Source organism: Rattus norvegicus, chromosome 11, assembly GCF_021556685.1.
Source record: "Rattus norvegicus strain SHRSP/BbbUtx chromosome 11, alternate assembly SHRSP_T2T, whole genome shotgun sequence".
Lineage (NCBI taxonomy): Eukaryota > Metazoa > Chordata > Mammalia > Rodentia > Muridae > Rattus > Rattus norvegicus.
The window spans coordinates 17,086,362-17,158,450 of NC_141544.1; the positions used below are offsets into that span (position 1 = coordinate 17,086,362).

General features: G+C 38.9%; 3 pseudogenes across 2 annotated transcripts; all 3 read right to left on the reverse strand.

The window, feature by feature from the left end:
* Positions 1–14,970: 14,970 nt before the first annotated feature.
* Hdac1-ps4 (Histone deacetylase 1, pseudogene 4) lies at positions 14,971–22,297 on the reverse strand (annotated as a pseudogene).
* An 8,297-nt stretch (positions 22,298–30,594) lies between these two features.
* On the reverse strand, positions 30,595–31,940 carry Septin7-ps4 (septin 7, pseudogene 4; annotated as a pseudogene). The gene has a single exon (XR_015632882.1). The product of XR_015632882.1 is annotated as a septin 7, pseudogene 4 (transcript).
* A 24,326-nt stretch (positions 31,941–56,266) lies between these two features.
* On the reverse strand, positions 56,267–57,987 carry Kmt5al3 (lysine methyltransferase 5A like 3; annotated as a pseudogene). The gene has a single exon (XR_015633713.1). The product of XR_015633713.1 is annotated as a lysine methyltransferase 5A like 3 (transcript).
* Positions 57,988–72,089: the final 14,102 nt, after the last annotated feature.

Sequence of the window (72,089 nt, forward strand, 5' to 3'; positions counted from 1 at the left end):
CAATGCACTGCTTCATGTACTCTACCCATGTGTATACTACTCTTAAGTATATGAAGCTTGTGGCATGTTTACCATGCTAACCAGACTCCTATACTAAGATCGGATCATTAGAAAACCATAGGTCACTCTGTCAAATTCGAAGGCTTCTTCGCAGCAGCTCCAGGCATCACAGTGAGTAGACACACATTTTTGCATGACTTCATTTAGTAGTTTGTGCCAAAGAAAGCTAACAGAAGGAAAGATCCTGTGTAGACAGCTGTGCCAAATGGATGTGGCGCCACTGTTACCCAGGAGTGCCAGCCTTTGTAAAAGGGTTCTGGAGACAGCCAAAGGGTGGGCCAGCACAACATAAATAAAGATAATATTTGTGGTTTGACTCCCACACAGCTATTCAAAAAGGCATTATGGATTGGCTTACAATTTGACCTGGTATTTTTAAAATTACTAAGGCATAAATAAAAAACATGACCTAAATGCATAAATAAAGGTCTCTGTCCACCATGTGCTAGAAAAATGTCACAGGGTCTTGGGACAAAAATAAACAGGATTTCTACCATGTGTTAAAACTATTGAATTTTGCCCAATTTAAAATTAGGCAATGCAGAAATATTTACTATTAAAATTAACCTTCTTTTCCCTTTTCTCATTATAGCTAAAGGGCAAAGAAGAAAGTTGAGTAATTATATGTGGTGTTTTTAATTGATTAAAGAAGCCAGTTGAGTTAACTCATTGTAAGAAAGCAGCTTAGCTCTACAGTGCTCTATGAAGCGGTGCTTTGTATACAGAAGATTCAACTCTTTACTCTTATACTGTACACATACTGTTAGAATGTCCTCTTCTAAAAGACTATTTTTAAGTGTGAGTGTGTGTATGTGTGTGTGTGCGTGTGCGCGCGCATGTTTGCGCACGCACACGCGAAAGTGAGAGAGAGAGAGAGAGAGAGAGAGAGAGAGAGAGAGAGAGAGAGAGAGAAGGAGGGAGGGAGAGAGAGCACCCAGATGAACACAGGTGTCTACATTTGGCAGAAGAGGGTAGGGATGCTTTGGAACTGTACTTGCTGTTAGCTCTGAGCTACCTGACAGTGGTGATGGAAACCAAACTCAAGTCTTTTTAGAAGCAGAAAGCCCATTTAACTGTGGTGCCATTTCTCCAGCCCTACATTTTTATATTTTGCATACAAAAACAGATAAAAATGAAAGAACATATGTCTATGGAGAACTGAATTTTAAACATTTAAGATTTGAGAGTTGCAGAAATGGAGATTTAGCACTCTGATTTTACTGCCCTGTGTTACAATGTACAAGTTAGAATACTTTCTGTTCTCTCTATGTACAGAACTAAAGTATAAAATGTCATTCAAATAATTTTTATTGTGAAGAATTTTTTCAAAACAAAGGTGATGATGAAGATGACAAAGAAGGAGGAGGAAGAAGAGGAGGAAGAGGAGGGAGAAAATGCAGACCAGAACAGAAGACCGTTAAAAACACTATTCACCTGGGGCGGGGAGGCTGCCAGGAGTCTATGGTGGTGACTTTGGCTGAGAGTCCTAGCAGTGGAAATATGGCACCTGAAGAGACATCCTCCTGTACCTGGGCAGGACCCTCAGGGGAGGAATAAGGACACCAACCCACCCACAAAACTTTGCATGCAAACATTGGTCCTGGTCAGTAAGAAGTGCAGGGACAAAGATGAAGCAGAGACTGGGGAATGATCAGCCAATGATGGGCCCTACTTGAGATCCATCCCATAAGCAAGCACCAATATCTGACACCATGAATGTACTCTGTTATGCTTACAGACAGGAGCCTAGCATATCTGTCGTCTGAGATGCTTCACCCAATAGCTGACTGAAACAGATACTATAGAGATATCTGCAGCCAAAACAATCAATGGACCATGGGGACCTTTGTGGAAGAATTGGAGGAATGAATCAGGGCCTTGAAGGGGATAGGAGGAACTCCACAGAAGGACCAACAGAGTCAACTATCCTGGACTCTTAGGGGTGTCTCAGACACTTGAGCACCAACCAAAGACCATTCATGTGTTGGACCTAGACCCCATTGCGCATACATAGCAGATGTACAGCTTAGTCTTCGTGTGGGTGAACAAAATACCTTTAATTTGCTGGGAAACCACCTTGAATGGTCCCCCCCACACACCTCATTTGGAATGGGGGGTTTCCCTAAAACTGAGTTCCACACTACCTGCCCCAATGCTCTGGATTCCTGAATGAAAGACACAGACACAGATTTTATATTTTGATGTGCTTTAAACACCACGATAACTGGAACACTTCTAGCCTCCAAGTGCTTAATCCACCTCCCACCAATAATCCTGAGTGATTTCTTACTAAATTCTATCTACCTTGACTGCCCTGAACCCAGTGGGGCAGCCCTCTGGGCCACACTGTCCTGGTTTCTTTGCATGGCAGCTCTGCCTCCCTGTCCTCCACTCTCCTCAGGCATGGTCTCCTCTTCTCTATCTCCTTCTTCACCCTTTTTCTTTGTCCCAATCCCAGGAATATTAAGAGTCCCTCCTCTGTCTGCCCTGCCCTGCCATTGGCTGTGGTCATCTTTATTTAGTAATTGGAACCAACCGGGGGCATAAGCCCTGAGTGTCTTAAATGCAGACACTCATGTAAGCAGTTTTGGGGGCTAAAATTAACATTACAATACAAGCAGCATTAGGCCGAACCATAATCATACCATTAGCCTATTGAAAAGAAATGTAAGCTTCACATTAGAAAGACAAAAGTCCAAATACAGGCCTTTTCCAAAGGCTGCTAGCATTTTTTATCCTGTTTGTCTGAATCTTAATATTTCCACGTGCATAAAGATAGTAATTTCTGCTTGTATGGAAATAATTTGTGATATCTTGTTACTCGCTGGGTCTACCAAGCTGGTCACTCCAATGTGGATTTCTGACCAGAAAAGTTGTGGTGCAGTTACTTGTTTTGTGTGAAGCCATGTGTAGCATCAGCCCCATCTTTACAGTAATGGGAATCTGGAGCACAGAGTCATAGCAATAGTTCAAGAATACCCACAAACCATCCAGCAAATAGTCCTATTCACGTAGATAATCATAAAAGGAAAGATGAGATTACATAAGAAAACTGGACAGAGTGAAAGCAAATGGAGAATCTAGAGACAGAATTCACATTAGAGGGGCTGAAGTGATGGCTCAGTGGTTAAGAGCACTGACTGCTCTTTCAGAGGTCCTGAGTTCAATTCCCAGCAACCACATGGTGGCTCACAACCATCTGTAATGGGATCTGAGTGTATTCATATACATGAAATAAATAAATACATATTTAAAAAAGAATTCATATTAGAGATGGAGTAAACAGGTTTTTATAATATAAATTCAAGGATTATAAAAGATTATACACTTTTTCACTCCTTAGGGTTTCTGTTCTTCTGATATTAGTTCCCCATATTGCAAGCTCTGAAACCAACCACAGAGTACAGAGGTCTTGGAGGGAGTAGAGTTGGAAATCCTGCTGTGACAGAAGTCCAAACAATCAAAACTGACAAGAAAAATTCATCCTAAATTATCTATATTGACTGAAGCTGGATTTTAAAACACGACTTCCCCACAAGTAAACTTAGAGCCACAACGTCCAAGAGATTTATTTTTGAAAATCTCAGGACGTTAGTGTGAAAACCACCATTTGTGAAGACTTCCCTCTGACGCTGGAGAAAGTTATCCTGTGGCTATTCCTTTTTACTCTTCGTGTTTTTGAGTAACAACCCTGTTGGCACTTCTCCGTTCTCGTGTTTTGAACATGGTGTTACAGTCGTGTGTGCACAGAGTTTTACCGAAGAGTCACGTTCTTTCCCTACATGTTCCTGGGACACAGGGAGGAACCCTATAAAAATATGGAAGCGTTCGTAGAGTTAGAGAGATAAGTTCGTGGGAACAAAGTGATCTTTTTATCTACTCAGCATGAAAACACGTTTGCAAGTTGAACACATCATCTAAGTCCACTTGTGGGATTTCATTCCACTCAGGACTCAGTCATGCTTTCAAACCAATTAAGATGATGGACTGTATGTTTAATAAACTTTCCAATTGTAAAAGAAAATATGTATTATAAAAGAACAAATCTCTACGGCATATTTTTTATTATCTCATAGAAGGCCTGTAAAGCAATGGATGCCAATAAGACACTTGTTTTGCCATAATTCTTTTTGAAGTTGTGTTTATTTAATTCTCGGTTGGAGCCCTGAAGTATTTGTTTCAAGTCTTCTCAATGTGTTGGCAATTTATCAGCAGGGGGAAGCTCATGGAACAGTGAATGTAAACTTCCAGACATTATATTATTAGCACTGTGGTTAGTAGTATTTATGCAGTGCAAAGCATATGCTTATTTCTAAGCTAATATGAACAAGGAGTGTCCCTGCTCTAAGGACAGAGCTATAGGATACTGTTATTTACTAAAACCCTATTTGTACACAATTTGAGCAAAGTCATGGGAATGTTTTCTGATTAATGTTTCTGATTTAAGTGTTCAGTGGTTTGTTATTGAACAGAGGCTCATCCGAGGAAGCCGAGTGGAACTAACAATGTGTGAACCATCCCAATTGGGTAAGTGTTGTTGATAAATTACCAGTTGGTACTTCACATGACATCTGACCCTGCCTTTTATTATCCCAACCCAGGGTAATTTAAAGACTGCAAGGCAGTCTCAGAGTTATCATGGAAGAGAACCATAAAGCGGACTGCCTTAGGCTAACCAGGCACTTTGGGGTTCACCTGACTATGTGTGAGACACCCTCCTCTTCTTACCAGATAATGTGAACTCTAATTCAGAACTTTCGGCTCCATCCTTCCGTAGATATACGATGTCGAAAGTCTCATGTCCTTTAAGCACCCCTTTACCCATCTTTAAAATAGGCGTCACAATATGTTTATTGTTATATCACAGGGCCCATCACAGTGCCTGAGGGAGTAGTAAGAACCAGGTTGATGACAGCCGTTATTGCTATCCATGTCCTTTGGGTATCTACCACGGAAGTTACTTGTGCCCTCATCGTGCTTCTTAGTTTAGAAATAGAAATCCACAGCACTAAATGAAAGAGGGAGCCCCAAACCTTCTTTGTATGACTTAGAGATCATTTCTTCTTCTGACATGAAGTAAGATAGGTAAAATACGACCCCCTGCGAGATGCACACACAACAGTGGAGAATTTCCATCACTGTTTCTCCCACTGTGAAGGCACAAGTCCTGGGCCTGGAGCGGGAAAGTTAAGGAGAGCACACCTCACTTTGGACGGCAGCACCTCCATTCTACCTTTCCAGGAGCTAGATCATACCTACCCTCCAGGCTGCCTTGCAGTCTGCACGTTCCCTTTGTCCAAGCTTCTCCTCTTTCTGCAGCTTGGGGATTCTCCAGCTGTTAAGCAGGGCACCTGTACTAGCCCTGTCTTCCGTTTCACCATTGCCCACTTCTGGCATTCTCTGCTACACTTCATGCACCATTGCAACAATTATTATGCAACAATAAAATGTTAGTTTTAAATTAACAAACTGACCTCTGGAATCAAGAAATCTGAGCCCAAATGCTATATCTAGAATTTATAACACATCATAACACACTCTATTTAAGTAGAGTTAGAGTCTGTCTACGAATGAGGAAGACAGCTTTTTCAATTAAATGTAATGATATATTCACCTAGTTTAATGAGCAGAATGTAACAAACTCTCAGAAAATATTGGGTGTTTTTTTATTATGCCTACTTTTTTTTTAAATCACACTACTTAAGTATTGCTTACTGTATATCACAGAAACAAAGATTCCATAAGTTTATGGTGTATATTTATGCTCTATATCATTACAATAAAAAATAGCATCTGGCATCTTGATCTAGTACGAGACAAAACAGGGTATAGTTTACATTCCAACTATAAATAAAACGTTCTCATGCCCTAGGCACCAAATGCAGCAATAACAACTTACTGCAGTGCATCAATGGAGACCCACTTTTATGCTTTTTAAAAAACTTTGCTGTGTTTTGAGTCATCCGAGAACCCTTTTGAAATGCAGGAAGGACTTTTAGAAAAGTCCATTTTTCAGTTGGGATTCGGATCCTGAGATGCTGTGTGTGTAAGAGGCAGCAAGTGATGCTGACAGGACCGGTGTGTTGTACAGTCTGAGGGAAGAGGCACCATGAGCCTGGCCTCCTAGCTAAGGTCCTTTCTGAACAGAACTCTGTCATCAGAATGATAAATTAAACATGTTTTACTTGATGCTTATTTCTGTCTCACATCTATTTTGCTCTCTCTCCCCCCCTGTATATGTCAGAATGCATTATTATACTTTTCCTCAACACAAGCCTCTAGGAAGGCATGGTATACACGATGATAAATGTTACTTGAACAATAGCCCTTTGTCCTTCTATCAGAAAGTGAGATGTATTTAGAGATGGCTCAGTTCGAGTTGCCAAGTCAATTTGATGACCAAGTGGTGGGGTTTTATTTGACCAACAGATGGCAGTAGCAGTCTCTCTTTTTACCCTGTTAAATACAAAATTGAAACTAAATGGCTTATAAGAGTCTCCAGGAGAGCTCATCCCCCTTTTGTGGATGCTTGAGTCCTTAGCTGATTTTGAGGCATATTTTTTTACCTTTGGCGCACAGGGTCACTCATTTACTAATAAAATGTAGCTATACTTTCAGGAGACATGCTACCTACAAACCCACAGGTGCCTAACTCAAATGGGAGCCTAAAAGACCGTGATAGTCTCATTTCTGATTTGTAGGCCTTAAACTTTTTTCATACATCTGAATATTTTGGTCACACTAAAATTACATTTCATAAAAGCCATTAATGGAAAGTCACACTTTTAAGTGTACATGTTTGCCTGAGTAATCACCTCTTGTCTCAGTCAAGTTTCAATGTACAGACCTGGGCAGTGGTGCACATCTAAGAGGAGCAACTTAGAGAAGTTCTGAGAACACTTGTTTCTATTAGGACATTTTGATATGCTACACTGAAGCCTGCTCAGTCTCCTTTCCCTGCATCTTCTGTGTAATATTTGACAGATATATTTGGATCTGTCACCATATGGTTTCAAATACAAAATGTAGAAAATAGAGAAGACACTCTTTTCATTGTCAAAGTTTCTCAAGAAGGCAGCACATCTATAAATATAACCTTTTATAAGTCCAGAGTACATTAGATAGCTTGTGGTAATAAATAATATATAGACCCTTGATTTAGCAATCTAGAGTTATAAATATTCTTTTACTTTTGTACTTTCAAAATGAAAGACAAAAGAATTAAGGTAATGAAATTTTCAATTGTAAGCTTAGAATTTAAGTTAAATTTAAATTTAAAGTATGATTTTTTAGACTGTTGAAACTAATAGTACATATACAAGTTCATAAATTAAACAATTATAAACATTTATTCATCACACTGTTTTCAATTCAGTTGCTACTGTTTAACCACCATTCACATGTATGATAATCAATCAGCCTTAAGTTTAAAGTCAGGCTGGCGTTGGTGCGTTAATATCCATTTTACCACCTTGTGAGTGATAGACTGAGTCACCGAATGCACGTTGCTACCTCCCTTCTTCATCTGTGCTCTCATCCGTGTGAACTCTGAGCTGGACACCTTTGCACATTCTTGCCCCCCAAATCTGGCTTAATTAACTTGCTGTTTAGGATTTCATATTACATTTAGAAACAGAGTACAGGAGTGCTAATAACATGGGAATTCTTGCTTGGTGTCATGTAGGTATTTAGACATAGATCAGCATGGGAACGCTCTAACCTAAGACTATGAATGAGAGGAGAATATCCATTCAAACCGTTAAATAATCTCCTCAAAAGTGTGACCATGGCAACCAGACTAAGGCGAACAGAGACACATAAATTAGAGAAGAAGAAATAGGAAAACCATCCCCATGATGCTTTTCTTCATTGGTAAAGAGGCCACCATACCAGGTTCCTGATGAAGGTCATGATGTCACAGTCCTGAGAAAGACTGCCAACATAGAGGAACTGACAGAGCAAGAGACATACCTTCAGAACTTTCTAGGGAAGGCAGCAAAGTTACACAGTAAATAATCATGCATTTCCCTAGTTCATCTGCACCTGGAAAGAAAACAAAATATTTTCTTTGTTCAGGAACATTACAGAATACGATTCTGACATAAAACAGTGTTCTGAAATTATACAATGCAATGAAAGAAATCAGAGGACCAATATAGAGAGGCACACAGTGTGTGGTAGAGAGAAACACTGTGCAAAGATTTGGCAGCTTAGCAAAATAAATATGTCTATCACCTGCAAATTGATTTATGGTCTTAATATAGTTCCTACCATAATCTTAGGTTTTTATTTTTTGTAGATGTACACAAGCCTATTTTAAAGTTTGCTTGGAGAGGCATGGGACCTCAAAAGAATAGATAAAACATCATAAGATGGGAAATACATAGTGAAAACCACTCCACCTGATATTAAAATTTTTACAAAATGTACAGGATTGTTTTAGCTATCCTGTTCTGTTTTTGTTTTTGTCTTTTCCATAAGAAGTTGAGAATTGTGCTTGCAGATAGGAGCCTAGCTCCTTGAGAGGCTCCACCCAGTAGCCAATGAAAATAGATGCAAATACCCACAGTCAAACATTAGATGGAGGTCCGGAAGTGTTGTGGAAGCATTAGGGGAAGGATCGAGGGATCCATAAAGGACAGAGACTCCACAGGAAGACCAATGAGTCAACTAACCTGAACCCTTGGGGCCTCCCAGAGACTGAACCATCAACGGAAAGCATGGGCTGGACCTGCCTTCCCTAGCTCCCTCCCCCAGCACATAAGTAGCAGAAGTGCAGCTTGTTCTTCCTGCAGATCTCCCAACTGGAGCAGGAGCTGTCCCTGAATCTGTTTCCTGTCTTTGGTTCCAGTTCCTCTAACTGGATCACCTTGTCTGGCCTCAGTGGGAGAGGATGCTTCTAGCCCTGCAGTGACTTGATGTGCAGAAGGGGTGGTAGTGGTGATACGCACTGGGGGTAGGTCCCCTTCTCAGAGGAGAAAGGAAGGAAGAATAGGGGGATCTGTGTGAGGGGATCTTGGAAGGAGAGTGGGGACTGATATTGGGGTGTAAAACAAATCAATCAATCAATGGATAAATAAATAATTACAAAATTATGGAAAACAATACTACCTGTGATTTTCAGAGAATAGATACACAGGTACATGAAAACAAAATAATTTACAAATATTAACTGATACCTTACAAAATATTTTTAAAAAGTTCACCTTCCATATTTTACACTATTTCTAGAGAAGTGGGAGAGCTGAGTCTCACCACTCCTTTCTTTTGTAGATGGAATAATAATGGATACAAAAAGGTTGAAGCCTCTCTGGCCCCTAAAAGAGATTAGAAACATCTAAAATCTAGAGATAAAGATTTCTTCAAAGGGACAGTGGTGACCAGAATACAAAATAAAAGGCTTGTTCAGCTAAGCAAGGGAAGATTTACTAGTTGACACATGTTGATCCTGTTCACCTCATCCTGTTATGATTCATTATCATCTGTGTTTTCATTTTTACTTGTATTTAACATTAGGATCAAACATTGGAGTGTGAGCTAGGTTTTGACTAGAGAAAGGGAGAGATTTTCAGTCCAGATCAGAATATTTTGGAAGGAAATGCTGTAATGCACACTCAAGTTCACATATTATTTGACATTAGAGACAATAATCTGAGTATGGGTCATCTCTACATAGACTAAAGACTTTTGTATGCATGAGCCACAGTATGGAATGTTGGAATGTTTAATTCCACATTTTATGTCTTTATGCGAAAGGAAACTGAGGCAGAACCTTTTATCTGCATGGTTATTATTTAACATCGATTCAAAAAGGTTGACACTTGGACCATTGAGCATTTCCAGCTTTCAAACACATTTGATGCTTAGTTAATTTCCAAGGTAAGAGCATGCATAAGGATAGCAAAAGAAAACACAGGAAATAACAATTTCCATTTGTGAAAGATGGACATAGCTTTTTGGGTGCATGTTATGTTTATCAAGCCTCAGACACTCAGTTAACAGCACTTACCTCTGTATTAGCATCTCTCTTACATCTACCAGGTAAAATTGCACGGCTTATTAACTAACAAGGAAGCATCCAAATTCTTTTAAAACGTATGTTTATGAAATATGCAAGTTTTCGGCTACTAATGAATTGGGAGTTGAAGGTTCTTGCTTCACTAAAATCTTTCCTGTGCATTTCATTTAAGATGTGAGAATTTCATCATGATGTCAACTTAACAACTATAATGGAAATTAGAGAAAATAAAATTGAGGATAATTATGAGAAAAAGAGATAGCAACAGAGAAGTGATTAGGCTAAGGGGAAATTGCTTATCTTCTGTCATATTTTTTAATTTTTTTCCTTTTGAGGTAGAGAAAGTGCTAGAAAGTAGATAAAATTATAAGTTATTATTCAGTGGCAACTAATAGTGCTTTTACTCTCATTGCACACAAGCCTAATTAACAACCTGCAAGTGTTAAGGTTTTCTTTGAATTCATTAGAAGAAATATAAAAACTAAGCAATTTTAGAAGAGCAGATGTCTTTGCATTCTACAATTCTTTGGTGCTATCTTTGAAAGGAAGGGAGGGAGGAGAAAGAAGCTCCGGCGTCTGAGGAATCACGAGGGGGGAAGAGGGAAGACAGGTAGGTCACCATCCACTCTCAGGCATTAGCTCAGGGAAAGGTGGGGCAATGTGCATTGTTTAAACACATTATAAACAAACAAAGCACAACACTAAAAATGCCTCTGCGTATCAACCACAGAATGAGCAAACTCTGATCTACAATACACAGTATTTACTAACATCTCTCCTTATAACTACAAATAAAGTAGACCTCACTCCTTATCAAGGAATTATCTTTGCAGCAAAGACCATGGCAATAAACAATCAAACAAACCCCACAACCAATGAAAATGGAGACTTATGCAGCCCAATTCAAATTGACGTTTTCTAGGAAACACCCCTGCACCAGAGGAGGAGGTGAAAAGATTGTAAGAGCTAGAGAGCTTTCAGGGAGTTTGCTGTGAGCCTGTAACTTCTAGAAATATCAGAAAGTACACCCATACTGTCTTACTAACATGGCTTTCTAAGCATTTCTGAACAAGAATGATACCAATGAACATGCCAAACGAAACAGAGAAATGCCTCAGCCCTACACAGAGAACTATAGGCACCGAGGGAAGCTATGAATTAGAAAGGTGACCTTCAGCGAGGAAGTAGACACTAGTTAGTTGTAGACACTAGTTAGTTGTCCAGTGATAGTCAGCCCTGAAAGCATCCACAGAGGTAGCATTATACTAACTGTGTAAGTTATCCTTAGGAACATATATGTGTTAAATGAATACATATATGCATAGAACAGCAATTAGTGGAAAAGAGGCCACTTGAGAGAGTGAGGAATGTACATAAATTGTAATCTCAAAGAGTTTTTTTTAAACAGCTTTTGGGGAAAAAAATGAAAGAGTAGTTGAGAGTTCTTTCGTGTTCCTTTCCATGTGCAGGAAGTGCTACTGGATTTAAGGTAGAAAATCTTTACTGAGAGAGCTACGAACACCAAAGGGAAGTTCTAGCACCTCTGCATGAGCCTAGTCACTTTACTTGGGCAGATCATTGCATCGCCCTTACTATGCACATCTAGATAGGTAAATTTGTCCAGAGTGAATGTGTCCAGAACAGTCTAAGTCCAAGGCATTTGGAATCCCAAGGATGAGGCATCTTTAGTTGTACAATGAACCTGCAGACCCATCTACTGGGACTAAAGGTGAAGCACTCTTCATAGCTACTTCTTCCCTAAGAGGAAGATGGCGCCACAGAAGTGTGGGTGGGGTATTTATCCAATTGTAACCTATATGGAGTCAGTTTGTCCCCCAGAAATATCAGGAGCTGACACCAAGAGCTTTCATCATTTAAAGTTTTAAAGTGTGATTTCTTTCTCTGAGAGTCTGGAGCCAGCACGGCAGAGCACAACTCATACCCATTAGCACACATTTGGGAACTCACATCTCTATGACGCTGCTCTACACTGATAAGATTAAAAAGGAAAGAAAAGACAAGGAAATAGCAAGAACTTACCTCGGGAAAATTTACACCGATTTTACTTAGAATCCACATTCTATTTGTTGGAACTTATACCTGTGACTGAGTAATGAACCAACCCTGATCCTTAACTGGTTTGAAATCAGAACATGGTACAGCCTGGAATTGAACATAAAGTCACTAAAGGTTCTCGCATTTCGGCCAGCTGTGCTTGATTTCATGTCCACCTTTTGCTGTCTCTAGGAGGCTATACAGACAGAACCATGTTTTCAGGTGCTGGCCACAGAGATGGTGAGCTTTGTTCTTACTTAAAATAAATGTGTACGCACGCACACACGCGCGCTCACACACACACACACACACACACACACATACACACACACACAGAGAGACAGAGACAGAGACAGAGAGAGACAGAGAGATAGAGAGAGAGAAAAAATTCAATCCTTGAACAAAAACCACGAAAAATAAATCAGTGAATTCCAACAGTCTAAGGGGAAGTATTTGTTGCCTCTGCTTGATTTTTCCTTAGTATATTAGGAATTCTCACCTCTACATTGCTGACATTCAGGGCTAGACAATTTGTGTTATATGTAATCAGTTCTTGAGCATAAACAATATTAAACAGCCTCCCAGACCTTTACCCTAGAAATGACACTTGTAACACACAGAGTAAGCTGCATGCAAACAGTCTTTAGAGATCACCACACAGATCTGAGATCTGCAAGTGTGCCCCATCGATTGAAAACCACTGCACTAGACTTGGCACTGTGGTCATAAGTTCAGGATCATTTTATATCAGACCACAGTATGGAGGTGGACTGGAAGGAAAGGCTAAATATTCCGGGCATGAGCTCAACAACCACCTCACTCTATCTACTGAAGCTCTCAGAACACCCAGATGCCTTAGTTGATGAGACTTTCTGTAAGTCAGTGGTTCTCAAACTTAATTTTGTGACCCTTAATATAGTTCCCTATGTTACAGTGACCACCCAAACCATAAAATTGTCCATGTTGTTAACTCATAACTGCAATTTGTCTGCTGTTATGAATTGTGATGTAAACATCTGCTGTGTTTTTCAATGGTCTTAGGTGAATTCTGTGAAAGGGTCATTGGTTCTGCAAAGAGGTCCTGACTTACAGATGAAGAGCTTGTAAGTCTTTGTACACACCAAATTCACATCCTTATTGTTCTATAGTCTTTTCATTGTATCATGAAAGCCATTTCCCATATTAGGATAATGAAGAATACAGATTGGGAATGTGTCCCACCCTTAGAGTTGTTCAAGTCTAAATATAATAATATACAAAGTAATGGATAAATCTCAATGTAATATCAGAAAATAACTGGTTGTAATTGTATTTGCATTTTTCTGATAGAAAGGAGAATAAATTACTCACTGCTTTTCTAATATCAAGGAAAATATTTTTGTTGTCTAAATAGTGTCTTAGTAATGCCTACTCCTAATCTGAAGGTTAAGTGTAATAATTTTGTATCAGAGTGAACATCACTATGATCATCAGTAACCTGTTTCTGTATTCAGACCCAATAAGTAGAATTTTAAGATGCCCCTTGACTTCTTTTTCCCAGAGTTTGAAATTAAATCATAGGACTCCATAGTACTCTTGTACTGTGTTTTTAATATTTGTGAGAGGGGACAGAAGAAGGGTTAGAAATGGACCAGGACTAACACAGCAGTGCTGACTGTATAAAATCAAAGGGAAGTCCTGACCTTCCACAGAGGCCTCAGAAAATGAGCAGCACATGTGTTTTGTCCTTGAAATCTCTGCTATTTTTTTGATTTATAAGCAGTACACAGAAGAACTCTATAAATTAAAACATATACCCCTGCATCTTAATTTTCATACAGACCATGGCAGTAGATTTATGGTCATTCAAGACCTACTCCATCATAATTAAATCAGACTTGTCAGCTTTTTATAGCTATTCTCGAAGATAAATCCTTATCTCTGAGGTTCCCACAGTGATTATCATCATGGCCTCTTGCTTTAATCATGGACAGGGGATTTTGACAGTGCTGTAATTTCTACCGTCTCTGTGCTTTTCCTTTAGGGTGTCTCTTCATCACTGGACAGCATTATTGAGTGATGTAAAACTATCCAATTTACTTTTGTCTCCTTGGTTTCCCAGAGTTTTATTTGTATTATTTTTTGTCTTCATTTTTATTTTAGCCCATTTCTCTCCTTCATTCTTTCATTTCCCTAGAACAGTTTTTCTTTTTTATGTAAGTTTTATTAATCTCCTCTTTGAAGATTCATACATACACATAGTACATTCTGGTTATCTCATTGTCCATCCTTTCTACCACCGTGACCTTTCTTTCTTTTCTTTTTCTTTTTAAATATTAATGTACTGTTTTGTTACAAAGAGTCTCACAAGATGAGAATATCTTGTGAAAGGAAGCTAGGTTGACAACCTCCACCTACAGAATTGGGGGGCAACGAGGCAACATTAAGTTTGTTCTGCTTGCCCAGAATGGATAGGAAGGTATAAACAGAACCAATCTAAAAATAGCTAATATTACCCAAGCCTGAAAACGGGTCCCAGAAGACCCAGACACCCCTTCGAAAAAGCTTAACAAGGGCATCATAGCAGAGCTCCTAAGCAGACACTTGGCAGTTCAGGATTTTTGTCTTCTGGTTGTTTTCTTTCTACTTAAGACCTGGAGCAGGATGAACAAGGTAGCTCTGGGAAGAGTCCTCCCAGCACCATTGCCCTGTGCTCTGGTCCCCGGTTCCTATCTAGTCCCTGGGGACTTGCTATATTTAATATACTTTGTATAAATACAGAGGAATAGAAAATATAAAATCTGAGAAATTGCGAGAAAGTGAGGGACTTGGGAAAAAGATGGAGCTGCAGGCCTTGCTCAGGCCAAGTTGACCTCTTCTTTGACCCCTTTATTTTCTGGCTTCTCCTCCTTGGTTTTCTCCTCGTCTGTGGCTTTCTTTCTTTTCGAGATCTTTTTTGTTCCCATCCTGTGCTTTGACTCTTTTGGCTGTTTTGAAGTTAGAAGAGTCATTGTGACCACTTTCTCCCTCCTCATCTGACTTTCTCCATCCTCATCATTCATTAGTGTTCTGGTTAGTCATATTGGAAGGGCTGATGTGAAGCTTGAAATCTGGTCCAAAGTATTCAAAGTAGCCATTGTATGGTAGCTCATTAGGGATCTCTGTGTCCAGGACCACAGCTGTTTCCTAAGTCCAACACTAAGCAGCACTACGGATGGTGTAGCCACCTGTTCCCAGCATTAGCATAGACAAGTTGAAGCTCTTCATTAACTGCACACACTTGGTGTGCCCTTTGATGGTTAGATTGAAGCAACCTATCCAACCACCAGACAGGGAGTCCGAACTGCACTGTAGGACCACTGCCCTAGGCTGGAACATCTCCATTACTTTGGAAATGACTGGCTTGAAGATGGCTTCATGGGACTCGTCATCAATGCCCTCTCACAGTGGGTAATTAACAGCATAGAACTTGCCTTGCCAGCCCCAATATCCTGTGGGTCCCCCAGTTCCTGGCAAGAACTCTCTGTCTTTATGAAAGGACATAGTCATGACTCAGTACAGCAGGCCTCTTCCATGCCATCGCCATGGTGAATATCAATGCCAATATACATCACCCTCTGTCGATATTTTAGCAGTTCCACGATGGCCAAGACTATAACATTGACATAACAGAAGCCAGATGCTTCAGACTTCTTTGCATGGTGCAGGCCCCCAGCCCAGTTCACCTCTGTGTGCTGCTTATTGAGTTTCACAGCACTTGCAACAGAGCCACCTGTGGACAACTGACAGAACAAACCATCAAATACTGGACAGTTTTCACCATCTCTGCACCTGCTTACTATATTCAGACATACTATCTGGGTGGATAAAACACAGTAATTTAATGTAGTTATCACTGTGGTACTTCGCCATCTCCTCAGCGTTGGCGTTGTGAGGATGATAGATTTCCATTTTTTGGCAGAGACCATTGTTGAGTAGCAAATTGTGAGTCACGCAGATTCAGTACGGTTTTATTGGGTGCCCTTGTCCATTATAGTTTCCAATGTCCCCTTTGTAGTAGTAACAGACTTTCCTCTTGGTGCCCTGCGTCTGTCATCCTGCTTGCTACCTGGCCCTCCCATCCATTAAAGGACTTCTTATTCTGCTGGAATGGAAGCTTGTTTCTGTATTCCTCGTGTGAAAATAATACATGTCCTATGCATGAACAGACAAAGTGGAGGTTTAGGAAAAGGAAGAACTCCCTCTTGTCATAAATTGCCCTTCATAGTCTCCATCTTTGGATGCTTTCTTCCCTCTGTGTTTGTGTTTTTTCTCATAAGAACACAGTTCATTTTGGATTAGAATTTTAATTTTATGGCATCTGCAAACATTTCTTTTCCAAATGAGATCACATTCACAGGTTCCAGGGGATAGATAGCACTTCAGTCTATCTCTTTAGAGACACAATTTCATATACACTGGATAGTATCTTTTGTTGACAAATCAATAAAACTGTTTGGAAAATAACTTAAGTGTACTTTTTCTTCCACAAATTTCTTATAAACAAATCTGCCCTGAGGTTAAAAAAGGGTAAAGTTTATTTAAGTGCAAACCCTTAACCCTAGTTATTGAGGGAGTTACTTGGGAGGAATTTGAAGAAGAAATGGGAATGGCTGTTGTGATGTTGGTATAATGTTACATATCTGAGATGGAATATAATGAATCCAAGAGAAGTGAAATGGAGCATAAACCCCACAGATGATTCATTTAACACATAAGAAGGTAGATCATTCTACTAGTTAATTAGTAGAAGTAGTAGAAAACAGTCACACACAGGTCCATGAATGATGTGTGAGGAAAAGGATGTTTTTCTATACTCTTGTTGGTAGGGGACAATTGTGTTCATAAATGTCCTAGAATGTCACTTGTAATCAAAAGTCAGTGCTTTTGCCATTTTTCTGGTATTTATTTACAAGGTCCATTTTTAGAATATTAGTTTAAAGTAATAATGTTGGATCTGTACAAATATGTATCCGTGAGAATGCTTAGGAGAACATGTTGTACAGAAAAAGTTGGAAGGACATTAGGAAAACAGGCTAAATAAACAAATCTAGAAAACAAGGAATAATATAACAACACAGAAAGATATGAAGTATATATGTTAAAGAGAGAAAAACTTCTAACCACAAGTCCTTTAATAGCATAACAGTGCTAGAACTGCTTTCCTTGCTCTGGTAAATGTGTCTTTGTTATTATAATCAACATGCTCTATTTAATACTATTCCATAGCCCTTTCTATTTCGTCATAGTTTGAACATTGTTATCTTGTCCCAATTTCCATGAATGATAAAGAAACCTCAATAGTGTCTTAGGAGACAGTGCTTCTCTCTTCCTATGCTCTTCCCTTCCCTTAAGCAGTAGCTCTTCCTTTTAAACAAAAAACGAAAGCAATATATACTTTAGAGAAGGTCAGAAAAGGTCAAAGTGGACGCATGCACAGATTTTATGCACACAGCAGTTTGCTTTCTTCTAGGAATTTGTTCTGTGGGTACTTGCTGTAAATTTAGGGCAGCTTGTTCTACTGGAAGTCTCTTTTCACAAAAGAGAAATTGGAAAGAGAACTTATCACTGTGGCTCTTAACTCTGGGTCAAATGTTATGCTCAGGTAAAATACATCTTTTTCTAATGACATATTTCCAAGAGTTGGTTCTCGAGTAAGAGGATGCTTGTGTCGGGACATAGCCACTGTGTTGCAAAGGTGAACAGTCCATGAGGATGGGGTGCAGAGTGGTTACTGAGATGGAACGCCATGGCCACTCCCAGATCAGTGTCAAAACGCCACCTTGTCACTTCTGCCATTTTCTTCTCATTAGAATCAGCCAGTCCATCCCATGACAATCATGGTGAAATTATGCGTGACCATGAATTCCAGAAGAGTTATTGAGTTCATCAGAAAGACGGGTTTCCTGTTGACCAAAACATGACTAAACAGATAAATGACATTCAAAAGGGAAAGGGGCAGCATTGCTGGCTTAGAAGGTATGCATGTGGAAAGAACTTACGAGGATGTTTTGGAATCTGAATAGGGAACCTGTACAAAAATACAAATGGAGTCACAGTACTGACATGGTGACAAACAGCCCACACGTCCAGATGGTTTTCAGGAGCCCCAAAGAAATAAGAATGCCACTTCAGGCACTGGACTGGAGATAAATGGCGAAGAAATGACTCTGGAGATACCAGAAGGCAAGTGGATCTGTGAGAACAGCTAATGTTATCTGCTCACTTTAGGAGCTGAATAGACACAAACCTGGTGTTTTAGTCCATTTTCTGTTACTGTAGAATATTTGAGGATGGATATTTCATAAAATAGAAGGGCTTATACGACTCAATTCTGGTAGCTAGAGCATCTAAGCAATATGGATGGTCTCTTGTGAGATACCCTACCATGAATATATCACAAATGTCAGAGAAGCAGGAATGAAATGTATATATGGGATGAGGTATCTATATCAAGTCCCTTCTGTCAATGTTAAGGAACTCCTGTTTAGCAAACTGTATCTTGAAAAACTTAAAATACTTTCCATTCCTGATGGGGGGGGCAGAGTAACAAAGGCCAGGGTAGCTCTTTTTATAACACCTACAATTTTAAGAACTAATTATGGAACCTCAAGAGCATTAACATTTGAGAGTAATGATCATAGTCACCTAATTATCTCACCATACACCCATCATCTCCCCATCACAGGAGTGGGGAGACAGAGGGGAGGAAGGACGGGAGGAGAACCAGGTCCTCTAAAAGAACTGAAGAAAGCTTGCTGGACTCAGAGATCAAAGCAACCACAACGGAGCCTACACAGTTTTGAGTCAGTTCCTCTGCATATGTACTATAGTTTGCAGCTTAGTATTTTTATTAAATACTAAAATTCATGAATGTGTAAATGAATGGGTCTTGGATTTTTGTGACTTTCACTTTGGCCTTTTATTTGTCTGTTTGTTTATCTTGTTTGTGTCCAACTTCAATATGTGGTTTTTGTTTTATCTCATTATATTTTACTTGGTGATGTTTCGTTGTTATCTCTTAAAAAATAAAAACATGATTTACATGATAAAAAGAGAGAAGGAAAATCCTCGGAGCAGGCTGCAGCATCAGGTTGAGAAGTCAGCAATAAGCAGGCCAAGGTACTTGAATGGAGCACAGTGAAACATAATTAGCAATTGAATTCAGCAAGGTCTCTCCTAAGCAGAATAATAATAATAATTCCTTTCTTGTTTGATGCAGGAAAAAAGATAATAAGTCAGAGGCCAGGCTAGCTCTTTTTTATAGCCCCTTCTGTTTTAAGAACTAATTGTGGGACCTCAAGAGCAACACTAATTCCCTTTGAGGCTAGTGCTTACAGTCGCCCAGTTATTTCACCATATTTCTGTCTTTCAAAGATTACTGGCACTTCTTAGCATTGATACTTCGAAACCAGAGCCACCATTAGGAAAGCTCATTGATTTAGCTTTGATGGAGGATGGGGGAAAAGGGCAACTCAAATGAAACACAATTGTTTTATAAAACAACAACAACAACAAAAAAAAAACAACTTGTTTTCAGAATCACTAAAAATAGAAAACCTCGGCCCTGCTTTATCTTGACAAACTTGTTTCTGTGTTCTTCATAACGTTCCAGGGAGTAAACTACCAAACAAGTAGAGACCTACTCTCTAAGAAGGACGGTGTAGCTCAAGGAATATGCGGTTTGCTGGTAATAATAAGCGATTCACTAAGTTAAGAGACTAGCTATAAACTCAGCTGCAGATCGTGATATAAATATGAATCTGTACTGCTGTAGACAGAACAGAGGGGAAGATGCTTATAACAAAGCATTCCAAGGGAAAGGCCTGTGCTTTTATGCTGCGGGAACAAATCCTGACTGGCACTGATTAGCAGAGTCTGCTCTCTCTGGCTGGCAAAACGTAAAAGAGTTTTCTTTGCCAGAAATAACAAAATGGACACCCAGGCCGGCATCTGGAAGTGATTCTTATAGAAATGTGGCATTTGCTAAAATTAGAGTAGTAGGTCAATTTCTATTTACCACGTCCGTGCTGCCTGAATGCTAACACAACCTGAGGTAGACTCTCCTTGTTTTTAATTCTGGTCCATCTTGCTGCGGCCCGTGTTGATGCATTTGATAAATATGTATCGAGGACCTCTACTGAGATCTGGGCTGTGGGCCTTGAGTATGTGTATAAAACAGCCTTGCGTTAGAGGGATCGTAGTGTGGAACTAGAACTTAAAGGAGAGGTGGTTTTGGATATGAACGTTGCCCCGTGCTAACCAGCAGCTAGTGATTTGCCCTCCCTATATAGTTCTCTATTTGATTGTATGTGGATCATGAAACCACTGTGGAAACTAGAATTAGGATGGTGCATGATTCGTAAAAAACAAACAAACAAACAAACAAAAAAAACCAAAAAAACAAAATGCTCAACTTAGAGCAAGTGTTCAATAACTTTAACTCTCATTACAGTACATCACTGATACTCCTTAGCTGCGAAATTGGGCCTCATGAGAAGCAACATCTCTGCCTCTCATACCTTCATTGATGCTGATTTTCTGCATCTAAGCAAGATTGTTAGTGCAGTAGTCAAAAAGATAGATTTGGACCTGGCAACAATCAAATCTAACTATATTTTATTACTTCTTGAATGAAAAAATGTTGTGTAATATAAACATATTTGTTGTTACAACATACTTGATCGTGTGTTCCCTCCCCCAACCCTCTCAGATCCTCCCGGCTTTCTTACCCACCCACCTTCAGGCTCTTTTTCTCTGGAAGAAAAGACAAAAATAGAAAAAAAACCAACACAATATAATAATGAAATACAGAAAAACTAGGAAGACAAAAAAAAATCACTCAAGGAAGGCAAAATGAAGCAAAGCCTACCAAAAGTAAAAGACTCAAGGCATGGTGTCTGCTTGGTATAGGGCAAAAACTCCAGGACACCGGGTGTTCCCTGGAGAAATGTTGATATACTCAATGACACTCTACTGGAGAAAAACAATATTTATTCTTCTGCAGCAGGCATCAGTTGCAGATGGCTTCTTGGTTAGATCTAGGGTGAAGAAGGGATGGAAAGCTTGCCTGAGTCACAGAGGGTGGACGGCAAGGAAGCAGCTTCTTCTACACACAACAGCACTGATGCACATTTAATTCACAGAGACCATGACAGCATGAGCAAAACCAGCCAAAACCAGCCAAAATCACAGCATTGAGATGTAGAAGTTGGCAAATGTCCAACCCCAAACCTTAAAATAAAGGAAAGAAAAAGAAAAGCCTTCTGGGGACTGAACTCAGGGCACCAGAATGCCAGAAAATTGCTTGATCCCCACCCACCCCCACCCTGCCTGACTTTGTTATTCACTAGTGGTACATCCTTGAGTGATTTAGTAAACAATTTATTTAACCTCTTCTGCCTCATTTTCCTCACTTGTAAAAGGAGGGATATGATTGCTTGTTCCACAGGGAATTCCTAAGGATCAAATTAGTGTTTGAAAAACAGTTACAAGAAACAGCACTGTATGTGCTAGAGAACATTATTCCAAATTTACCATTTAATCATTGTCTATCCTGTGTCTCTGCTTTGTACCTTATTTCTTAGTATAGATGCTTCTAAAAGGAAGCAATGATTGTGTCTTTTTACATGAAGATTTTAGTACATCTCTTTGAATTGTTACAGACTCTTGTAATCCATGGCAGTGCTTTTAGCAGGAGATATGAAATACTCAAAGGGTGTTAAATGCTTCGGGAAATTTCAATTAATTATTTGTGTCAAGGGAGTTCTACTCATAGAATTACTCTGTGTTCAGTAATCTAATGAATAAGGATGTTATCTGAAGATGGAAAGGTACTACCCAAATACGCCTGCCTCTCAAAGAGTAGCACTTATTATGAAAACTTTTCTGAATTACTTACTAGGAGAGAGCAATTCATTTGTTTCTTGACTCTGGTGGCATATAACATTAGTGACAAAGCCATTAAAATGATTAATGATATTTGTAAAAATCGAACAATGTCTTTGTATGTTTGTGAGAGATGATCACTATCACTCAACTTTATTCATAGTTGATAGATTAAGTCCCTTCAACAATTGTCTCCACCAAAACAAAACCACATACTGAAACTGTGACACAGCGACTCTTCTGAGACTGTAAAATCATGTCCATTTAAGGGACTAAAATATGATCTCAGAAACATGATTTCTCTTCCTGACTATTCCATTGCTGATGGCAGCAAAAGTCTGAAGCCTTAAGAAGTTCCACACAGTGTGTTTATTTCCTGGTGCATTTTTTAATCATTTGCCTCATGAAACTGAAAAGGGACTTGTGCCACCTACTGCTAGTTGGTGTCAAGTATCAAAATTCCTCTGATGTCTGTGCAGCCCTGGGGACAGTGGGCTACTTTAAGTTTATCTCATAGCTGTGAAAGAGCTTTTCAAATGAATGAAAAGGGAAGGTTGTTATGTGCACAGAGTCGTTTGAGTTCCCAAGGAGAAAGCAATTGGTGGGTCACACTAAGAATTGACAGGCTTCCCTCTAGGAATAACAAGTTTCTCAGGTTATAGGAACACTGAGTTTCTCAGGTTTAGAACCCCCTGTGAGATGAGGCATGAGGCAGGTCTGAACTGAGAAGCAAGATGCTGTGGAAGAAGTCCAGCTCTGTGAGTTGGACCCCTAGATACCTGTTTATGAGTAATGGAAAAATACTGGAACTGGAGCAGCACAGGGAGAGTAAGGAGAAGACCAATGCAGGGTGGACGTTCAAAAGCAAGGGACACTCAGTATAGCATAAGATCCAATACAATCGTTATTATTGTAACTGGGTGTGCAATAATAAATACAGTCTTTATTCTCTGCTGACTGAAAATGAATATAGTACAAAGGAGCGTGGAGAGCACTTTTCAACCAAAAATGACAATCTGGGCTATGTGCATATGCGACAACAGTATTTTCAAACTTTGTGAATTGGGCTTAGAATTCACAACCAAAATGCCTACTCATGTAATATTTAGAATTACAGGTAAGATTTGCCTTAACCATCTACAGAAGTAAACAACGGATTTATCATTACTACATAATTATGTCACTTAAAATATTTTATTTGTGCTTAAATGAAGTAGAACTGTGCAAAACTGCCAATACTAAGCACTGCCTACTGTTTAGTCCACTTGACATTAAAGAGTAGCTGTCAGAGTTATCCACAGTGTAATTCTATGTTCAAATATCTGTGTATATATAACAATCAGATATGTGCATGAATGTTTGAAGGCCCAAAATAATGCTAGGGATGTGCTCTAATGTTGTGTTGTTCATTATCAAAACTGTGGGGGAAACTATACAATGTCACATACTCAGCTCATTGTTTGAATTGTCTAAGGAAGACATTTAATTCATGTCCCTTGGATTTTCTCTTAATGATTCATCACCTAATTAGTATGTTATGTTATAGTATAATAATGAATCTTATACTTCCTATTTCGGTCCACTTTTGAGTGCACATTGTATGTTGCTCTATCCAAACCCTTATTTCTGGGAATATTTTTCTTCGAAGAAAAAAATATCTTCAGCTCATTCTGTGATGCTTCCTAATGAAAATATTTATTACGTTTCTCTTGTTATTATCCTATCATAGCTGCATTTTACAGCATAATTTTCTGCCTTTGTTTACTAGAACATGTTACACTGCACTTAATTCCTACTAATGTAAATTCATGAATCTTTGATGGATCAAACTTTACGACCTGAATTGTGGAAAAGATGCATTTTACAGTGGGAAAGCGGAGCCCGCTGGATCACTGAGCAAAACCCGTACTTAAAGAGACTGAAGAGCAAGCCCAGGACTGTGTGGCTCTGCACCAGGGCCTCTGTACATGATGTGGCTCTCACTTTGGTTTTTTTATATGACTCCTGAGTGTGATGATGAGTGGGTCTTTAATTCTTGTGCCTTTTCTCAGACTCTTTTCTTTCTATTGGTTTCTCTTGTCCAACTTTGATGAAATGGATTTTGTTTTACCTTATATTTTGATTTTGTTATATTTTGCTGTTGTCTCTTAGAAATCTGTTCTTTTAAATGAGAGACAGAAAGGAAAAAGAATCTGGAGAAGAATGAGTAGAGAGACTGGGTGATGTGGATGGAAAGGAGACATTAACCAGTATAGATTGTATGGGAAAGACTTCTGTTTTCATTAAACAGGGGTGGGTAAATAGGGAAAAAAATCCAATAAATTTAGACTAGTTGTGGACATTTCAAAAAAAGGGAGAGATAGAGAAAAAGATTCTTAAGTAAAAAGTTAATGGGAAGGAGAAAGGTAATATAATGCAATGATATCTGTTAGGGTAGTTTTTTTTTCTTTCAATCAGATGAAATGGGAGATGATAAATTTAAGTGTAGTTTAGAAGATATCCAGTGTTTAAGAATACCTGTAGCATATTTGGAAGCATTTGCATATGAGTTTTCAGTCCTTGCATAGCCATGACCTTCTAATTATCCCCACAACTTTCTTATTGTCACAATGTATTTTACATTCAAGATCAAGAATGTCTCATTCTTGAACAGATGACACTCTGTGCTATTCCTTAGAGATTTTCACAGCTGTGACCACTGACAACAGAGAAAACAAAACTGTAAGTAGATTCACCTTTTTGTATTTTTTCTTGAGGTTTTGTGTACAGGACTTAGTACACGGGATTTTTTCTAACACTTTTCACTGTTAAAGAGTCTTACTTCTAGAACAGAAGAATTTTCTAATATCATTATTAAGAAGTGGAAATCATGATGATTCTGGGTTTTAGAGTGAGGATTCCTCTTGCAGAAGACCTGGATGAAACTTGTATCTCTAACACTCATATTTGGGCAGCACACACCCACCTATATCTTAAGGCCTAGCAGAATCAGACATATCTTATCTGCTCTGCACAGATATCTGTACTCACTTGCATATACCTATAACACAAATACACAAATGCACACACACAAATAATAGTAGTAATAATAATAATAATAATATATCCTCAAAAAGGAAGAAGCAGGAAGTCAGTTGATGGAGAAGTTTAGTTTTGTTGGGAGGTTCCAGGGAGCAATTTGGCAGTTGCCCTCCAATCAAGGCAAATCCAGCCTTTGTATCTCCACCCTGCATTTGGTCTCTTCTGCTGGCCTTGTATCTCCTTATTCTCCCAGCGCCCGTACTTTTCCATTACTCATAATGGTATTGAAGGGTCTATTCCAACTCATGGAGCTGGACTTCTTCCACAGTATCCTGCTTCTCGTTCAGACCTGCCTCATGTTTCATGTTGTAGGGTAATGTACACCTGAGAAACTCAGTGTTCCTAGACGGAAGCCTGACAATTCTTAGTGTGACCCACCAACTGCTCTCTCCTTGGGAACTCAAAAAACTCTGTGCACACAACCCCTGCCAGTTTTATACCATGGGAGAGCCTTCATTGCAGGCCTTGCTTGATTTGTTATACTCTCTTACAGTTGATTCTGAGCTAGATTTTCTTATGTCTCTATAGGCTCAAATATCAAGTGAATCTGAAGATGGGGAATTCATTGAGTTTCAAATTCCGTGGGATTTGAAACCATTTTACAAGCATATTCCATATTGGATTATCTTCAGCAAGAGCTAAAATTGGTTCAAATCCTGATTTCATGATTTCCAGGACATGCTACCCAGTGTGGGATATTTTATCTCCTTAGACCTCATTTTTCTCATCTTTAAAGCTCCTTCATTCAGATATCTGTTGAATACTTTTAAAAATACATAAAAACAATACTAACCAGAAACCATAGGTTGTTTTATATATCATTCATTTATGTATGAAACAATAATGGTTAAGGAAATGGAGGCAGTCGATTTGAGAGGGAGCTGTAGGCAGAATTAAGAAGGAGTAGAGCAGGGCATCCCAATCTTCCTAATGCTGCAATCATTTAATGCAGTTCCTCATGCTGTGATGACTTCCAAGCAAAGTGTTATTTTTGTTGACCCTTCATAACATTTTCTAGTGTTAGGTACTGTAATGTAGGTATCTGTGTCTTCTGATGGTCCTTGGCAACTCCTGTGAAAGGGTCATTAGATTCCCCAAAGAAGTCAAAACAGGTTCAAAACTGCTGGATTAGAGGAAAAAAAGGAAGGTGGTAAATGTTGTACTTGTTTTTAAACTTAAATAAAACACAGAATGCAAAAATAAAACACATAAGGCACACACATATATGTATAGTAGTGTTTGTCTTATCTTGCACAATATAAACTCTGGACAAATCATCCAAAACTATTTTAAATGAATGAAAACTGTCCTCTAAAACATATAACATAATGAAAAGTGTTAGTAGGAACAACCTATTTAGAACTTCTAAGGAATAACATTTCATTTTTATCTTTATTCATTAAACGTGCAGAGTTTCTGTTTCTTCCTTTTTCATTTGGACTATATAAACCAAACAGTAAGTGAGAGATGATCAAAGAACATGTATGGGATCACAGGGACCCTGGATTTCTCAGGCTGGAAGATAAGATGATTCTAATGTTAAAGTCTTTTTGTTAATCCATACACTATTTAAAATACACACACGTGTGCACATGCACACACAATTCCATTATGAATTGGTAAATAGAAACAAGGCAAACTTTTTAGTACTATTTAATTCTGAATCTGTCAGAATTTGCTATAGACATGTTCTGACTGCTTGTGTGTTTTATAGTTTATACAATGAAAATAAAGAGTTAATGAGCTGTTATTGGGAACACCTTAACACAGGTGTAGAGGTATAAACAGTATTTTAACGGTTACACTAAAAGTGCCAAGGTCTTCCAACCATTCCGCTAGTGTGACGCTGAATGATAAATGTCAGCAAATGCTAAAGTCACAAATGCGATAATTCACTGTCTTCAGGTAAGTTCATCTTCCTGAGCATGGCACACGCCTCCTCACATTCTGCTGGAACAGACAGGGAAGTAAATATAAACATATCCACAGACACAGATCCCATTGTACTCAGAAGAATTTTAGACAAGAGGCCAATTTGGGATTTGGAAGGGAATTGACAATATGTCCCTGATAATGTTAATGGCTAGCCGTTATTGAGTTCTTGCTTAGATGCCAGACATTGTTCTAAATGCCGCATCATGAAATGCACAAACACTGCTATTTCATAAATGGCTACAAACTATGTTTTAAGAGTTTTTATTTTTTAAATCCCAAGATGACAATTTTATCCAAGTTCTTTGATATGACTCTCTGTTGTGTCTAAAATTTTCAATATCACCGCTGACAGAGAATTTTTATGTCAGTTTTGTTTAAACTGGAGACTAGTGCATAACATATTTAAATGAAGCCCATTGTCAAGCATGGGCTTAAAGTTGGTTCAAATCCTGACTTCACGATATACAGAACATAGTGTCCTGAGTGGTATATTTCATCTCCCTAAACCTCACTGTTCTTGTCTTTAAAATGCAGTGAAGATTAACATCTTGCTTCCTAAGTTTATTCTGAGGTTAAACAAGATAACACACATAAACACTTAGTACTAGAGGAACTATGTGGTGACTTCCAAACATACACTTACTCTAATGGCCCAGCAATTTTGTCCTTAGTGGCTCTCTCAAAGAAAGCAAACACGCAACCACAAGGACCTTAGCATTTACAAATGCTCTATTTATACTGACTCAGACTTGAGATGTCCCATCTGCAATGTCAGGAAAAGAAATAGATCGTGTCCCATCAGTACAGTTCAATGAGGACAAGGTTTTTCTTGTTTTGCAGAGTAGCAAGGAAACTTTGTTCAAAGCAAGATCATAATAATGATCTGAAAGAAATATATTGTGAAGAATGTCAGAGGAACACATGACTAAAGGGAAAGCCAAAACCAACTGATACGTCCAAAAATATGAATGACTCTCAAGACTTTTATGCCTTAAAAAGCTAATTATGTGTAAATGATTACATAATGGAGGTTTTCATTTATGCTAAATTGAGGAAAAACTCAAAAGTGTAAGTATAGAAATGAGATTAGGAGAAGCTGGGTCTTTTACTAGTTTTCATTTTTTTCTTCAAAATTTAGCACATCTCTTTATTAGCTACATCACTGGGAGAAGGATATTAGGCTCTGCTTTTCTTTCCTTTTTTTATTGGATTTTTTAAAATTTACATTTCCAATGTTATTCCCTTTCCCGGACATAAGCCCCCTATCCCCTCTCCCTCCCCTTCTTCTATAAGGGTGTCCTTAAAGAATTTGGTACAGTATGGCCTTAGCAACTAAGCATTTAATTAAATTTCTTTTGAGTGCGGGGCCTCTCCTCAAAGGTTGCCACTGTACAAAACAGTCATGGAGTTGTGATCCTTGTCTTGAAATAACAGGTGTGTCTGTCTGTTTCTTCAGGCTACACATTACATTTTTTTCCTCAGAAAATCTTCTGGAATACAGTGTTTTCTCAGTATCTCTTTTGAACTTCTTTATACTTTCTTCCAAAAGAGTCCTTAAATTTTAATTTTTTTGAAATAAAGTGATTTTATTTAAAGATAAGAATTGTCCACATCGTTGGAATATCCTGCAATGTTCTAACATGTGTGTACATTATAATATATAACATTATGACACACACACACACACACACACACACACACACACACACACATATATATATATATATATATATATATATATATCAGTGTGTATGTATTCCTCTCCTCAAACAGTTATCAATTCTTTTTTTTTTTTTGGTTCTTTTTTTCGGAGCTGGGGACCGAACCCAGGGCCTTGCGCTTCCTAGGTAAGCGCTCTACCACTGAGCTAAATCCCCAGCCCCTAGTTATCAATTCTTTATGGTGAAAACCTTCGAAATTCCTCTTGCTAGCTTGGATGTGGACCCTATGTTTCCTTTATTGGATCTTGACATAGACTGCCTCCGTCTCTTGGCTACTGTGTATAGCACTGAAGTGAGCACAAGGGTGCAGATGTCTTTCCGACATAATGCTCTCATTCCCTTTGGATCTACACCAGGAGTGAGACCAGCGCATCATATGGCTCTTCTATTTTTAAGTTACTAAAGACAAGCTATGTTCTTCTCCCTTATGATTATATTCATTTACATACTCTGTAAGTGCCCAGGGACTCTCTTTCCATGTTGCCAACACTTGTTATTTTTTCCCTCTTGTTTGATAAGAGACACTCTCATTGGAGTGGGGTGATATTTCATTGTGGTTTTAAAACATCCTTCTCTAATGATTAATGATGTTTAGCTTTTTTTCCCATATGATAGTTGGCCATCTGTAGCTCTTCTGAGAAATGTTAGAAGCCAAGGCCCATTATTGGCTTGTGTGGCTCTTCTGTACATGTTACTTATTTGAGCATCTTGAATATGGAGAATGTTAATGCTTTGTCAGGTTAGCTTGTAAATACTTTCCCTACTCTGTAGTTTGTCTCTACAGCTTGTTGGTTTCTTCCTTTGCTTTGCAGAAGCTTTTAAGTTTTTTTCTTTTAGTTTTTTTTTAAATTTTTTTCTGTTACATCACAACATTGTTTATTATGTGAATTTTTTTACAGTACAAACAAAAAGTACAGGTATGCAATATATAGATATAGCTAAATGCAGAATGGTGAATTTTTTCTCTTCAAGAGGCCATGATTCCCATTTCTAGTAAAAGAAGACTGAGTATAGGTAGAAACAGGCTGTTCATTAACTTCACAATTAGCCTAGAAATGATCTACAAATGCATTTTTCCTCCTGCTTCTTACCATAAAATGTAAAAAGGGAGTTAAAGTAAAGTTTCCTCATTGGTTTCTACCATATGAAAGATGCTATCTTCTATTTTAGCAAGGCCAATGTATGGAAAATATCTAAATTAAATGTTATTACAAAAATGAAGCAGTAATGAGATTCTGGCTAAAGGGGTACTAAATGATATATATATATATATATATATATATATATATATAATCGAAAACAAACAACAAAAAAGGCTGTTATAAAAAGCATAAAAAGCTCTAGGTGCACTGTAAGCATATAGGTTTTTTCCATGTGTACTTTTAAACAATGGAAGTGTCAAAAAATAGGGTCCATTGTGTTAGACTAAATAAATTATTGTATAGGCTGCATCGAATGGAAACTCTGTATTATAATTATCATAGAGTAGCATAGTTTGCATCATATTTTGGCAATTTATCCTCAATGGAAACCTTCCAGAGTCCTTTTATTTTAGAATATTCTGTAAACAATCAAACCACTAGAACATGATTTTACAACAGTAAAATGTTTTCTTGCATTAAACTGAAGACATCTTTTTAATTTTAAAAAAAAGAAAAAAATGTAGAAAGGTACTTAGAGCTGTTAATTTCTAAGTACACAATATCCTAGACAATTCAAGGCATCTTAATCTCCTTCGAGAACAACAACAAAAAAATAATTTTTGTCATACTGTTAAATCCATCATTATGGATAAAATCGGTGCAAATTGGTCAAACGGATCCAACAAACACTGATATCCAAGCTGGCGTATTGGCAACTAATACATAACTGGTGGTCAATAGAGTTTAAAAGATCTTGCCTTTCTTCTTGTTCTTTTCCAAGGTTCTTGAAGAATTCTGTTGCTCTAAAATACGTTGTTGACCTTCCCAGTTTGCTTTTTCTTCTTCAAACTGACGATGTTTTTCCTCTAATTCTTTGTGCTGTGCTTCTAAATTCTTTTTTCATTTTCTCATGGCACCGCTGGAGCTCGGCTTCAGAGTTCTTCAGTTTTTGAACTTTTTCTTTGACCTTCATCTCAAACACCTGCTCCATCTCCATCTTCTTCATCTCGGCCACATGGTCCCTTCTTTCTTCTTCCGTCTGTCCCAGAGGGCTCTTGGTAAGTTGCCCTTTGTTCTTGTTATCTACTCCAGTGTAGGTCACTGCTGCTAGTTTTCTGCTTCTGTAGTTCTCATAGTGTACGTTATTGGTAACATCTTTCAAGTCCTGCATGTGTGTTCGTATCAACATATTTCTTAGAATTGTGAAATCACAATGTTCACCATTTTCAACTTCAGCCACACCCCAAGGATAATGCCTTCCTCTGACTCTCTTGCCATTAACTTCAATGATAGTATTACTACCCACCACAGCAAGAGGTCCTTTATCTTCTTAACCAGCTTATTCTCTTCTTCATCATCCGTTTCTGGAAATTCATATATTTTAATTTTATTTTCTTGGATTTCTTTCATTATCTGCTTTTTAAACTGTTGACATTCCTCTGGTGTAAGTGTGTCTGCTTTAGCAATTAATGGGATGATATTCACTTTTTCATGCAAATGTTTCATAAACTCAATATCCAATGGTTTAAGTCCATGTCCTGAAGGAACAATGAAGTATAAACAACACTGCACCCTGTTATCAGGCATCTGTCGTCTGTTCACTCGAGATTCTGCATTTAAGTAATCTTCAAATTTGCTATCAATGTAGTCGATAACAGGCTGCCAGCAATTACTATTATCCACTGCATCTCCAAGTCCCGGAGTATCAACTATCGTCAGCAGCGACTGAACACCACCTTCTTTGATTAAAACTTTGGATTGCTCCACCTGTACAGTCTTTTTGATTCTATGAGAAGGTCCTGGATACTCTAGAGAATACAAATCTGTGAGGAATAATGAGTTGATTAATGTCGACTTTTCCAGTCCAGATTCACCTACTACCATAAGAGTGAATTCAAATCCTCTTTTCACCGATTTTCTGTACACTTGATTTGGGAGGATGGCAAATCCCACATAGCCCTCTAGGTTCTTTGGTTGAGCTACCATGGTGTAGCAGTTGACGCTCCTCTCCTCAGCAGCAGCTGATCTTGCACCTTAATTTTTTTTTGAGACAACATTTCTATGTGTGTTTCTGGCTGTCCTAGAACTCTCTTTGTAGACCAGGCTGGCCTTGAACTTACAGAGATCTGGTTCTGTCTCCCAAGTACTAGGATTAAAGGAACGTGTCACACGTGACCCAGCTGAAGCTCTTTGTGTAATATCATTTGTTGATTGTTACTTTCATTTCTTGAGCTTTGGGACTATTCTAAAAGAATAAATAAATATTCTTGTCTATTCCAATTCTCTAAAATACTTCCTTTAGTGGTGTTTTTGTTGTTTGCTTTGTTGTTGTTATTGTTTCATTTCATTTTTTTGTAACATCATCTGTTACATTGATGTCTTTATATTTATAGTTTATTGAAAAATAGACTCTTTAATGTACATACACGCTCTTAGCACCTCTGTCAAAAATTAGCCATATAGATTTGCTGTTTAACTCTGAAGCTGTGTATTCTGTCCATTGGCTGATTGTCTGCTTTGCTGGTAAAACTGCTATTTATTTGCCTGTGGTTTTGTGGTATATTCTCAAGTCAAGAAGCATAACATTTTCTTCTCTGTCTTTCTTTGCCAAGATTGTTTTGGGTATTGAAAAGGTTTGTTCTGATTTTAAGAAAAACTATTTATTTTTAGTTCTGTAAAGAATGTTGGGGCTGGAGAAATTGCCAAATGGTTACGAGTATTTGCTACTTTGTAGAGGGCCAGGGTTCAGGTCTGACACGGTAGCACACAATCTGTACTCCAACTTGAGGGGACCATATGTTCTCTTCTGGTTTTCATGAAGCTCATGCATGCACCTAGTACAATATGTACATGCAGGCATTGCACATAGAATATAAAATAAGTGAATTGTTTTCAGAAAGAATATCATGGTTACTTTCGTAGAGATTGGGTTGTATATGCTGCTATTTTGAACAATATGTGCAGTTTAAAAATATCAAATAGTCTAATCCATGGACATAATTTTTCATTCTACTTGTGTGTGTGAATCAGCGTCTTCTTCCATTTTCTTCATCATGCATTAAGGTTTTCACTGTACAAACCTTCACATTCTCCACTAATTTATATTTAGGTATTTTTGTAGCTAATATACATTTAATTCCTTCCTTGACCTCTCTTTCAGGTATTATGCTATTGGCTATTGGCTTTTTATAGCTGTTAGTCATTGTACAATGCTTCAATTTCACTGCATTTATTTATCACTTTAATAATAAATTGGTAGGTGCTTGAATTTTCTATATTTCAGATTGCACAGTAAGAGTTATGATGATGAATTTTTTTCTTTCTCATTGTTTCATGCTAGAACTGACAGCATTAGAGTGTTATTCTACTGCAGTGTCCAAAGCAACAAAATAAAGAGATGATACTGTAACACAGGAAAAATATTATGAAAGAATTGCAATTTTTTGCTTTTTTCTCCCATTATTTAGATTTATTTATTTTTATTTTATGTATATGGATACTTGCTTAAAGGTGTGTACGAGTGTGTGCACGTGTGTTCCCATATGTCACCCTGATGTCACTGGCAACCAAAAAAAGCTATTGGATTCCCCTGGAGTTGGAGATGCTGATGGTTGCAAGTCACAGTCGCCTGTGGTCTTCTGCAGGAGCAGTAGATACCCTGAATTGCTGTGCCGTCTTTCCAGCCCCAAGAGCAGTGTTACTGAGAAGGGATGTTTAGAAATATTTTGTAGTCAAACCACAATGACTCAGCATGAAGAAAACCAGAAGAATAAGCCTCAAAGCTTCTGAGGTATGTTTGTCACTTGCTTTTGTGACTTAATTACACCCATCTTAAGCCTCAGCTTTGTAGGTGACGATGCCATATTGCAATGGGAAGAGGCTGGACTAGCTTGTTAAACTGTGAGTTGTCTTTGAACTACTCTAAATATTTTTCTTACAAGTATGACAACAGATTTTAAACATCCATGTGCTTAATGATAGAGAATTTTGGTAAGAGGATGTTTGATTTAGAAGTAACAGGAATTAAGTATTATATTATGACAATTTTATGAGATTTTAGCAGTAAAGTGTTTCATTCTTATAAAAGTAGAAAATATTTCCAAATAATTTAGTAGGAGTCTTTTATATATTTGTTACAGAAAAATATATTTACCATAATACATGTTGTCCAATAGGAACTTTAAAATATACTATATACTATATACTATACCCTATACTATACCTTATACTATAAGAATATGGTTCTATACATATATATAAATTAGGTTTTCAAATTTCTAATCATTATTAGCATCAACTTTTAATTTCATCTTATTTTAATAATACAACTATTAACATTTAGTAAATATATTATTTAAGTTTGTAACTTTATTTTAAATTTAACATAGAATTATTGCACTATTTTTCTGTCCTCTAAATTGAGTTGTAAATTAAATTATATCTCACTGAAGTGAGTATATTGAATTAATTAATTTAATCATGGTAGAAATGATTACAGAACTTTAATCAGGAAGCAGGAATGAAATACTTCCAAGTTGGCATCATCGAGAAAACAGTGCCTTCCAGATACAGCAGGACTGATGCACATATGAACTCCTAAAAGCTGGTCCTGCACAGGCCTAAGCCACATGGGATCCCCGCACTGAGAAAGGGAACTGAACAGTAGCCCCCAACCCTAATCCAGAAGTTCTTCCACATATCAGTTCCTCACAAAGGAAAAATGACTTTTCTCAAATGAAGTCTCACTGGGTATACAAACCATTCTTAAGGGCAGACTCCACTCTGAGCAAGTAGATGGCCAACACAAAATAAACTCAATAGTAGTGTGTGTGTGTGTGTGTGTGTGTGTGTGTGTGTGTGTGTCTGTGTCTGTGTCTGTGTCTGTGTCTGTGTCTGTGTGTGTATGTGTGTACATACATATGTGTTACTCATAATTTTCCTTTGTTTTTGTTTGTTTGGCTTTCTTTTATTCTGATTAATTTATTTTAATTGTCATTTTTTTCCTGAAGAGAGAGAGAGTTCACATAAAGTTGGATTGGTGGGGAGGTAGGGAGGATTTGAAAGGAGATTAGGGAAGAGAAACAGTGATCAGAATAAATTGTATGAAAAAAATGGTTTCAATTAAAAATACTGCTATAAGAAAAGAAGAAAATGTTTTTCTTTATTTGACTTAAACAAGTCAGGAAGCCCAACAAGATCTTCATTATTAACAGTGTATGATCAGATTGTGAATTAGAGATGATGGTGTTGTAAGAATTACAACTGATGGAAGTTTTATTAATTAATAAACTTGAGTTTTTAGCAGTAGCTGTTTGTCAGAATAGCAAAGACAATATGAATTATCCTAACATTTAGCAACTAACTTGTGGAAGAGCACTACTCACTTATAAATCTGATTTCAAAAGGAATATTGTGATCATTTTTCTGCATAATTGCTTATAGCAGCATTATCTAATTAGTACTGTGTAGTTATAAGTATGTACAATTCACAAGTTGCCTTCATTTGTCCTTCCCTTATTAATCTAAGCATGGGAGTTCACTTTTGCGAGTCCTGATATTAATTTGGAAACGTTTCATCTGGTATTTATAAATATCAATATTTATTTTATTTGCATTGGAAATTAAGTTAACTTTGCATATGTTTTATAAAATTCATTTTTAAGTTTCTATAAATGACCACATATGATCAGCACCTGTTTTATATTTTCTAAAACAAATTCCCAAACCAGAACAGCAAGCAGTTTTTAGAGAACATCTTGTGTTTTGGTATAGCAAAACCAATTTAAAATCAAGGATTAATAAGTCAATTCCTGAATAATGTGTACAATAACATAGGTTCTCATTTGTTTATGATAAAATTTTATTACTACAGGATGATAAAATTATTAATAATGGAGATAAAAATTCTTGTCAATTTATACATAAAATGTTACTAGACACTAGTATCACCGACAGATTTTTAAAATTTTTGTTAGACCATCCATTAGAAGCCAGACATTGTTAAGATTTGAGGAAAAGACACGAAATAGCCATTCCTTAATACTCCAATCTAGTATCAGGCATAGACTAACACAAACCACAGGTGAACTTGGATGAATTATTATCAATATAATATTATCAATTTGGAGACCATGCAAGACAGCACGAATCTTGCCCAATGTAAGTGAAAACTGAAAAGCATGTCTTGATGAATAAGAAAATATATAATTAGTTATATTTTGACTGTCACATTGAAGGGATTTAGAGTCACCATGGAAACACGTCTGGACAGCATTGTGAGGGATTGATTAGCTTGGGCTAATTGAACTGAGATAACCCAACCTAAATCTGGGTGGTAACATACCACAGGCTAGTGGCCAGGAGTGAGTGAAAGGAAGAATACCACCGGAGTGTAAGCATTCATTACTCTTTGCTTCCTGACTGCAAACCTAATGCCAAGCTATCTCAAGCCCTGCCCTCATTACATAATACACAAAGTCTTGGAACTATTAGCCCACACCAACCCTGTGTAGGGAGCAGAGAAATCTGGGAGTGAGGGAGGTACTGATGCATTATGTGCTGTGACAAGAGCACAGCGCTCTCAACAACCCTAGCGCCTCAAATCTATAGAGGAATGACTAGGCCTTTTCCCCAGGGTAACATCAAAGGGAAATGTCAAAGTCTTCCTCAAAGAACTTAGTGTGAATGTTGACCATGTATGTAGAAATGCCTACCATAGCTTCTCCTGCTTGGATGTTTATGGCCTGAAGATTCAATGCTTGGCTATGTAGCTTAAATTCTGCCTCCTTGTTTTTTTTTTTTTTTTTATATTAACTTGAGTATTTCTTATATACATTTCAAGTGTTATTTCCTTTCCCGGTTTCCGGGCAAACATCCCCCTCCCCCCTCCCCTTCCTTATGGGTGTTCCCCTCCCAACCCTCCCCCCATTGCCGCCCTCCCCCCATAGTCTAGTTCACTGGGGGTTCAGTCTTAGCAGGACCCAGGGCTTCCCCCTCCACTGGTGCTCCCACTAGGATATTCATTGCTACCTATGGGGTCAGAGTCCAGGGTCAGTCCATGTATAGTCTTTAGATAGTGGCTTAGTCCCTGGAAGCTCTGGTTGCTTGACATTGTTGTACTTTTTGGGTCTCAAGCCCCTTCAAGCTCTTCCAGTTCTTTCTCTGATTCCTTCAACGGGGGACCTATTCTCAGTTCAGTGGTTTGCTGCTGGCATTCGCCTCTATTTGCTGTATTCTGGCTGTGTCTCTCAGGAGCGATCTACATCCGGCTCCTGTCGGTCGACTGCACTTCTTTGCTTCATCCATCTTGTCTAATTGGGTGGCTGTATATGTATGGGCCACATGTGGGGCAGGCTCTGAATGGGTGTTCCTTCAGTCTCTGTTTTAATCTTTGCCTCTCCCTTCCCTGCCAAGGGTATTCTTTTTCCTCATTTAAAGAAGGAGTGAAGCATTCACATTTTGATCATCCGTCTTGAGTTTCCTTTGTTCTAGGGATCTAGGGTAATTCAAGCATTTGGGCTAATAGCCACTTATCAATGAGTGCATACCATGTATGTCTTTCTGTGATTGGGTTAGCTCACTCAGGATGATATTTTCCAGTTCCAACCATTTGCCTACGAATTTCATAAACTCGTTGTTTTTAATAGCTGAGTAATATTCCATTGTGTAGATGTACCATATTTTCTGTATCCATTCCTCTGTTGAAGGGCATCTCGGTTCTTTCCATTTTCTGGCTATTATAAATAAGGCTGCGATGAACATAGTGGAGCACGTGTCTCTTTTATATGTTGAGGCATCTTTTGGGTATATGCCCAAGAGAGGTATAGCTGGATCCTCAGGCAGTTCAATGTCCAATTTTCTGAGGAACCTCCAGACTGATTTCCAGAATGGTTTTACCAGTCTGCAATCCCACCAACAATGGAGGAGTGTTCCTCTTTCTCCACATCCTCGCCAGCATCTGCTGTCACCTGAGTTTTTGATCTTAGCCATTCTCACTGGTGTGAGGTGAAATCTCAGGGTTGTTTTGATTTGCATTTCCCTTATGACTAAAGATGTTGAACATTTCTTTAGGTGTTTCTCAGCCATTCGGCATTCCTCAGCTGTGAATTCTTTGTTTAGCTCTGAACCCCATTTTTTAATAGGGTTATTTGTTTCCCTGCGGTCTAACTTCTTGAGTTCTTTGTATATTTTGGATATAAGGCCTCTATCTGTTGTAGGATTGGTAAAGATCTTTTCCCAATCTGTTGGTTGCCGTTTTGTCCTAACCACCGTGTCCTTTGCCTTACAGAAGCTTTGCAGTTTTATGAGATCCCATTTGTCGATTCTTGATCTTAGAGCATAAGCCATTGGTGTTTTGTTCAGGAAATTTTTTCCAGTGCCCATGTGTTCCATATGCTTCCCTAGTTTTTCTTCTATTAGTTTGAGTGTGTCTGGTTTGATGTGGAGGTCCTTGATCCACTTGGACTTAAGCTTTGTACAGGGTGATAAGGATGGATCGATCTGCATTCTTCTACATGTTGCTCTCCAGTTGAACCAGCACCATTTGCTGAAAATGCTATCTTTTTTCCATTGGATGGTTTTGGCTCCTTTGTCAAAAATCAAGTGACCATAGGTGTGTGGGTTCATTTCTGGGTCTTCAATTCTATTCCATTGGTCTGTCTGTCTGTCTCTGTACCAATACCATGCAGTTTTTATCACTATTGCTCTGTAATACTGCTTGAGTTCAGGGATAGTGATTCCCCCTGAAGTCCTTTTATTGTTGAGGATAGCTTTAGCTATCCTGGGTTTTTTGTTATTCCAGATGAATTTGCAAATTGTTCTGTCTAACTCTTTGAAGAATTGGATTGGTATTTTGACGGGGATTGCATTGAATCTGTAGATTGCTTTTGGTAAAATGGCCATTTTTACTATATTAATCCTGCCAATCCATGAGCATGGGAGATCTTTCCATCTTTTGAGGTCTTCTTCAATTTCTTTCCTCAGTGTCTTGAAGTTCTTATTGTACAGATCTTTTACTTGCTTGGTTAAAGTCACACCGAGGTACTTTATATTATTTGGGTCTATTATGAAGGGTGTCGTTTCCCTAATTTCTTTCTCGGCGTGTTTCTCTTTTGTATAGAGGAAGGCAACTGATTTATTTGAGTTAATTTTATACCCAGCCACTTTGCTGAAGTTGTTTATCAGCTTTAATAGTTCTCTGGTGGAACTTTTGGGATCACTTAAATCCTTGTTTTTCTGTATGTGATAACACTGCCTCATTATTCAAGTCTATATAATATTTAGGGGTGACTGAGGGTGTGGTTTTCCATCAGTGAATCAAATCTGTGTGAACCCAGACCATATGATCATAGCTCACTCTCCCCATTTTCTCCCGCCTCCCCCTCTCTGTTTTGTTTTGTTTTTTAATTCCCTTGTTTCCCCTATCAGGTCAATCCCAGAAACCATGATGAACACAGCACCCTCCCTTAACTCTTTGTTTATGGGTTTGTGTGTGTGTGTGTGTGTGTGTGTGTGTGTGTGTGAGAGAGAGAGAGAGAGAGAGAGAGAGAGAGAGAGAGAGAGAGAGAGAGAGAGAGAGGAAGAAGGAGAGGGAGAGGGAGAGGGAGAGAGCGACTAAAACAAACTCCTATTGATTTATTATGCTTTGAACTTAAGTAAAATGAATAGAGATGCACATGCCAAACTGCTCAGTCCATGAGGTTCCAGTAGTTTCCCTGTCTCTACCTCTCATCTTCCCTTGTAGGCCCTGAAATTAGAGATACGTAGTATTTTATGAGGGTATTATATGGGTTCTGGCGATAGGACCCAGGGCATTCATCTTATACAGCAAGCAATTTTGCACAGAATTATCTCTCCAGCTTCTTTCCAATTTTTGATGTTGACAGCTCTAGAAAAAGCCAGCTTGGTGGACGTGAAAGCTGTATTTGGTGGCACTTACCTAGAGCTCCAGCATCAGAGGGTGGTGGGTTGGGGGATAGGTTGGTGGTGCTGAGAGGAGGCAGGGGCATAAGAACAGGGGCATACAGGATCTCATGGGCTTACTGGTCATCCAATCTAGCTCACACTACAGGTTCAGTGAGAGATTCTGTTTTCAAAAAATAAAGTGGGTCATTTGAGATTCTTCTGTTGAGAATTCTCTGTTTAGAACTGTACCTCATTTAAAATTTTTATTATTCAGTTTGTTGATGTCTAGTTTCTTGATTTTTTAAAATATATTTTGGACATTATCTTTGTATTAGATGTGGGGATAGTGAAGACTGTTTCCTATTCTGTAGGCTACCGTTTTGTCCTATTGATGGTACCTTTTGCATTACAGAAGCTTTTCAGTTTCATGAAGTCCCATTTATGAATTGTTGATCTTAATGCCTGAACTATCGATGTTCTGTTCAGGAGGTCGCTATGGCTGAGTTGCTTGGTGTTCTTGGGAAAATCCTAACTGTGGGAATAGGGACTAACCCAGTTCTTTTGCCTATCTGTGGGAAACATTTCTTGCTACTTGTTTGCCTTGTCGCGCCTTCATGTGATGCTATGTGCCTGGTCTTATTGTAGCTTGTTAAGCATGTTTGGTTGATATTGCTGGGAAGCGCTCTCTTTTCTGAGAGGGACCATGGATCTGGGGAGAAGGATGGCAAGGTGGAGGACAGGCTCAGGGGGCAGAAGAGGGGGAAATCTGCAAAAATATATGAAAGAAGAATTTGAAAAGTCTATGTGACCCAAATAGAATGTATATATTGACCTAATAAAGGAAAACCTTCGGGTTCCATACTGCATGTACAGACACCTGCACTTTTGCAAGTACTCATGTATATGTGCACAACAAACAGACAGACACAGACAAACAGACACAGAATCACACACACACACACTCACACACACAAACACAAACAATCACTGCTTTTTAGATACATTTAAGAGGTATCTAAAAGCCAAAATTTAATAATCTTTTTTTCTAACTCTTTTTTTCTTCCTCTATCATATAATTAAAAACTCAACTGAATACTAAGAGTTAAAAATATGCCCCAGTTTTTCACGCTTTTATTGCTGCATAAAAACACTTCAAGAATTAAGGGGATGGATGGTTCAGTGGGTGGAACAATTGCCCTATGAGCTTGATAACCAGCTTTAAGATCCCCACATGAAGGGCAAATGCAATAACATAGATGGCTTTACTCCTATGGGGATATGAAAAGTTGCCACATTCTCCTATGGTATAATGATAGCCTCAGATTGTCCTCAGACTTTTACTGAAAACAAAAAGTTATACCTCAACTAAAATACTGCAGCAATAAGAGCAATATAAAAACCTTATTTAGTAAACATAATTTGGGGGGAAAGTTCAATATACTTGAACTTTGTTATGTTATACAATGTGGGGTAATCCTAAAGGGATGCTGAAAAATGAAATGTTAAATATTAAATCGAGCCCCTGAATGTATTTAATTTGAGGTCTACTACCTAGCCTTTGAAGACCAAAATATCTCTTTCTTTACCCACCTGTCAATGAGAGGATTTGTGATCGGATACATCTGTTTCTACTTTTTAAAATTTGGGTTGACACTGTGACTCACAGTAGCAGAATATGACAGTAATAATGCCTCGTGACCTTTGAATTGGTCACCATAAATGCTAACATTTCTTTCTTGGAGATCATAGGGAACTTGCCCTGGGGACACTCCTGGAAATAAGTTCTGGCTACATGGAGAGGATTGCCAGAGTGATTAAAAATTATAGCCCCATCTGAGTTTCCACACAATGGCACTCACCTACTGCAATCCCATTATTTACCCATCCCAGTCAAGTGTTCTGGTGAAATTCATACCAGCTAAGTTCTCAGAACAGTGGGTGGAACAGACTGCAAAACGGATTACTTAGCCAAGCTTATCCGAGCTACAGTGTATTTAGGACAACAAAGTTTTCCTTCATCCACAGAATTTGGAGGTGTTTGTTTATTGACTTTCAGATGTGTGTGTTTCTTTGTGTGAGCATAGGTTCAATATGACAGGGGCTGAAGGGCAAATTCTTCTGACTCCACCTTCCACTTCTCCAAAGGAGTACTAAGATTACAGATGTCTGGTCATTTCATCAGAATGCTACATGGCTTCTGGTACCAGACTCTGGTCTTCAACTTGTAGGGTAAGCCCTTCACCCACTAACTCCTGTCCCATCAAAGTCTTTGAGGCAATAAGTAGCTGGAATTGAGTGCATGCTAACTTGTTGTTTAGCTAGGTTTTTGAGTAGGCTGATATGAAAAAAAGTTCCCAGGTAGTGGTTTTGATATGGGCCTTATTTAATAGTAAAAACACATGAATTCCAACACTTTTGAGCATACTTCATAAGTATGCTTTTCTCATGGTCAGTGTTCAAAGAGTTTTATTCTCAGTTCTCTTTTTATCTGATATTTTTGGCTCTGGTATTTATCTTTTCCATATGACAAAAGAGGAAAAGAGAAAGAGAACACTAGTTGTCGGGGGAAAAAGGTTGAAGAATCCATTACTTAAGCAGCAAACGAAGCTACTTATGATTCTTGATAGTTCTACAAGAAACAGATGTCACAGGACTTTCGTTCCACAGGGAAAGAGGCAGGAGGAATTCTGGGAAAGCAAATTAGATAACAAGAAGTTTGTAATCATACAGTTATGCTAATGAATCAATAGGATAGGCCACATATGGGAAGCTGGTGAATGGAACTTCTTGGGGACAGTTTAATGGAAATATGTTATGTCTAGGACCCCAGTCAACTTCCTATGTATTTTCTAGATGCCAGAGTCAGAGTGAGGGCTGGAGTGTTTGGTAAATAATTTTAAATACACTGCACTTTCTCTAAATTCTCATAGAACTTTACTAACAAGTTCTATGTGATTCAACTTGGCGACAGAAAATGCCCAACACAATACTATGATAAACCAGTTACTAGCAAAGCAATATTTTAAAAAAATCTGTAAAGCTTTAGAGCATAAGCAAATAGAAATTAGTAAAAGTCGAAGTGCATAGTTAAGGGTAGAAATATATTTCAGAGGATATAGAAATATTGTTTTTGTTAGACTCCATGGAAGTGATGAATTCTAGGTTTAACTCTGAAAGTTTGGAAACAAAGGTAAAGGTATTATGGTAATGTCTCTCCTTCACTTTTATTACCTATGCCCTGGTCATAATAATCAAAAGCCATAATTTTTCCCTTAGTGGCAAATTTTTCTGAAAATGTGGTATTTTGCCCATGATTCTACCATTGTAGCCATTTATCTAAAATGCTTCTCCCTGTTCCCATTTCACATTGCTTTAATCCAGTGTGCTTTGGCCAAGGCATATATTTGTTTTATTTCTTTGGCTCACCTCTTGGATTCTTTACATCTGTGAAACACTTTCCTGTTTACAAGCCTTGAATATAATTAGAGGAACTATGGGTACTTGTGAGGAATGCAGAAACTCTGGCTTCACTTTCCCAGCTGAGGTTCACCTCCCAGCCACACTCCTTTGCCATGATCCTGGAATGTTATGTGAGAGGTGATATGTTCTTTTAAAGCAATTTTGGACTGAGAATATTATCCATGTGAAATCACCAAGGTAAAGGAAACCGCACAAGCTATTTTCTTCCCGAAGCTTCATGTTCATGTTCTTTCAAACAAATGGAAGGTTTTATGAGATCTGATGGCAGTCAGTTCTTCCTTTCTTTCCTCCTTTCCTTCAGTCACCACACAGATAAGCTTAGATACCTAGATCCTATTCTCAGTCTATTGATAAAAAACTTAGGTATGACACTGGGTTTTCTTCTCGGGTTCACATTGCTATTACTCCCTGTAACAAAAAAGAAAATCCAAACCCACACACCACTGATGAGTTGGCCAAATATATCGTCTGGACTTTTTTTTTTTGAGAGTTTCAGGCCACACATGGCCTTAATAATGAAGCAATCCTGGGTTGATTCTTTGTTTTAACTTTAAAGGTTCAGTCTCAGCAGGCCACATCCTGCTCTTAACCCTTACCCCCTTGATTTCAGCCCTGAAGTGGCTGTTATGTCTTTCTAAATACATGTTTAAAGCGATATGCATTTAGAAATGATAGTGTTCAATTTTGGAACTCACCAAATGCGCCTGCCTATGTTGTTTTCAGTAGCACAATATTTTCCTCATTTTGGACCTTACTAACTGAAAGTTATCTTTTGGATTTCCCTGTAATTTATATGTTACAGTTAACATAGTTCTTCTATGTGTTTTGCAACTAGGACATGTTTAAGATTAAGAAGAGAAGTATAATTACTATAAGATGACTTATAAATTATGGACCTGCTCTATAGATAGGCTATCACTAATTCATAAGTGGCACACATGTGATACAGTTTGATCTCTAATGCTGTGATTAAAAAAACACTCTGTCCACAAGCAAGTTGGGGCAGAAAAAATGTACTTCATCTTATACTTCCAGGCTATAATAAGTCATTGTCTCAGAGCAGGGCATCCAGAAAGAAAGCTGAAGGCGGGACTGATTGCTATTCCATGAAGCATCACCTCTGACCAGGGGACTCACTCCCAGATGAGGAAGTGCAGCAGGGACTGCGGAGGGTGCTGTTTCCACTCTGGTGCTGGCTTGCTTACTGATTTATGGCTACATAGATTTCTTATATAGCTATGACTCCTGAATAGAAATGCTGCTTTCCACAGTTCACTGGGTCTTCCATCAATTAATAATCAAGAACACCTCAACATATGTACTCACAAGTCAACCTGATCAATGGAATTCCTCAAATGAGTCTTCTCCTTTCTAGTACCTCTGGTTTGAGTCATGTTGGCACTCAAGGCTCACTGAGACAACAGGACTCTTCATTGTTTTATAGCTGTGCTGATTTGAATAGATTTGGCCCACATAGAATCATGGGCTTGAAAACTTGGCCCAGGGGGAGAGGCACTATTAGGAGGAGTGATTTGTTGGCATAGGTATGGCCTTGTTAGAGGAAGTGAATCACTGTGGGAGTGGGCTTTGCAGTCTCATAATGCTCACACTTTCCCAATGTGGAAGCCTCCTCCTGGCAGATTGCAGGATGGTTGCCTTTAGATCAAAATGGAGACCTCATAGCTATTCCAGCACTAAGTCAGCCTGTACAAGACATGCTCCCTGACAGGATGACAGTGGATTGAACTTCTGAAACTATAAGCTGGCCCTGATTAAATGTGTGCCTTTATAAAAGTTCCTTTGGTCATAGTGTCTCTTCACAGCAATAAAACCTTAACTAAGATAATAGCCGAACACCAAATCATCCCTATTGGTTATTCCTTTTCTATCCAATCACTGTAATTGCTAATATTAGCATATCAATTTACTTTATTGTATAATAGTTTAGTGGTAGAATTAACTTATTATTTTAACAGTACATATTAGAAACCCAGGGCATAAAGAAAGTTAGGTAACTCAGTTAATTGCAATGATCTTGGATCATTGGAATGAATCATTGTTCTGATTCCATTAGTTTCTGTGATATATCAATATTGGATTCTCACCTGCCTCCAGTTATTCTGTTGTTGCGTTGTGTCATGGACATCCTGTAGCTATGGATCAGCAGTATTGGCCCTTTCAGACATCCCAACCATTTGCAGATGACATAGATTTTTGAGGTGAGCTAACCCAGAGCCCTGGATCTGTGCGTAGGTGGTAGCTCAGCTCGTCACCTTGGTGGCTCTAACTCATCTACAGCAGCAGGAAGAGCTCTCCATGATGATCAGAGCTAGCTCTCCAGCATTCTTGCCCTAAAGGCTGGCTCACTTGTGCCCCAACCACCAGGATCAGCACAGGGGTACTGTCCACATGAGGTGCAGGGTCCACTCTCCAGAGTGCTGCCAGGGAAGGTGAGTCCAGCTCTCCTGCCAGTGAGGGGCAGCGCTAGTTCTGCCAATCCTTGAACATCCATGTGGTCCTCGGTCTCTTCCCTGACGAGGAACATTCTCGTGTTCTCTAGTGGGGTATGAGCATTGCTCCCTGATGCTCTATAGCCCTGAACCCCAGAAATGGCCTTCAAGGGCCACTTGGACTACGACCTCACCATGGCCCCAAGTTGTGGGGCTGGCCACTCACACGAGGCTATTCTTCACCACCCTTGAGTCTCCAGTCCCATCTTTCCTCAAAATGCTCAAACTGCTCCACTTTTCTTTCTCTTCTAACTGTCCACCACATTCTTGTATATTATGGAGGCTTCCCTGTAGGCTGTCCATGGTGGTAGGCCCCTGGGTGAAATCTTTGTCAGGTCCAAGAGACATGGCCATGGTGCAGCATGTGTAAGCTGGTGTCTATGGTCTGCCTGTGCCTTATGTAGGAGGGCAAGTCTGTGGATGCCATAGTCCAAAGTTCTCTGTCTTGTCTTCCTCCTTCCTCCCTATACTGTGTGGTGGTGGGTGGGGCTCTGAGTCTATGGCTGGCCTCTGCTGCGGGGTGGAGGCAGGTCGGTGAGTGCCATCTCCCACCAACTCGGGTCTCTATTTTCCTCCTCCTGCACTGACTCGGCAGCCTGGATCTGTTTTGATTTGATTTTTATGTGTGCTAGGCTTAAAATGGCATTGGCCAACAATTCAGGCATCAAACTAGGATTAACAAAAGACTCCTATCTGCTTTGCCCTTGACTGATTTAAGATCAACCAACAAAGGTTGGTTTTTTCCCATTCTTTATGAAGAATTGGGTATACCATTGGGAGAAGAAATCTTGAAGCTAAATTCTTGGATTCTGCCTTGGGCTCTTTCATCTACTCTGTTTTAAGTAAGTAACAAGTTTTCTGTGACTCAGAGACAAGGACATATTTAAAAAGGAAGATTAATACCTATTTCAAAGGTAGTTGTAATAATTAATTAATGGTCAATGTCTTCTATACATGGAGTTCATATCAATTATTACCTATCAGCAAGACATGCTAAGTTTGTTTCACAGTCTTTTCTTGTCCCATTGCCCTAACAATTCTTACAACTGATAGAATATATATGGTGATCCTATATCCCATACACGCACCAGAATTGTTCACGTGAGTAACACTTTAAAATTCTCAGCATATCTGATTTCACATCATGATTTTCTGGCATAGGCTTGACTATCAGAGCTTTAACAGGCTTTCCGGGAGATTCCATTGTGCAGCCTTGAGGAGGAAATTGCACTGCATCTTTTTTTTTGATATTAGAAATATTGCATGCAATTATATGTCCATAAATTTCAAAGTGTTTGAGTGTCTTCTATCAGATACATTTTAGTACTTTACCTGAATTAAAGCAAATTATCAAAATATTTGAAGCTGAATGATGCTGATTTGTAATGGGGTATACTAGCGACATTATCTATCAATTAAGAGAAAATTAAAGCGAGTACAAACATGAATTATAAAGCTTCCCGAAGTCAGCTGCAATATTCTAAACAAAAAGCCACTCTGTATGATACTCACATCTTCCATAAATTTTCCAAAGTACATTAATTCTTATTTAAGGCTTTTTGGGTATCCTAATAAGTTATCAAATTAACAGTTTTATGAGAAATTGGTCATATCTCAACCACTGCCACAAATATTTTATAACTCTAAACATTTTGATTTATTTGTACCATGTACCTGATATTTTGTTGAGTTAAAGTATAAAGCAGTTTTAAAAAACATTTTTTCTTCTGGTATTTATTAAAGCAATGCAACCAAAAATGTGGCTCCCAGACTAGATACCTGTGAGCTTGTTAGAAACAGAAGCTTCTAGTCTTGATGCAGTCCCCTGACGTGGAGATCTGTAGTGTGCAATGTGTCATACTATAATTAACTAGCAGAACACATGATCGTTGGGTTTGCTGGAGTGAGAGGATTGTCTCACTACACATTTCACTCATGAGTTTATAGCAATAGGTAGTTTGCTGAAAATTGAGAGATGAACTCAAATCGGGCAATGATCATCACAGGATCTGAGAGAAAAAGAAGGAAGCAGAGGATGAGACGTGGAGGGGAAGAGGGTGGGGGAAGGGAAGGGGGCGAGAACAGAACAATTGCTTTATTTAACAGAACGTTTTATAAGGATAAACATGAGGCTGCTATACATTAACCATGGATATATTCAATAGCAACTGAACATCAAATGCTATCCTGGATAATGGAATGGATACAAATTTATTTCCTGCCCTCAAGGAGGAATTTTTAGGCTAAAAAGACAGTCATGTACATAAATAATTAAAAACACAAGGGAGCAAGTGTGCCAGTTATTAAACTTTTGTCTTTCAGTTTCAACACCCATCTCCATATGCTTCTTCATAGTTTGGGCTGGGACTCTGCAAACCACATTTCTTCATTGGCAGCAAGCTGTTAGGCTCTGCAAGTTGGGATACTAAAGGAAAGCTGTAAGGCTAGGAAAGAAAAGAGGACTTGCTGCTTCCTCTTGCTTCTGCTTTCTGTGGTGAAAAGTGTATCCAACTTCACTACCTGGCCCTGATGTGATCATTTATTCCTGAGGCACCAGTAGAACCCAGGTTTCAGTTTTCCCTCTACTTCTTGGTCCAGCCTCTTCATATTTCTTCAGAAACACTGAAATCGGGGGCTGTTGCTCCACTTTAGATTCTGATCCTAGTGCCAGGGAGCCTCTTCCAGGATCCCAGCACCAGCTCAGAAACATCTTGAAGAAAGTTTTAAATAACCCTAACCTCTTCCATTTGTTTCACATCAGTATGGCTGACAGCTGCTTCTTGCAATTGCTGCCACCATGATGGTTAGGGCTCTATATCTGTTTTATACACTTCTTAGATTCGAGTATATTATTTATTTTATTTATGTCACCTTTGTTAGACTAGCTGGTGACTTTTCTGCCAGCTGACTGGATGAAGAACATCTCGACAAATGATGGTGTACATGGAAGGGATGTGTTAGCACAGCAGACAGTTGCCTTCACAATTTCTGTTGAATCAGTTTCTATACCTTATCACAGCTATATTTTAATCTACTTAGAATCTCCTTTGCACTCTAAACTCAAATATATGGATCCATATTTCTTATAAAATAGAAAGCATCTCTAGAATAAGTAATGCATGTATCACAGGTAAAATTACCTGATTAAGTAACAGAGGGGCACGAGAAGTAAAGGACTTATTCTTTGTTCCTACAAAAAGCATAATTTGAACTGGCAGGCCGAAGCTATAATAAGAAAAACATTTCTAAAACACATACACACACATAGAGCACACACAGAGCACACACACACACACACACACACACACACACACACACACACAAGCACAACCCCTATTAGGGGCTAGCAAGAAGTCTCAGTGGGTTGTGGCGCCTATGTATGGGCTTGAGTCCTATACCAAGATCTCACAATTTGGCAAGAGAGTGGCAACTTCTGAGAGTTCTCTTCTCTGACCTCCACAGTGCTCCATGGCACTGTGGATACTTCTTTGCTTATGCATGTGTGTCCTTGCATGTATGCAAGCATACACATAGACAAACACACAGGTGCACACACACACACACACACACACATACACACATACAGAGAAAGAGAGGGAGAGGGAGGGGGAGGGAAGAGGGGAGAGGGGAGAGGGGAGAGGGGAGAGGAAGAGGTTTTCTACCATAAGCTATGTTCCAAATAAAGATGATGCCCTCTATTACTGGCTGTGGAACTATGACTTTCTGCTATTGTATGGTACCTTCTTGCACTCATAATGTAATTGAATTACATATATGAGATAGCTTATTAAGCTGTGATTCTATGATGTTGGTATTTATATATTAATTACATTATGTCCCTTTTCAATGAGAGTAGTATTTACTTAAGTGGATAGAATGCATAAAAAACTAAATAAGTGAGTAATGCAAGAGAGAAGAACATTGGAACATGTGCTGACTAAAGCCTTTCTAGGTATTGGAATAGGGTTATATGTTTAGAAAACAATTATTTAGAACTTGAGCAAAAAGGTCGGAAGAAATCTCTGCTCTCCTTGAATATAGTCAAAAGCTCTTGTTGCTTGTCCTTGGTTTATGTTTCATAGATGACAGTTGAAATACTCTGTCCAAGAACAGCATGTACCCATGAAAATGCTCATTCATGAAACAGTTACTTTTTCAATATTGGTTGCTTTTCTAAGTTTTCTGACATATCTACAATGACTCTGAAAATTGCTGTGATATCAGTCCAAGAAAAAAAATGTTACTTTCTAATATAAAAATATTTGAAAGTTTTCTGTAATAACACTGTTGGTCACAACAGCAGAACTCTGCAGCAGGACCCTTAAACATCTACCCAAACTCAAGAACAATGAGTTCTTGATGTATCTTAAATGGTAAATGTATCTTAAAGGGTAAATTAATACTTGTGAGAGCATAATTGCTATTTTGATTTGTCTTAAATGTTAAAATGAGGGAGGGGTCACCTCAGTTATATGTGTAGAATATGCCAAACATCTCAGCTAGAGTTAAATAGATATTTAATATAATTTGGATACTAAATGGTTAGATGTTTTCTTCCTATTTCAGCACTTTATCTTGATTGATATATTATCTTCAAGAGAAACAAGTGTATAAGGGAAGTCAGATTACTTCTGTATATAAGGAATGATCAAATTCTTTTCATGTCTACACATGGAATAGAATTTACTAGATAATAAATATTTATTGGACACATACACATTCTCTCACAATTATAGAGTTGCAAATACATATAGTAGCAGCTTCAAAAGTTAGAATCACATATTTTATCTACAGCTCTCAAAGATGTTCGAATCACATGTTAGGGTGAAAGATAATCTTCTGTTTACTTAGAAATGCAAAGCACAGTCTAACACTTGACTGCTGTGCTATGATTTGATTGTTATCTAATTACAATTATCAGTATTTTCATTGTATAAATTTCATAGTAGAGTGATGTTTCACCTTGAGATGGACATTCATATTTCATTCTCCATAAATGATAGGCTCCAGTTACTCTCACAGACTTCAGTGGAGTACTGAGCCATGATGATAACTAGGGAACTTTTAACATTTCAGTGTTTTAAATGGAACCTAACTTCATAACACTCATACAGAACTGGAGGTATCTCCCAGCAAATATGTCTTAGAATAATTCTTTTAAGACAATACAATAAAATGGATTGTTTTGCAATTTTTGAAGGGTACTGATGACAAAAGTACCAAATCTGTTTACTTCTCAATGGGAGATCTGGTTTCCATGGGGACCAAGCCACCCTCATCTGCTGTTTTGCAGACCATGCTCCCTGCACCACCTCCACTTTGGCAGGACTAAAGAGTGGCTGAACACAGCTACGTTGGCAAGTGTGCACCGTCTTCTATACAGTTTCTTTTCTGTTTCCACCCCCTCCAACAACAGAGCCCAGGAGGAGGCTTTGAGGATGAGCAGCTTTCCTCCCACTTTGAGTTGCATCACCTAGGATGCTCTTTGAAAACGGAACATTGCACTTGATTGTGATAAACATCCTCCATGTGTCACAGTGTTTCTTTGACTTAAGTGTCAGATTGTCTGGCAATGTAAGTAGGGCATGTTTTCATTGTTCTCATGCCCTTACAGAAAGTATAAATGCATCTGTGATACTTCCTATGGAGATTAGTGAAAAACTATCACACACCTACAAGGTGCCCTATTTAATTTATACTTACTCATGTGTTCATAAGGAATTATTATAAGAAGCAGAGAAGATGCCAAGAATTGTTTTGAGCCTAAAAGTTACAGAGCTAAGTAACAGACTTCTTACTCTCATGGAACTAATAATCTAGTGGAGAAGAATCTATAGCAGTGCCATTTGCTTATCACTATGGTTCATGGAATGGAATGATGATTGAACTGCATAAGAGGGTAAGGAGAGATCCTAATCCCATGGGATATCAGGAAAGCAGAAGAGGCCCCAAGAGTTATCTGTAACTTTTATGATGAGTGTAATTTAGTAAAAAAGAATAAACATTTTAGGTGGTAAAAAAATGCCAACTTCAATCCTGAAGGCTTGAGATAAAGCTATGCCTGTCTAAAATCTGTGAACTGTTTTGTAGGATACTTTTCCTGTGTTTTTGTGACATAAATGTATATTCACACTATGTAGAGATGATAACAGACCAAAGTGACAGTGATTCCAAGTTCAATTTCATTAACTAATGAGGTCATGTGACTACTGTGGAGTATGGGTCAAAGGTTACTTAAAAGGGCATGGGCAATTCAAAGGCACCCCTATCACCAAGAGATATATCCAACGTGGGTAGCCACTAGACTACTCTAAACAGGTTTAATCCTATCAATTTCTGTATAACTTGTAAGCAGCTTGATAAGTCTTAGGCTGTATTCAGGTATCTTTGAGGTTAAGGACCCCAGTTCAACAGTTCTTTACTACTTTTATGGGAAGGAGCCTTGGGAATCTCGTAAGTTTTCCCTGAATTATGGTTTGTTTATTTCCAGAGTCTCATGAGCCTCCTTTCAGTAAGGGACATTTCAACTCAGGAAATCATGAGAGTAGAGCATGGCAGGACGAGAGAGATCAACCCACCTGTGAAATAACAGAAGCTGCATCTTATTGAGGTGATTGAAAAGATATAAATCAGAAACAAAAGTGCATGAAAATTTACCTGATTGGATATCAGCTAAATATTCTGAATGGTGTAGAATATGACTTTATATATTTTGGATATTAGTCCTTTGTTGAATGTAGGGTTAGAGAAGATTACTATCTAAGTTAAATTTAATCCAAGTTTAAAAAAATCTATGATTCTTTTTAACATTTTCTATTTTACTATTTTTAATAAAAATAAACCCAGACACCTATGGACACTTGATCTTTGACAAAGAAGCCAAAAACATATAGTGGAAAAAAGAAAGAATCTTTAATAAATGGTGCAGGTCTAACTGTTGGTCTGTATGTAGAAGAATTAAAATAAATCCATGTTTATCACCTTGAATAAAGCTCAAGTCCAAGGGGATCAATAACCTCACTATAAAACCAGATACACTGAATTGAATAAAAGAGAAAATGGGAAGGCAGAGTGGGAAATTTCCTGAACAGAATGCAGTGGCCCAGGGTCTAAGATCAACAATTGATAAATGGGATCTCGTGAAACTGAAAAGATTCTGTAAGGCAAAAGACACCATCAATAGGACAATTCCACAACCTACAGATTGGGGGAAAGAAAAAAACTTCACTAACCCTAAATCATATAGAAGGCTAATATCCAAACTAGATAAAGAACGCAGGAACTTAACCTCGAAGAAACCAGATAACCCAATTAAAAATAGGTTACAGAGCTAAACAGATAATTCACAACAGAAGAATCTCAGGAGCCAAGAAGTACTTAAAGAAATGTTCAAGGGAAGTAGGCATGGGATAGGGGGGATCCAGGAATGGGGATAACATTTGAAATTCAAATACATAAACTGTCCAATAAAAAATGTACAAAGTCTTTAGTCATCAGAGAAATGCAAATCAACCTGAGCTTCCACCTTGCACCAATCAAAAACTTAAGTGACAGAAGATGCTGGCAAAGCTGTGAATAAAGAGGACACTCCTCCATTGTAGTAGGGTTGCAAACTGCTACAACCACTCTGGAAATCAATCTTGTGGTTCCTCAGAAAATTGGACATAGTTCTACCTGAAGACCCAGATATACTACTCTTGGGCATGTACCCAAAAGATGTCCTGCCATACCACAAGGATGTGTGCCCCATTATGTTTGTAGCAGTTTTATTTGTAATAGCCAGAAGCTGAAAACAACTCAGATGTCCTTCAACCAAAGACTGGATACCGAAAAATGTAGTTCATTTACACAATGCAATGCTACTCAGCTATTAAAAACAAGGATATCACTAATTTTGCAGGCAAATAGATGGAACTAGACAATATCATTCCTAATGAGGTAACTCAGACTTAAAAGATATGCATGGTATGTACTCACTAATAAGTGGATATTAGCCAAATATACAGAAAACCTAGGATACAATCCACAGACCATAAGAAGTGTAACAAACAGAAAGGCCCACGTGAGGCTGCCTCAAACCTCAGGGAAGAAAATAGAAGGGAGACAGAGGGAGGGAGGGACTTGAGTGGGAGGAGGGAAGGGTAATAGGGGAATAGGATCAAGTATGGGGAGAGGGAACAAGAGAGAAGCCCAGAGGGACAGGGGAATGAATGGAAATATGAAACCATGTGGGGAGGGATGTGGGGGGAACCCTCTAGAAAGTATCAGAAACCCAAGAGGTGAGAGACTGTCAGGAGTCAATGGGATGACCTTAGCCAGAATGCCCAATGATGGAGAGAGTCCACTGTCTACCTCTGGTAGATAGACAGAGCTTCAAGGGGAGGGATAGAGTTACTAACTGTCTTAGGGTTTTAATGCTGTGAAGAGATACCATGTCCATGGCAAGTCTTATAAAGAACAACATATATTTGGGGCTGGCTTGCAGATTCAGAGGATCAGTCCATTATCAAGGTGGGAGCATGGCAGCGTCTATGCAGAGCTGAGAGTTCTCCATTTTTATCTGAAGACAGCTAGCAAAAGACTGGTTTCCAGGCAACTAGGCCCTAAACCCCACACCCACAGTGACACATTTACCTCAACAAGGCCACACCTCTGAATAGTACCACTCCATGGGCCAAGCATATCCAAACCATGACACTAACCCACAGTCAACATTTCTGACCCATAATTGTTCTTGTTTAAAAGAACTGCAGGGAGAAAAATGGAGAAGAAACTGAAGACCATTGACTGGCGCAACTTGAGATCCATCTCACGAGGAGGTAACAAGGCCTGACACTATTACTGATGCTATGATGTGCTTACAGATGGGCAACTGGCATAGCTGTCTTCTGAGAGGCCAAACCAGCAGCTGAGTAAGACAGAAGCAGATACCTATACCCAACCATTGGAATGAAGTCTGGGACCCCTGTGGTTGAATTAGGAAAAGGATTGAAGAAGCTGAAAGGGAGGAAGAACCCATGGGAAGACCAACAGTATTAACTTACCCAGATCCCCAGGGGGCTCCCAGACTGAGCCACCAGCAAGGCAGCATTCATGGGCAGATATGAGACCCCCAGCACATTATAGCAGAGGACTGCCTGGTCTGGGCTAGTGGAAGGATGTGCTGAATTCTCAAGAGACTTGAGGCCCCAGGGAAGATGAAACCTGGGGGGTGAGGAACACCCTCTTAGAGGCAAGGTCCAGAAGGAATAGGATGAGGAACTGTGGGAAGGGGAACCAGTAAGGGGGGGTGGAGACAGCTGGACTATAAATTAAAAAATTATCCAGTAAAATTGGGATCGTATGCCTCCACAATTAAAGTTCACATATTTGACACAATACTTTCACTATTTAGAAAATCCTCATTTTTATATATGAATTATTCTCATTATTCAAATGATTTAATAAAGTACCATTTCTCTTCCACATGAGGGTTTAGCCTTATATACTGGTCATATTCTAATCATATATCATTAAATTAGTATAATGTCATGACTTAGGAAATTCTTAGAACATTCTGTCAATCATTTGCTGTAATTGGTTGAGAATAATGCCAATGGCAAAGCCAGCTAAGACTCATCAGCATTTGTATTTTAAGACAACTACTGTAGGGAACTTTACTGTCTAAGGACCAGGATATGAATCAAAATGGAAATGTACGATGTTTGTCTTTCGTCTGGAATGGTAATAACTAATGTTTAATATTTTCAACTTACAAAATGTGTGGACATTTGTGTGCGCAGAGGGTGCCTTTTAGTTCAGTGCAGGGTAATTACAATGGCTAAATAACAGCCACAGGGCAAGCAGCTTGGCTTGCTGACCATAAAGGAAAAGGTGTCCTCAGTGAATCTGTAAGGAAAGTGTTACTTATTATCCTCACTCCTTAGGTGATTTCATATGCAGTTTCCAGGGCTTTCTGTTTTCCTTAGTTTAAAGGTGTCCCCTACATACAATGTAATAGTTTCAATATTGAATGCTAGCTGTCAGGAAACAGGCATCTTGTCGTTGTGCTGCGGAATGCTGTGGAAGACAACCTCGATATTGAATGTCACCTATCGAGGTCTAGTTCTGTGACAGAAGAGTTGAAAACACACAGAATGTGATTTGTGTTTGATGAACTTGGCCATTTCTTACACTTTTGGTTGTGAGCCTATCCTTTAATGGCTGTGCCATCTCTCCAGCCCAGCTTGGCCATTTCTTACAGGAAAGTATGGCATATGGAGTAACTATAATTAAATGCTGGTAGGTATCTTGCTTATTAACATATAATGAATATTTCTAGGCTAAAGTAAATTTTAAAAGCAATTTCTACATAGTACTGAATAATTTGATATATATATATAACTATATTGTATATAATGTCTTTTTTTACTATTTTGTTTTTTTATTATTTTTTAAAATAAATTCGGTGTTCACATTTCTATAAAGAATTAATGCAGTTTCAGGAGACCTGCCCTTCTTGGGCAGGAGAACAGTGCTTTTCCCGGCCTGCCTCTAGTCTGACTGCCCACCCTGATGCTTCAAGGTGCCTGGAAAAGCCGCAAGCCTGTGGAAGAAGTCTGTTCCTGGCCGGGCCTCCGAGCCCTGGGCTCAGTAAGCTTTGGAGAAAGCAGAGGGGAAGACTAGCTTACTGTGAAACTTTTGCTAAAAAATATTCATACACGTCAATGTGTACACCTGTCAAGACGCTGAGGAGAACAAGAGGTTGGAGACATCCCGTCGAGGCTGTGCATGGGGGTGGCAGCACCCTCACATTGGCCTGTCCTCAGACGTGGGGTGCTGGGGAGTCCTGGCTTTCATCTTGGGCAGAGCCTGGCTTCCTAGTTCATGTTCAACTCCATTCTCTAAAACCTGTGCGGAGTCTTACACTGCGCGGGAAGCACAAACGTTCAGTTTGTATGCAAAAAGGTAGAAAAACAACTAGAATATAAAAGTTTTGGTAATATAAGGCCATCTGTTCAAGTCCACCTTGGAAACCTGTAACAGATATTTAAATACTACATGAAAAGGCATCTTTAATATACTTTTAAAAAACATTTGAAGTAATTAGCTAAGAGTAAGAGTGAATGTGTGTGTGTGTATGTGTGTGTGTGTGTGTGTGTGTGTGTGTGTGTGTGTGTGTAAAATTCATTTCCCTTTGAGGGCACTTTGTCCTTTGAAGGAGGCAGGGTGGCAGGGAGGGAGGCAGGGAGGCCACATGGTTGGTTAGTGCTTCAGCCAAGGGTGGGCTTCGATGGAGGCCTTGCTCCGGTCTCCATAGTCGTACAGGAGCTCCTCCCCGGCCGCAATGTCTCGGGAGGCTATGAGGATGAGGCGAGGCACGCCGTCGATGTCATGCAGTTTGGTCTGGCAATTCCCACACTTACTGTGATTGATCAGCCTCCCCAGGCGGTTCGTTTCTTGAGTGGCATCCACGCAGTAGGTTTTGCTCAGATATTGAAAATAGTACACGTAGCAGCCCGTGGAGGGGTCCTGTGCGTACAGAGCCTCCCGCTTCTTGGCATCGGTGATTTCAATGAGGTCTCCACGGTATTCTACCACAAAGTCTCCTCGGGAGAATCGCTTGGTAGCAATCACACCCCTGCCTTTGCCATGGATTAGATCAATCTTCATGCCTTCTTCCTTCCCGCTCTCAATTAGCTCATCTATCTTCTTCCTTTCTTCAGACCGCAGCTCAGCTTTGCTCTTCGTGGAGCTCCTTCGCACGGGGTAGAAATCTGTGAGTTTTCCATTCTGCTGTGTCTTCCCTTGAGACTTCTTCCGAGGGGCCTGATTGCCCTTGAGGGGCTTTTTCAGGGCTTGCTTAGCAACTGCTACACTTGTAGAATCACATGCCGGGGGTGGAGTTTTTGGAGGTTCTGTTGCTTCAGATTTTTGGTTTCGAAAAGGCGCCTGGGGACCTCTCCTGGTATCTTTGCTCTTCTGTTCTTCTGACTTCACAGCGCTTCGGATAACATTCCCAGCGTTTCTTTTCTCTTCTCCCTTCCTGTAGATTCCGGCCAATGGTTTCCCCGGGCATTTGACCTCATGATGTGCGACCGAGTTCTCTTCCTGCAGTGGAGAGCGCATTCCGGGGCATTTGTTCGGACTCCTGTAGGCATAGATATTTGACTGCCCAGCAAACCCGTTCTCCTCTAGCCATGGCCCCGCTCTGTCACCGCCTGGAATCTCCTGGGAAACAGAGCTTTCGAAAAAAGTTGCAACAACTGTAGCCAACTGCTCAGCTAGACAGCGGCTGTGGGTGCTGATTGGCGCGGTCGCCCGCTCTTTCCGGAGCTGCCCGCTGTGATTGGCGGGCACGAGGCCAGGGCCCGCCCTTCTCCCCGCCTCTCTGCAGGAGGCTGGGCCTATATATAATGTCTTTTAAACTGGCATTATGATGATGTTAATTTTATAGATGTAGAAAGTGATGAGTTGAAAGGCAAAATACAAAGTTGAGTGCATAGGGAAGGCCAATGGATGTGGGAATAGTTGGAGGCAGAGGTCTATGACTGAAATACATTGTATGAAATTCTAAAAGAACTGATAAATAGGAAGGGGGAAAAGCGAAAACATTTATGAGACTCTGACCTAAAATTGATCACCTTTTCCTATTCCCCCAATTCATAGATTTTTTTTCCCTTTGCTTGTTTCAAAGATTTCGTGTGCTCTATTTCTGGTTTAGTGTGTTGTTTTCTTTTCTTTTTAACATATCATTTTCTTTGAAAAGCGAATGATCCAATTCATCTGTCTCATCCCCAAGCCCTTGTTACTCTGTTTTCCACATAATCCATTCTGTTGATGAGACTTTGGATCCTAAAGTTGAAACCTCACAGTAGGCATCAGGGGGAGGTTGAGCAAAGTCTGAGGGAGCACAAATGGGGCACAGCTACATTATCCTGTGCGTTCTGCATCTGGCTATACGCCACGGGTTAGCAGAAGAAGGCTCCTGGGATTCAGGTCTGCTGCTGCTCAGCTGGATGAGATACGACAGGTGAAAGAGGGTTTGGCAGTGAGGGGCTGCTTTGTTTCTGTGCTGGGATATGGGCATGTGCTGGGCTGGCTCAAGAGGACTTCCACAAGATGGAAGGCTCTGAAAGGTGGATCATGGTGAGCTATGAACACTGTTTTGGGAGGGTAGAATGCAGAGATCTGTATCTGAGTAAGGAGAGGTCAGTTGCAGTACAGGAAGGAGAGAGTGACTGGCTGGGTGTGAGCTGGGCCACTGAGCACAACTGAATGTGCATAGCAACATTTTAAAATATTATATTATGTTATATTTTCATTTGCTCTTTCAGATGACTTAAGAGAGCAATTTCAAGGTGATTATGTAGTGTATGGGTTAGAGGACATGAAAGGGATTGTGAATGACATTTATTTCAAGTAGTCTGTTGTACATCTTCATAAGTGACCCATTAATACAGTTCATCTTATGATGATCCCAACAATAAAATTATTTCTGTTGCTACTTTATAACTGTAATTTTGCTATCAGTATAAATAGTAATGTATATATCTGTGTTTTCAGATGGCCTTAGGCGACTCCTGTAAAAGGATCATTTAACTCCCAAAGGGGTTGCGACCCACAGGTTGACAACCACTGTTCTAAAGGTACACTCCATAGTGTGATAAGTGTTACCTAAACAGAAAAATAAAAATTCTTGAATTTTCATAAAATGTTTGTGCTTTACATTTAAGTGAAATGAACAACTACTGAATTAGATATAAAGAGTGAAGGATTTTTTAACCTAGAACTAGTCAAAAAGAGTGGAACTTTTAGAATAAACTGTCTTTTGACATAAATTTTAACACCTCAAATAACTTCTATTTCAATCTGTATGAACAAGAAAATCATTACTGCATGGAGAAACCTCACTGTTATTTGACTAATCTTTCAGACACATAGAAGCAGGCATGAGCTGATATGAGATAGGCAGAACCCAAGCGTCTTGTCTCACCATTCACCACCAGAACAGGTGGGACCCACCTTGAAATGCCGGGTGAATTTTCTCTTCACTCTTCTTTAGAAAGGCTGATGTGGCAGGTCTGAAATCAATATTCACACACGGCATGTGAAATCTAATCGATTCAGACTTTTCCTTTTCTGTTATTTGCAATGCCAAAGGGTAATTTATCCAACTCCACAGCTTCTTGGAATGTATAAATTTCAAATGAAAACTTTAGCCTTCTGTATTATACAAATACATCTTTAAATACCAGTGGTCCAGTGCTGCTCTCTCAACTTTCAGGTACATTAATGGAGTACCCTGGGATCAATGTGAGATTGTATTTTGAAGTGCGTGCTTGTGGTGTGTGTGTGTGTGTGTGTGTGTGTGTGTGTGTGTGTGTGTATGTGTGTCTGTGTATGAGAGAGAGAGGTGGGGGGAGAGAGGGGAGGGAGGGAGGATATTCCATGTGAAATGAATTTAACTTTCCGTGTGCTTTCAAAGACATCTGTAAACAACACCACCAACAAAAAGTCAAGAATAACTACAATGAGAAACCCCAAACTTTCCTCATAAATTTTTTAAACAGTAGAAGCTTAGAACGACTGGTTAACATTTAAGTGTGTGTCAAAAACACAATCATTTTCAGAGGCATTTTAAACATTATTCAGCTATTTCCAGATGAGGATGGATGATCTAAGAGGAACTACCATTTTGATGTGTAATTAATATTGGGAGATTTGCTGCTGAGAAAATGAATGATACTTTGAGTGAAGGAAGTAAGAGCTGGACACTGAAATGTAAAAATATTTATTAGGTGCAAGGCAGTAATTGAACTAGGCACTCGATAGATATGAGCACACAGGGAACTCTTACACTGCTAGGCAGATGGGGTAAGCAGAATTGAGGTTCTCAGAAGTGTGATTGTATGGTAATATTGCTGATAAATATTTTTTCTATATAGCAGAACTAAATGCTATCCTCTGTGGGAAAAGAGATAGTCATGAATGGAAGATGTTAGGTGTGAGATCAGGAATTTTGCTGACCAGTTGTTTTATAGGACAATTTAGTGCTCAGAATAAAGGAATTCAGAAAACAGTTTTTAAATGAATATACAAAGTCATAATTGTTTACTGATGATATCAGGGAAAGACCAGTATAACACTGTGTTAAAATCTACTCAGCTAGTTAGTTAAGGGAGTTCGTCGCATTGCATTGATAGTTGTTTTGTCTACTGTGATTGACATTGCTTCCAGAATGTTCTATGCATCCCTGGACCAATGCTGAAACTGAAGTGTTTCAGTCCTCTTCCTTTCCCCTACCATTTACTATGAAGAGACTATGCTACACAATCATACCTTAGAGGATTCTAATGCTCGGCAAGTTTTCACTGTGTCTTTATACAGAGTTTGTTGTTTGACATGATATAGACTGCACATGGCATGTTGCAAACTTCTTACTCTACAAAGTTGACCATAAACACCATATAGTTGTTTTTGTCTTGTTAAGTTCATCTTCTTTCTACTTTCCAGATTATAAAATGACACATGTCCCAATCTAAGACTTTTCAAGGATGGCCTCATGGGAGCCTGAACTATAATGCACCCAGGGTCTAGTGTTTTGTGGTTGCTGTTTTGCTTTTTTAATGTGTATGCTCTGTCTGTAGTTGTGTTGTCTTAAAATGTGTGTGTGTGTTATGTGTGTTGTGTGGGGTGTGTGTGTGTGTGTGTGTGTGTGTGTGTGTGTGTGGCAGCCGAGTCTTGTTTGTGCTAGGCAAATGCTCTATTACTAATCTGTATCCATTGCTCATTAACATTAATGCATTCTCATTCTGTCCTGTGGGCTATAAATTCAGTTGCTAGGTTTGCTTCTTTCTCATGTTGCAGAATAATACTTTTTTTATTCTGCAACATTTTTAATTGAAATGGATACCACTATTTGCTTACAATTAATACTGAAAGCAGAGATCCATTTCGATTCCATGGCTTTCTGATCATCCCAAAATTTTGTGAGATTCTTATAATTTTAATCTTGTAAGTTATCTTGGTAGTGACTTCACTAAGCCCCCTTTCCCTTTTCACTTCATACAATGGGAGAAAGAACAATAGAAAGCACTAATGAATCTTGAGACTTGAATTAAAATTTGGCATCTGCCACTTACTGGTTGTAAGAATTTCAGCAATTCAAATAACTTCTTGTGTATCCATTTTGGCATTCAAAAGCTGAGAACAACGAGTCTAAGACAAGACAGGACCATTTGTACAGTTGCTTTAAAAACTAGGAATGTGATCTGAACATACATAGCATAGTAACTGCTTTTGGTTTAGGGGAGTTTTCAGAAGACATTAAATTTTAATTCTCCTCTAAGTTTTACAATATTTTATCCTCACAGCAGTCATCAGTGTGTATTTCTGAGAAATGTACTTTAACCATAAATTCTTTACTCATTTTGCACTTATGAAATATTTCCATAAAATGTTTAAACACTGCCTTCCAAAACAAAACTAAAATTAAGAATATTGTGTCCAAATTTCATGATACTGTTGGTACCAAAAATGAGGCAGCATCTCCCTTTGAGTGAAAGCAAGTATGGAGTTGTTTCAACTAACAGAGTGGGAATAGCATCATGTGATTAGTGAGGCTGTGTCATAAGGTGGCAGGTAGCTTCCAGTTTTATATTGGAACAGTTGCTTCTAGATGGCTGACTCAGTACAGCATAAGGCCAACAACCCAGAAGGCACTATGCTGGGAGAGCACTAGGTAGGATACATGGAAGTTTTCCATGGAATCCCCAAGACATCAGCCTTCTTTACAAATCATCCATGTGCAGGCACTAGACCTATGAACGAATAGCCTTCTACTCTCTCTCTCTTTCTCTCTCTCTCTCTCTCTCTCTCTCTCTCTCTCTCTCTCTCTCCCTCTCCCTCCTCCAAAATCCTTATCCATAAATAAATGGTTATTTTAAGCCACAATCAAATTTTTGATTTATTTTGTCTAATAGCTATAAATGGAATACTCTCATTTTGGAAAAACTATACATCTATCCTAGTGCCAGTCCAGAATTATATTTCTAGGACATATTTCTTTTTTTTTCTTTTTTCTTTTTTTCGGAGCTGGGGACCGAACCCAGGGCCTTGAGCTTTCTAGGCAAGCGCTCTACCACTGAGCTAAATCCCCAACCCTAGGACATATTTCTTTAAAGATCACAGGTTCACACTGGTCTCAAACTCACAGTGATCTGCTTGCCTCTGAACTCAAGTGCTGGGACTAAAGATATGGACCACCACATCTAGCTTTTCCCATTTCTGAGAACCAATTGATGCTGTGTTCATAAACTTCTTTATCATTTAGACTTCAAGTCCACATGAGAAAACATCCATGTGTGTGAGGTGGTGTTTTTAAATCTTAAATCTTTGACACTTTGAATATTCACTGACTAGTATAGTTATTTTTGTTTATCTTCCTTAAGATAAAATTTGCATGGTATTTTATATGTCATTTCTAATACCTGTCTTTTCATAGATGTTCGGTGCTCTGCTAATAATCCAGCATTGTTCTGACACTGAATATGTCACACTTATTCATGTTTATGTGCACATTTAACCCTTCTTAAGACAAAATTTACATGCCATTTTATATGTCACCTACAATACCAGGCTTCTCATAGATGTCCAAGCTTTGCTAATAATCCAGCATTGTTTTCGATTAGAATATTGACACTGAAGTATTTCTCTCTTGAAATGTCACTTAAACATTACCAGCTAGTTTTAAAGTGCTCTGCATTGACTAACGAGAGGACACAGAGAGTGCGTCCAAATTAACAAAATCAGAAATGAAAAGGGAGACATAACTACAGATTCAGAGGAAGTTCAAAAAATCATCAGATCTTACTATAAAAACCTATATTCAACAAAACTTGAAAATCTTCAGGAAATGGACAATTTCCTAGACAGATACCAGGTATCGAAGTTAAATCAGGAACAGATAAACCAGTTAAACAACCCCATAACTCCTAAGGAAATAGAAGCAGTCATTAAAGGTCTCCCAACGAAAAAGAGCCCAGGTCCAGACGGGTTTAGTGCAGAATTCTATCAAACCTTCATAGAAGACCTCATACCAATATTATCCAAATTATTCCACAAAATTGAAACAGATGGAGCCCTACCGAATTCCTTCTACGAAGCCACAATTACTCTTATACCTAAACCACACAAAGACACAACAAAGAAAGAGAACTTCAGACCAATTTCCCTTATGAATATCGACGCAAAAATACTCAATAAAATTCTGGCAAACCGAATTCAAGAGCACATCAAAACAATCATCCACCATGATCAAGTAGGCTTCATCCCAGGCATGCAGGGATGGTTTAATATACGGAAAATCATCAACGTGATCCATTATATAAACAAACTGAAAGAACAGAACCACATGATCATTTCATTAGATGCTGAGAAAGCATTTGACAAAATTCAACACCCCTTCCTGATAAAAGTCCTGGAAAGAATAGGAATTCAAGGCCCATACCTAAACATAGTAAAAGCCATATACAGCAAACCAGTTGCTAACATTAAACTAAATGGAGAGTAACTTGAAGCAATCCCACTAAAATCAGGGACTAGACAAGGCTGCCCACTCTCTCCCTACTTATTCAATATAGTTCTTGAAGTTCTAGCCAGAGCAATCAGACAACAAAAGGAGATCAAGGGGATACAGATCGGAAAAGAAGAGGTCAAAATATCACTATTTGCAGATGACATGATAGTATATTTAAGTGATCCCAAAAGTTCCACCAGAGAACTACTAAAGCTGATAAACAACTTCAGCAAAGTGGCTGGGTATAAAATTAACTCAAATAAATCAGTTGCCTTCCTCTATACAAAAGAGAAACAAGCCGAGAAAGAAATTAGGGAAACGACACCCTTCATAATAGACCCAAATAATATAAAGTACCTCGGTGTGACTTTAACCAAGCAAGTAAAAGATCTGTACAATAAGAACTTCAAGACACTGAGGAAAGAAATTGAAGAAGACCTCAGAAGATGGAAAGATCTCCCATGCTCATGGATTGGCAGGATTAATATAGTAAAAATGGCCATTTTACCAAAAGCAATCTACAGATTCAATGCAATCCCCATCAAAATACCAATCCAATTCCTCAAAGAGTTAGACAGAACAATTTGCAAATTCATCTGGAATAACAAAAAACCCAGGATAGCTAAAGCTATCCTCAACAATAAAAGGACTTCAGGGGGAATCACTATCCCTGAACTCAAGCAGTATTACAGAGCAATAGTGATAAAAACTGCATGGTATTGGTACAGAGACAGACAGATAGACCAATGGAATAGAATTGAAGACCCAGAAATGAACCCACATACCTATGGTCACTTGATTTTTGACAAAGGAGCCAAAACCATCCAATGGAAAAAAGATAGCATTTTCAGCAAATGGTGCTGGTTCAACTGGAGGTCAACATGTAGAAGAATGCAGATCGATCCATCCTTATCACCCTGTACAAAGCTTAAGTCCAAGTGGATCAAGGACCTCCACATCAAACCAGACACACTCAAACTAATAGAAGAAAAACTAGGGAAGCATCTGGAACACATGGGCACTGGAAAAAATTTCCTAAACAAAACACCAATGGCTTATGCTCTAAGATCAAGAATCAACAAATGGGATCTCATAAAACTGCAAAGCTTCTGTAAGGCAAAGGACACTGTGGTTAGGACAAAACGGCAACCAACAGATTGGGAAAAGACCTTTACCAATCCTACAACAGATAGAGGCCTTATATCCAAAATATACAAAGAACTCAAGAAGTTAGACCACAGGGAAACAAATAACCCTATTAAAAAATGGGGTTCAGAGCTAAACAAAGAATTCACAGCTGAGGAATGCCGAATGGCTGAGAAACACCTAAAGAAATGTTCAACATCTTTAGTCATAAGGGAAATGCAAATCAAAACAACCCTGAGATTTCACCTCACACCAGTGAGAATGGCTAAGATCAAAAACTCAGGTGACAGCAGATGCTGGCGAGGATGTGGAGAAAGAGGAACACTCCTCCATTGTTGGTGGGATTGCAGACTGGTAAAACCATTCTGGAAATCAGTCTGGAGGTTCCTCAGAAAATTGGACATTGAACTGCCTGAGGATCCAGCTATACCTCTCTTGGGCATATACCCAAAAGATGCCTCAACATATAAAAGAGACACGTGCTCCACTATGTTCATCGCAGCCTTATTTATAATAGCCAGAAACTGGAAAGAACCCAGATGCCCTTCAACAGAGGAATGGATACAGAAAATGTGGTACATCTACACAATGGAATATTACTCAGCTATCAAAAACAACGAGTTTATGAAATTCGTAGGCAAATAGTTGGAACTGGAAAATATCATCCTGCGTGAGCTAACCCAATCACAGGAAGACATACATGGTATACACTCATTGATAAGTGGCTATTAGCCCAAATGCTTGAATTACCCTAGATCCCTAGAACAAACGAAACTCAAGACGGATGATCAAAATGTGAATGCTTCACTCCTTCTTTAAATGAGGAAAAAGAATACCCTTGGCAGGGAAGGGAGAGGCAAAGATTAAAACAGAGACTGAAGGAACACCCATTCAGAGCCTGCCCCACATGTGGCCCATTCATATACAGCCACCCAATTAGACAAGATGGATGAAGCAAAGAAGTGCAGACCGACAGGAGCCGGATGTAGATCGCTCCTGAGAGACACAGCCAGAATACAGCAAATATAGAGGCGAATGCCAGCAGCAAACCACTGAACTGAGAATAGGTCCCCCGTTGAAGGAATCAGAGAAAGAACTGGAAGAGCTTGAAGGGGCTCGAGACCCCAAAAGTACAACAATGTCAAGCAACCAGAGCTTCCAGGGACTAAGCCACTACCTAAAGACTATACATGGACTGACCCTGGACTCTGACCCCATAGGTAGCAATGAATATCCTAGTGGGAGCACCAGTGGAGGGGGAAGCCCTGGGTCCTGCTAAGACTGAACCCCCAGTGAACTAGACTATGGGGGGAGGGCAGCAATGGGGGGAGGGTTGGGAGGGGAACACCCATAAGGAAGGGGAGGGGGGAGGGGGATGTTTGCCCAGAAACCGGGAAAGGGAATAACACTTGAAATGTATATAAGAAATACTCAAGTTAATAAAAAAAAAAGATAAAAAAAATGCTCTGCATTTAAATTACTGCAAGATTTCCTCTCCTCAGTAAGTGGCCCACATCTGACTTTAGAGAGAAAGAATACAAAAGAAAGAAACTCATATTTACTGCCAAATTTTGCTGAACATAATCAAATTACACATTTACTTCATCATTTATTTTACTCTCTTAATGTAAATGTCATTACTTGAAAGGAAACATTTTAGATTCAATGTCTATGTAAAATAAATCAAACAATGAATCAAGATACAAAGGGCTGGCATACATACACATATACATACATATGTACACATATACATACGTACATACATACATACATACATTCACAATATCTCAATTACTATTGAGACCTAGGCAACCCTAAGACAGAAGTCATAACCTAGTAGGAATAAGGTTCTTAACAAGACTCCCTAATATAGTGTCCTTGATACCCACAGACACCCTGCTGTTCCCACATTCCCATCATGGTTTTAATCCTAATTGCTTCCCTACCACCCATCTGGGCTGCTATCAACAAGGCTCAGGACTTCCAGTGGGGGAATAAATAGAGAGGCAAATAAACTCATTGGAAGCTCCAATTCTGCCTTTATGCAGATTTCTCAATAATAAAATAACAAAGTGAAACCCTACAAAAAGGATTCAGAGGAAACAAGTATGTTTAAATAGATTATGTTCTACAAGGAATCAGTGGTGCTAATGTTCCTTTGTTGGCTATAAAACCACTGGGGGAGAAATGACAATTATAGCATTCTCAGCATAGTCCAGCCTTAGGAACCTTCACAGGAAAAAAATACCGACAAGAGGAATCTTTGAAAAGACCATTTTTTAACAAGGCAACACATTTAAGATGGCCATTCATAAAATGTTCTTATCTGCTTCACTTTCTCTCCAGAACGGGCTCCACAACACCTCTGGATAGCCTTCAAGACCCAACAATATGCTCTTCTGTTTGTGGATTTTAAGGATTGAATGAATATGTTATTAATCAAAACAGTCACTCTAGCTTCAGTGCTTCAAGAACCTCCTGGGGCATTGTATACAGCTGCATTCAAAGAAAATGAACTGTTATAAACTTGATCGCATTCGTCCCTTGGCTCATCTGATTACAGGATTGCCCAATGGGCTGTTACACTGTCTCCAAGTAATTAGTTAAGCCATACACTGGGAATTCTTTTCTCCCTTATTCTGTTTCTCTGTTAGTTCCGTCCCTTGCTTCCTATCTTTCTGTCTTTCTCATTTCCTATCCTGTTCTTCTTTCTCTCCCCCAGTATCCCTCTTTCTCACACCCCGACCCCTGACTCTTCACCTTTCCACCACCCTCACACACATACATACTTCCTGTATCTAGATTTTAAAGGACATATTTTCCATTTCTCTAATGGTTTGATTACCTTAGGTTTTGCAGCAAAAAAAAAAAATATCCAAAAATTTGAACAATACTCCTTTGTAATATCACTGCTCATGTGAAGGCAATGACTGTTTTTTGTCAGATAACAAAGAATAGCATGATTCATTTAGGATCTTTCAGAGTCTCTCTCCCAGATCATTTGGTAATGACTCAAAGATGCTTCTGCTCATAATTAGATAGAAAAGAACCGGAGCAACCTTCCATAAGTAAGACACATCTTAAAAAGTATTCATTTAAAAGAACATTTCCGTGCTGTACCGTGTTCTCCATAAATATAACAGAGTGAAGCATCTTAAGAGAAGATGCCTCAGAAGCTAATGGTTATGAGTCGCCATTCATGCAATTTAATATATTTTATTCTCACCTCATACTATGACTATAAAAGGGTATAAGTTCTTCAAGGAAGTTTAGGATTTGTGAGATACAAAAATGAGGCTTTAGTTGGTGCCCTTAGCAACTTTGGAACTCTCCTCAGTCGTTTGCATGGAGAAGAGAGAACTTGTGAGAAGCCAGAAGACAACATGGAGAGGTAGTATCTGCAAGCTGTTCTAAAGGTGTTCATCAGAATCTACGACTGAGTGCACCTTGACCTTGGACTTCCGGACTTGAGAATTATAAGACAATAAGCCTTTACAGCACTCATCATGCGATGCTTTATTGTGATAGGCCTGGCAGCCTAATGCAGCAGCTATCATAGGCGAGCTTCTCTCTCAGAAGACTAACGCTGCTTTTCCTATCAAAAAAGAAAGAGAGCAAAGGTAAAAGAAAACATGTAAATTCAAAATAAGCTAATAAAATCAGACACTTCCCTGCTATTTTTTCCTGAGTGGGTTGTTGGAGACTCACCTTGGTGTGCACAAAGCTGTCAACTTGGGTTTAAAGTATTATACTTATCTGACAATGATACAACTCCGTAAATAACTAACACTGGCAAAATAATGATAAAGACAGTAAGAAGAGTGCAGTGCGTACTGAAATTGACTTCTCTTGGTGAAACTGACAGGTGGTGCTAGTCACGCCTCACAGAGCCGTCGAGACATGAGCATGGCCTTCTGCTGGGCTTTAGATGCTTATACGTGATGCTGCCCCCTTCTTACACATGCCATGAGTGAGATGCTGAGTGTGTGGATGGAATAGAGCACTGGGGAATCGCAGGGGCTCCTATTGATTTAGGGAAGACCAGTACCTTAGAGTAAACCAGCATTCCAAAGACAGGAGTGATAAGGTATTCAGTTCATAGAGTGCACCGAGTGGGTATGACTCCAGTCTCCTACTGGATCCTCTTTTAGATTTTGACTGAAGATTAAAAATATTTTAATAAAATGCAAATATGAGAATTTTAAAGATTGACAGCAACTATTACCACTTCTGGAATCAGCCCTAATTATATGAAGTTCCTGACAAAATACATCTGACTTTATGGGGAAAAAATCATCTACATAAGGAATGTAGTCACCAAATGCTTTAGGTCATGGGGATTGCTTATGGAGTTTCCAAACAATGCCTGCCAGCAGCAAGCTTCATGAAGAATAGCTCAACTTTAGTTTTCTTAATTACATATGTGGAGCCCAAACAGTCCCAAGCCTACTAGTTTTGTTTTTTTGGAGGGGGTTTTCTTCCTTTTCTTTCTCTCTTATTTTTCTCTTCCGTGTCTCTTCCATCCCCACCTCTCCTTCCCTCCCTCCCTTCCTCCCTTTCTGTTTCTGTGTGCACACATGTGCACACAAGTACAAATACAAATGTGTGTGTATGTATGTGTGTGTGTCTGTGTGTGTGTGTGTCTGTGTGTGTGTCTTTGTGTGTGTGTCTGTGTGTCTGTATGTAGGGAAAGGTCAATGCAGAGTGTCTTCTACTATTGGACTCCATCTTACTTTTCAAGACAGGGTGTCTCATCATTTTGGCTACCCAGGACAGCAGTGCAACCACCACTGGACTTCAGGGAATCCTCTTGTTTCTGTCCTCTCTCTTAAGCAATGCTAGAGCTAGTGACTGAAACTGCCACGTCTGGCTTTTTACCGAGACGTTTGGCATCTGAGCACATGTAGGTGTGCTTGCATAGCACGTACTCTACTCACTGAGCTATATCCCTAGCTTCTTGGTTCATCTTTATCTAGACATAAACCTTAGTTTATGAGCGATGCAATGCCCACCAGATACCATGCCACTAAGACTTCTTACTGTGAGTAGAGTCTCACTGTATTATATATTACACTTCCTGAGATGACTGTTATCTCTGCGTGTACTTCCTGAACTTTCTATGCATGGGTAGAAGCTATATCTTTCATATTCACCAAAGTGATAAATGTGAAACTTCTTTTCAAAATAATTTTCTTTGGATATTTGGAAGGAAATTGTGAAAGATCTTATTATCAACAACATCAAAAATAAAACCTTAAAGTGTGATTCCCTTCTTTGCACAGGGGATTTTCAATAAGCACATTTTGTCCTTGGCAATGGTATGTCCAATATTCTTGGCTTTCCCCACCACTATCTTCTGTCTCCAATCTCCTTCATAAGACTTCCCATATTTTCCAAATATAACAGATAGCAACCAGATATTAATTCATTAACCACACAATAATTTAGCTCTGACTTTATTCTTTGCCACTCAAAAAAGTTTTGTAAAATTACAATATTTGGACATGCATTTGTGTGTGTGTGTGTGTGTGTGTGTGTGTGTGTGTGTGTGTACATGTGTGCATTCCTCTATCCATAGAGGGATATTCCTGCAGGACCATTTCTCTATCCATACACCTCTTCAGTCTAAGATATTGTTACTATTCTGTTCTCCATTACTAGAGATTTTGGGGGGATAATAAACCTGAATTTTATAACCTTTGAGACTGTCATCATTACTCAACACAACACCATAAATGTCATCTGAGTTGGCACATAAGTCAATAATTTGACCCTTTCATTGTTGAACGGTGTATAGAAAGAAATAGTCTAGCTTTTCAATTGATATGATGAGGGACATTTGAACCATTTCTAGTTTAGAGTTCTAGTTTGGAGTTCCTATGAAAAGGTATTCTTATATAAATATGTATTTTAAAAATATATCATTTTATTTAGATATTTATTTGTATTTACTCTCTCTCTCTCTCTCTCGCTCGCTCGCTCTCGCTCTCGCTCTCGCTGTTGTAGCATGTTTCACACTGTGGAAGTCAGTAGTCACTTGTGGAAGTTAGTTTTCTTCTTTTGCCACTTGGGTCTGGGGACCAAGCTCATTCTTTAGGCTTGGCAGCAAGTGCCTGTATTCTCCATGATCTCTTGCTACCCCAATAATTCACCTTTATTCACTAATATAAGTACTCAAAATGAGACCACTGGGTTTTTTAGTAATACACATTAATTATTTTAATGTTATTACTTTCATTTTACTGACTTTTTACATTTTTGTATCTATTAGTTTTATTGTTGTGTAAAAAAATAAAAAAAAATTTCACATCTGATTTCGTATTTGCATATTCCTGACATGTGGTGTGTTAACATTAGAAGAATACAGGATCACCTTTTCAAAATGTGTTAATGCGTTACTAATTTTTTTGAGTATGCAAACATGTAAAATAGTTTCTCCTTAATGTCCCAGGACCCTGAAGTGATAAAAAGAGAAGTGCTTTCCAAACTGCCTTCGTGAGTTTCCCATTCTCAGCAGCAGCAGCATAAGGTTCCAGCTCACTGCACCTCCAGCTTCGTGTAGCATGGTCTCCT